Raw genomic sequence first — 71235 nt, forward strand, 5'->3', positions numbered from 1 at the left:
CAGGGGGAATCCAATTTTATTTTTATTGTACTCCCAAAGCCATGGAGAAATTTTCAGTTATTCACTGAGATTTATTTGCAAGCAGTTAAGTGAAAATGAAATGTAAAATATTAAGCTACCACTGCGGCATTCAATTTACTATCAAACTCTTGTCAGTGTGTTTACATAAATCTGTTTTCCATTTTGAAAACAAATTGGTGCAGCTTACTAAAACTGTCAGTCAACAAAACTATCCCTGAGATTTACACTGTGCAAAGATTAGGGCAGGGACCCAAAGCAGTAGGCTGAATATATGTTGAGCCGCTTTTACAAAGTCATAGAGTTGAGTGGAATGAAAAAGTGTGGTAGAAGATCTGTGAGTGTACAAGGGTCATAGACAAGTTAAATAGTCATATAAGAGACAACCCAATTTCAAAGTTTGGTCAAGCAAAACCCTTCAAGTTTAACGTGAAGATTTGAGTCAGGGCTTCCTGAGCGCCGATATAAAAAATATATTTGTCAGAGTTGACATAAAGATGAAATCCTGTTTCCTACGGTCATTCCTCTTCCCAATAATGACAAGCAACATTATTTCTGTTGCTTGTCAAGCAGAAATAAATAAGTAATGAAACACATTCCAAAACAATGTTAGTGTTTTTGTTCTTGTGACAGTATTTAAAAGATAATGCCCATGAATATATCATGGAGATTGTATATTTTCTAACCATCAAACGTTAATAATTTGTAAGGTAAATAATAAATAAATAAATTGTAATCAGAGTAATAATTTACCAAGAGAAGCACAAAACCTGGATTAATTACATAGGGTCGCATTTCTGCTATCATGAGGTCTTGCTAATGAAAACGCTACATTTAATATTAGATACATCAAATACAAGTACATTACATCAGGAATGTAAAAAAAACAACAAAACAGACAACTTTTGTACTACATAAATACAAAATGACAAATGTCCTTTAGATATAACAATTAATAACAAAACAAGAGAAAATAATGTAAAGTAGTAAAAGGAACAGCGAGGTAACAGAAAACAATTGCTTAGTTACATTTTCAAAACAGTTCTAATGTTTATTTTGTCTGGCCAATGATTTTTGTTGAGATTTTTCATATGATGTAATGTTCTGCATGTTTGGTCTAACTTGAATTTACATCTTTATATTCAATTTCTCTTCAACTTCCCTCTCTTTGTACTGTACATCAACATGAAGGGTTACCACATGTATCATATTCAACAAAGACCCCACTGGAAGTTAATGACAATAAAATGAATGAAAGCAGTTTCGCCAGGAAAAGTGTCAACAGTTTGTTGGTTTTAGATATCTGACATGATTCATATCTTACGGATCCTCTCTATTAGCTGATAGTTAAAAAAAATTCATTTTAGTTAGAGTTTTTCATATAAAGTGAATAAAAACATAAAAGGCTTTGTAAAATGAGCAACACAGGCATAAAATGGGCAACACATGCCTGACAACAACATAAATATATAAATTAGACTTAAGATTTTATGAAGACTAGCAAAGCACAAACCTGAAATGATTCAAACCCTACAGGGCATGAAGGTAGCATAGTGTACAATCTATTTTTTACTTCTTTATTTTGAAGTCTGATTTTTATTTTATTTTATTTTTTTTGCCATTAGCTGCCAACTAAGAGTTGATGTAAAATTAAATTTTAATGACATTTTTTGCTTGCTGATTAAAAAAATAACAATTTTTCAGTTTAATAAATAAATAAAAAAAATGAATGAGAAAATGCCCAGAGTCCTTCATTTACAAAGAATGTCTAAAAATTAAAAGAGAGTCGCAGTGAACGTCATGTAAAGTCACCACAGCAGAGGTCATGTTCAATGGTTGTATATGTCTGTGCGTAGAGTTGAAAATAATTGAAAAGAGAACTGATCTGCAGGTCAAATATTTCAAAAGACGCCAAGTTATTGCAAATTTTCAGCTTTTCTAATGTTAATCAATAAAATGAGTTTTCAGACTATATGAATATGAACATATATGTTATATTTATCATGTAATATATATATAGTTTGTGTGTGAGAAAACATACTTAAATATTGCAGCACATAAACAAGAATACAGTTTGTTATAGAAATTTCATTAAAAAGTGGTAATCATTCAATTGAAAAAGTGACATTTTGTTGTCACAAATTTTTATAATTATAACTTACAGCTCATAAAAACCCCTAATTTAATTTCTGTATTAAACATTTGTATTTGTTATTGTTCTTATCATTTTCTAAGACACTGAATTTTAGGAATTCATTTGCTGTAAGCCACAAATATCAAAACTAACAGATTTAAATTTTGGAAATATATCATCATGTTTGCAATGAATCTCAATAATATATGATTTTTAACTTTTAGAATTAAATTACTGAAATAAATAAACATTTAATAAATCCATTATTACGCCTCTATGGTGTCTTCTTTCATTTTAACCACTAGAGGTCAGTATACACACAGAGAACATGTTCTTCATGAGGCATGTAGTGAGTCCAGCGCCACAGTTCTAGCTGCTTAGTAAAAGTCATAATGTTTCTGTCACTTTTCTATTCTAGATAAAGATTTTTTCTCAGAGTGTGTTTTACATCACAACGGTAATTTGCTTCAGGATGTTTTTGGTTATGGTCATAAATGGCTCCATTCACCTTCATTTGAACATCAAGCAGATCAGTTTTCCTGTGAAGACAATGACAGAAGCAGTTTAGATGAGCAGAACACGATGTTGAGCATAGATGACATTTATTGGGAATATTACCTCCTCTTGGCTTTGCTTAAGGCATCAGTCAGTGCTTTTAGGTAAACAGAGTGATGCTGCTCTTGTAGCAGCTGGCTTTCATCTGTCCAGCAGTGACTCCAGAGTACGTCTGCTTCTGTGGGGGGGTTTTCTCTCATGGCTAAGCCATCGCAGCCGTCTTGCTCCAAATGCTCAGACTCGGGAACCACGTAGCTCTGGATGAAGAAAAGTTTCGGCTTGCCGACCATCACAGGACAACTGTCACCTAAGAAGAGATCTCTGATGTTTTTGGCAGAAAGACCTCTACCATGCGAGTCCGTGCCCAGGATATTGTCATCGAAGCTGCGGCTAATGATGCAGCAGACAAAAGCATCCTCTTTGCAGCTCTGTCTGTGTTTGGAGACTTCTTTAAGAGTTTCAAAAATCTCATCAGCACCCAGCATGGTGTGGTAGAGAACGTTGAAGTGGAGAGCCTTAAACGTGTTTTCTAACATTCCTGAGGAAGAAAAGATGACATGAGATTATAAAAAAGACATTGTGATCGGACAGTAAACAATCATTTTGTATATCACTTTATATAGATGTGAGTAAATGTGTTGCCGCCTATGGTAAAGACCTTTAACATAATATCACTGATCATCCACCTTACCCAACAGTGGACATGAGGGGCATTTCCATACATATCATACTTATAATTCATGGAAACAGAATGTGAAGGATTAAAAATGAGAAGTTTTATATACATCTGGTCAACTTAAAAAGTTCATAAATTTAACTTTTTTTTTTTTTTTTAGATTTACAGTATTTAAAGCCGTGGTCTCAAACTGGAGTCTTCAAGGGCCAGACAGACTCCTGCAACTTTTAGATGAAATTATTTCTTAATAATTTTGTTTTCCCACATGTTAACCTTGACCTGAGTGTGGGGAGGGCCTGCTTCGAAAAACTTTGAAAAGTAGCTCTGAAAAACTAACAGCAATACAAAGCATCTCAGTTACAATATGATGACGAAGAGGAATAAAAACAACAATGAGGCGCTTTGCACTTACGATGCTTCCACATTTTACTGAATATTTTGGATGGAAATCAAAGTTTTGTTGTTGTGTTGGTACCTCTTCTTAAATAAATGTTTGTAACTCACCTCCATCATTACCTACGCAGTCAATAATAACACAAACTCCTCTTTGATCGGCCCTTAAGTTGTACTGGTCAGGTTGACTCTAAAATGTAAAAACAAAGCATACACGTGTCATTAATGCATCATTACAAACCCATCACAGTAATAAAGGCGCAGATTTAGGGCCATTTACTGTGGGTAAAAACGTCAATTTGGGAGTTCTAATTATTTATTTAAACTATGCAAAACACAATTTTAATTGCCAAACACCTTTTTTTCTAACAAATACAAATTTGATGAAAATCGTATTTAATGTTAATCAGATGAAAAGGCAAGATGAGTTGTAAAATAAATAACAGTAAGGTGTGATGTCAAATACAACACACGATACCATTTTATACCTTATATAAATTGTGACCTTTTTTCAATATTTTACTCACAGCAGCTTGACCACTGTGTTGTGGAGGCAAAGAGTGTTCAGATGTTGCACCTGTAAAATGAACAGAAGATGAGAGACAATTACTGTCCATTCCTATTAGCTAAAAGCTTAACAAGAGTAGCATATAATGTTCATATATTTTTATTATCTAACCAGCGTGCCAGGGCTGTCTTGACTCAGCACTTGTTTCTTGTGCTTCGATCTAAACTAGACAAATACTTTCTGTAATTTGTTTAAAGTGATCTTGACCAAAAGTCCTCTACGGTTTCCTCAGACTTTTTTAAAATGATTTTTTTTTCTTTTAGATTTTTAATAATCTTTATATATAAACGTTTGTTCAGTCTTGATATGGTTTGCAATCAATCACTGCACAAGACACTAAATCTTTTGGTTTAACAGATTTTTCATTGAGTTTGGTTATCCAGTTGCATTCAGGATCATTGTATGACATCCTGCTCAACAGTGTTCGGCATCAGACAGATTTTTATACAAATCTTTTTAAATGTCAATGAGAAATTGTATCAGCTAACCAACATACATCAAGTATAGACATATTTGTAGTGTTTTGGACCCTCTTTTACTTCAAAAGTGTACTGTGATGTTAACACCAGATAATTTGAGTTCTTTAAATTGTGACTTGGGGCCTACATGGATCATACCTGTCATTGTGCTACTCTTAACCAACCCTGAACCATTTCTCCTTTGTTAGCCGGACACATTGTCCTGCTGAAAGAGCCGCTAAGTAAAACCATGACAGGGTGAATCTAGTTTTAAACAATGCAGAGGGATGTGATACGTTTGCAAGTAAGATCCTCTTCGAATGGGACCTGTGGTTTCCCAACAAATATCAACCTAAAACAACCTAAGCAAATGTTGGGCTTGCATTTTTGTAATAGTGCATCCTGATGTCAAATGTTCCCCAAATAAGTAACGCACACACCCACCCGTAATGGTAAAGGTTCAACAGACCAGGTCACCTTATTGTATCACAGTCCATATGGTCCAAATGTAATGGTCATGTGGCCACAATTACTTTTTTTAGTGGTGGACAGGGGTCAGTATGCGCGTCTTGACAAATCTGCAACTGTGCATCAATGCACACAATACACTGTGCTGTACCGTTCTATCAAAACCAGTGCAAAAATCTTCAGCTTCATTGCATGCCTAATGAACCATTTCAGTCAGCTTAGAAAAAAAAATGTTCATTTTCAGTTCTCTTTTCATAATCATCTCATGAGTCATTTGAAGCATTTAAATACTAACTTCTTCAATTAATATTCTCACCTGACATCTTGTAAGCAGCCACTGTTCTGGCCAGATCAAGCCTGCCAATATTTCGCAAACAGTCCTCGACAAGCTCTACTGTTTCGGGTGACACTAAATCCAGCTTCTCCAGTTCAATCATCACTTCCAAGAAGGTCTGTAACAGATCATCTGTAAGATTTTTCATTCAAAGTGAAACCCTCCCGTTGCCAAAGCACATAGTCACAGAAACCCATACACACTCTCAGCCTGAAAGTAAAAGTATATAAGGGTTTACCTTGACATTTTCTTTTTTTTCAAGGGATAAAGTCCTGCCTAATAAAAATTTGATTTGCTCCACATCCTCCGTTTGGAGATTGTCACTTATCGTAACCATCAGTACTCTGCACAAAGACAAAATGCGTTAGTAAATGAAAGGTCAACTATTGAAACGGAAGGTAAACAAAGTATATTACCTGAATCTTGGGAGAACTTGTTTATACGTCTGAATCTTCTTTTCTATCTCGTTTCTATCCACTTTGTAGACTCTTTTTAGAATGTCGTAACGTCCTAGCTGCCTGAGGATGCACATTAGAAACAGGGGAGGGTCTGGGTGAAAGTTTACTTTGACTCTTAAAGTCTCCCTAACGCAAGTCACGCTGCTGTCCGTAACCAAGCTCCCACAAAGGTAAATTGCCTTTCTACGGTCCCCAGTTGTCAGATCCTCCGCGATAGCGTTGATCCTATGGTCATATTCTTCAAACGGAGACATGTTGTTTTGTTGATAGAAGTGACTTCACGACGACTAAGAAAAGAAAGGGAAAGGAAAGAAAAGCATTAACCCAAAATGGCAATAGTTAACGTGGAATTGAGCTTCGCGGCTGTTGTTGTTGTCTCTAAAGTATTTATACAACGCGACCTACCTTATAGCTTTGTAAAATGGCTTCAATGGAAACGGCAATCTACAAGTGACGACGCCTTTGGGGAAATACCCAGAGACGGAAGGAGACTACGTGGTGTATAGACACAGAAAACCCGTTTCGGAAAAGCTAAGATTGCAAAAAAATTTTAAAAGAAACCTCGACTTTCATGGCCGACGAGGGGGATTCTTATCCTGTAAAGCGAAAGTGAAGGAACAGCTGATTTCCGGTACAGAGCCATAGTCGAGACCAACAATGCAAACTTCCGATTTCTTTATAAAGCAGAAGCAAAACTTCGATACTTCAAAAGGACTTCAACATTCATAATTGTTTTAATTTGTCACATGATAATTTTTAATATGTACAGTTGAAAGTAGATTACTCGCCTGACACAGCGGTGTTCTGGCAAGAGCCACCCCCCCAAACTAATATAAGTTATGTTAGTTTGTTGTCTTTATACTTTATCAACAGTTTTTAAAATTGGAAGTTAAATTGCATGATGCCATAAAAGTGAGCTCAGTAATATTTAAGAGTCCACAAATATTCATTATTGGAGGATGAAGATGACCTTAGACATGTTGTCCCTAACATTATGCTAGTTGTCAGCTGGTATCACAGTCTCCAGGATCAAGTCATCCCCATTTGTCATAAAACCTGCAGACACTTCCTTCTGTTCCACAAAGTATCGCCAATCTAATGTTTAAAACTCAGACCACAGGTTCTACAAACTACGCATGAGGGCACTTTATCTTGAGCTGTCTACTGTAGCATTCCCACAGCATTCTCTGATGCAGAACTCCTTCCTGCTCCACCCAAATATTCACATAAACAATAAGCACACACAACAAGCAACAGGATAGGTAGCTGGGGCATGCTGGTTTCTGTTACATCGCCTCCTTTCCATGATTGCTTTCATGATACAAAATTTTAACAGAAATTGTGATCTGTGATTATGTAATTTTCTCAAACGTCCCGTTACGCCTCACTTGACTTTGGACTCTCAGGGTAATGCTATCCAGGCCAGTCATATATGGCATAATATGTGTGGCTACTCAACACAGGGAGTGCCAACTCCTCATATACTATAGATGCAAAAATACAACACTAAACTAATTCACAGTGCAACTTAGAGATAATAAAGCCTTTCTTTGTTTTGTTACTTGGGCACTCAAGCACCCCTTGCTGATGCTGTCCTGGGCAACTGCCCTTGATACCCTTATCTAAAAATGCCACTGGTCTGAGATTAAATCAGACAAAAATCTTGAGTCAGAATAATGAATTCAATTGTCACACTGAAATTATTTTAGATATTGTTTTGGCACATCTGTCAAAAACGGATTAACATTTCTGTACCATTAGCTATATTGAGTGAAATCTCTTGGGTATCCTAAGCTTCCCATAATAATTTGTGTAAAAATGTTAAATATATAACAAGAAATACATTTAAGAAAAGTAGTGGTACTTTTGCACATCATTGCATTTCTTCCTGTTGTGCACTGTACTGTATCAGTTCAGACTTGAAATCCCGATTTAGAGTTTTCCTATGTCCGTGAATGCATCACTGCTACTCCCCCTGCAGAACGCCGAGTTCCGCTCGGTCCGGCCAATCGTGTTGCACTGTCTTTCAGCACCATTGCAGTGTGGAGAGATCATTTGAAGCTCGGAGACACACAGGGATCATTGGAAGGAAAAGTACCCGACCTGAGTGACCGCCCTGGGCAAACACATCTTCTGCCTCCCTGTTATACAATCAATGTTTTACGGCTCGTTTGCCATTCTGCAGTCCAAGTGAGTATTAATTTACACTCGAGCTGGGGGGAAAAAACAGAGAATTGTCCAGGTAGTCAGTCAGTCAGGGGGGCTGCTGGTGACTTGGAACATCATCAGCACTCTTGTGGATGTTAACCCGCAGCCAACCAGGAGACTTCCTCAGCGTCAGGTTGTGCCAGGACGGGTAGCTGGGGACCGCACACACACACAGCAGATGCTCCCGGTGTTGGAGCTTGGCTGCCAGCAGTCAGCCTCAGTTAAGCGAGCCTCGGCCTGGTCACGACTGATGAAAAGCGAGGATGTCCACCAGCTGCTGACAAGAAGAGGCATGCTAACGGTATGCGAGACAAGCTAAGGCAGCTAACTCTTGTGTTCAGGCTCAGGCTGTCGTGGCACTTTTTGTTTTAAATAAAACCTTAGCTAACAGTAAACTAACTGGCTAACGGAGCTGCGTACCTCTGAATCGTCAGTGTTATTGGTTAGTTCGCTTCAGTGTTTTAGGTCAAACACCAAAGTGTGTTGATAGTTTTATTTCTGACTACTACACATTTAATCTTGAACGTTTGGAGTGTATATATGTCTTGTGTCGTTTTTTTTGGGAAGGATGAACTCCTCCGACGGCAGAGCTGGGTGTCTTATTTTGAAAAATAGGTGCGGAAGCTTAAATTTTCTCTTATTTCGCCAGTTTTATGCAACATTCATATCTGATATGGCTACAGTAAGTGTGTTATTATGTTGGTTGCATTAAAAAAGTTACTGCTAAGTGAAGCAGTGCACTAATGAACAATGAGCAGTCATAACATTGTGACCATGGTAGCTTAAGGTTAGTACCCTTCCTCATTTTGTAACAGTGTAGTGGTCTGCTAAAACAATGAAGCATGAACCATGCTTCATTGTTTTATTATCGATGGCACTCTGTAATTTGCGACAGAAACATTCCTCTTGAGGAACTAGGATTCGTACGTACGGAAAAGTGTAGTATCTGACTGTTTTCCAGGGATGTGTAGGTCAAGAAAATAGTGTTGAAACATGTTTCTATTCACTTTAAAAAATATATTGCCATCCATCCATCCGTCTGCTTTACCGAACTATATATGTGTTTGCCATTTATTCAATGCTACATACAGCAATCTGACCATCCATGAACCTTTTAAATTATTCATCCATCATCTTATTTGTTTATCTATGTTGTTATCCATCCATATGGATGTCCAATGATCAGTTTGTCTGTTTGTCCATTCATCTGACTGTCCATCAATCGATCTGGCTACCCACCTACCCATCCATCCAAATATCTGTCTCATCGCCTTATAGTACATCTATCTCTTTGTTCATGTGCCCGTCAGTCTGCTTGTCTTTTATTTTTTTTCATCTATCCATTCATCCACTCATCATTCATTCAGCTATTCTTCCTGACATCCATTTGTCCTTCCATACATTTGTGTATCATCCATCCTGGGTCAGATAGAGTATCTATCTCACTATCTATCTATTTAATCTGTTTGTTCATCTGTAACCCATCATGTTCTTTTTTCCACACTTTGTTCCATTTGGATGACTTCACCAATTTTGAAATATAGAAAAAGTTCCTAAGTCAATGAACTAAAAACATATTGATGAAAATATTGAATTTTGACTGGTATTTTTGGATTTAGAAAATATCTAGGAGCATCATTTTAATGTTCCTACATTAAAATAATGTTCCTTCATGGCAACAGTTCCCCGGCACAAAGTAACAATTTCCCTATCAGGGAACAAATGAGCTGGAAATCTATTAAAAGCTCCTAAGGAACAGTAATATCACTTACTGTTTCCGCCAGCAAGTGATAATCAGGTTCAGAAGCTTCTGTATTGTTATTTTGTAGAACAGAAGATGAAATACTTGGTAAAGCATTAGCTTTTAGGAACGTCACTAACACTCTGTGTTGTTTAGTGAACCCTTCAAAACACTCTATATATCAAGCCCAGTTAACGCTAAAGGCACAGAAGTATTCATATGATTGTATAGTGCAAAGGTTCCCAAACTGTGGGGTACGCTCCCTAGGGGGGGCGCCGTGCCATTGCAGGGGGGGCGCGGGAAACCGTCTGGATGGATGAAAAAGAACTAAAACATGAACGCTGTATGCGCTCGGTTTTTACCTTAGAATGGCCAACTCTCTGTTATTCCTCTGTCAATTTGATACAGTAGGGGCTTCCACACTTCCCATATCTGTGTCCTCTGTCACTTTTATCAGCAGTTAAAACTGTTTAATCCGTTGCTAACATCTGGTAACCTGTTTTTCCGAGCCGCCTCTAAACGCAACATGAGTGCTATGACGCTCGCCCTGGGTTTACACTTGTACGGCAGCGAAGGAGACCTGCTGCTGCTGTGCAGAGCTACAGGTGTGTTATAATCATGGCAGCAAACCAGTAAAACGCAAAGAACTTTTCACAGTTTTTCCCCCAAACTAACAGACTGAGTTGAGTAAAGTTTTTGGATGCAGGTAATGCTAGCTAAAAGATGACTAGCTAGCTAATATCAATACAGAACCTTAAGGTTAACAAGTAGCCTGTAGGCTACCGATGTTGTTGTCTATGTCCAGCTAGTACATTAATTTTGTCCCCCAAAAAAGTCGATTTCCCACCCCTTCCCCTCATTCTTAGAGACAGGGAGTCTATAAGAATCCTCTTCCGCCCCCCCTCACAAACGTTGTTCAACCATATAGCTATTTGTAAGCCATAGGGAGGCGGGGGGCAGAAAATGTTTGGAAACCACTGGGGGGGCCCAGGAGAAAAAGTTTGGGAACCACTTGTATAGTGAAAGAATTTTATTTTGTAGACCAGCCAGAGGGACTCTAAACACACACCCAGAACTACAATGGAATGGGTTTTAAATGAAGGCATATTCATGTGTCAAAATGGTCCATTCAAAGTTCTGACCTAAATCTAATGAGGAATTTGATGCAAGATTTAAAAATTGATACTCATAGGTGCTCTCCATTTCATCTGACCGAGCCCGAGATATTTTGCGAAGAAGAGCGAGAGAAAATGTCCGCCCAAATGTTACCCAGAAGACCTGAAGCTGAATTTGCAGGTAGAGAAAGTTGTATGAACAACAACCGAAGGGTGCGACTATATTTGCTAAACGCTGTCTTTGTTCTGGTGCCCTGCTAATGTATAGTGTAACTAAGAAATCTCTTGTTGGACACTGAGGTGCCTCTGTAAATAAAGATGTCCCAGCACTGCCATGGGATCCTTTGGGTATTAAATTGGCAGCGGCTTTAAAGCACATTGACTCTGTTTGCCCAACCTGGCAGAACCCAGCTGTTTAGGATGGAAAGGGGCCTTCAAGCAACTCTCCTCTCAACAGAAATGCATCATTCCTGATGGTGGTTAGTTTTACTTTAGTCAAATTGTTGTCTCGGTGCAATGCCGTCCTTAGACATTTAATTATTTATCCTTTTTTTTTTTTAAGCTACTGAACCAGTGAATTAATTAAACATAAGTTAAAATGATGACGCTCTGCATTGATAAGCTGCCATTACAATAGTGATGTAATAGGCAAAAGATGCAGAGCTGAAGATCTAGATAATTCCATGCCATCTGCTGCTCATCGTCAGCCGCCTTCTTCTTCCTCCTCCTCCTCCTCCTCCTCCCTTGCTACATCTCTGCTACCATGTGTTTTGGGACTGGGCTATCATCAGAGCTGTGGTCTATTTTAGACAGAAACTCCATTTACCCACTTAATCTGTGTCCCCGTCTGCAGGAGTTGAGTTTCATGTGCTGCTCAGTGCTGTAATCTGTTCAACCCAACATGTTTAATGAGGGCAAAGACTTTAATATACAACCGGAAGCTGCAGCAACGGGACTGTGCACTTTATAAGTGACTCCAGTGAACTTTCTGCTGGCAAAAGTTATATGTATTTTGATGTAATTAATAATAGCTAGGTTTATTTGCAGGTAGTCTATCTGGACCAGTTGCGAGCATATCGAAGTGTGTCTAAGCTAAAGCATCTCTGTTGCTGTATTGAACCCTCACAGTTTGTTAGCTCCCTCCCACCACTGGTGATGCACACACACAGAGGATCAAAGCTGTAATTAGCCTGGCATGGATTAGCAGTGGGGACTATTTTCCACTGTACAGTGCTCCCTCCCACAGAGTCACACAGGCAGACATGAACCCCCCCCCCCTGCCTTTCCTCTTCTTCGAACGGAAAAAAGACGAATTACAATGTTGTTGCACACCATGAGGCTGAACATGTGAGAAACCTCACAGTTTTCTTTCAGCTTGGAGATACATTTTGTTTTATTTCTTCAGTGAACTCCCTTTGAGCATCCAAGTTGGTTTCTAGATTTCCTCACAAGTCATTAAAGGCCATTTTAGTTTTTGTTGTATTGCAGTCAGCTGGACGTGTAGTTGGCATGCAGGGAGAGCAATGCCACTGCTGACTCATTGCACTGCCAGATATGAAGTGTGTGTTGGCTGTCTCTGATATACATGCTGCTCTGTGAGCCAAACAGCAGTTCACAGGAGGAAGAACAGCAGGATGTGTGTTGTCTCCTGCAGCAAGGACTTCCACTATAAGTTACTGTTTAACCTTCAGGTTCTTTAGTTTGTCTTTGGTGTGCTAGACTGTCCATATGAAAAAGTCAGGTACTCACACAATGTTCAATTTTACTTTGAAGTAAGAAAGAAGGTGGTTTTTGAGGATAGGTCCAGCTATATGATGGAGATGACCACTCAGGGCTGCTTTTAAAGCTTTTTTAACACTTAGGTCCACCTTAGATTGAACACAAAACACTGAAAATGTTATTATTATTATTATTATTATTATTATTATTTTTCAAAATTTCAACATGTGTGAACAAAGTTTACTCCACAAGAATCCACCTGTCCAGTCAATCATGCACTGAACATCCTGGAGTCCAAATGAAAGTTCAACCCCAGTGGCTCTGGTGATTTCTTACATTTTTGCAGAAAAATGTAACATAATGTCCAAGTTGTATCAACAAACAGAAATGTCCAGGATTGCTGACCCCAACACAGAAATGGAAGAAGGTTTGTGAATGCACTTTTTTTTAAATGAAAGAACTGTAAAAGTATGTTTTGATTATATTTAATAAGATACAATCAAAAATGGTTTATAGGAAGAAATTTTTATTAGTGTTGGGGCTGTTTTCTGAATTGAATGCAGTAAAAATGATTGATTAAACAACTTTTAGTTTGGCTTTAAAATGTAGTGGACACAAGGCTGTTGGTCAAGGGAAACTTCTACCTTCTTGCCAATACAATTAAATTGCTATAGGAGGACAGATTAGTAAGGTAGAGACAAATGGGGATCCTTAAATAAACAAATATACAAAGTTTAAGTATGTCGGTGCAAAATCTTTTCCCCTGAGGACATACAATGGCAGTAAAGATTGGGTAAGAAGCAGGGTAACAATCTTGATCCCTGGGTCACATTCCATGCTCCTTTGGTATTATAATATCTTTGTTATTGTTCTGGTGTGAAGGACGAGTGCTTGATTGTGCTACAGGCTTTTGACCTGCCTTGGTTCCTTTTGGTCAGTGCTGCGTTTGCATCTCTCCATTATTCATGCAGCTCTGTGTTGTTGGATCAAGTGGTTAAACTTTAATCCACTTCTCTGACTGTTCTCAGTGAATAGATGACTCTCAACAGGTATTTCCATCACGTGCTAAGCCCTTCGATAAATTATTGATAATTAATGTAAAATATAAAGATCTTGGTTGACGTATGCTTTAACACTTTGTGAACATGCTGATGGCTAAAGAATTAATCTAAATAATGCCTTTACCAAGCATTTCTTGTGACTGCTTTTGTGTAAAATAATATATATATATATATTTTTCCCTTTGGTTGGACGTTTTTCAAACTTTGGTCTCATTGACCAATGTGAACATATATGGAGCCCAAAGATTTATGCTCTAATTTGTTGTTGTTTTTTTGTGTTCTCTTATACACAAAGCGCAGATACTTACAGTAAAGAAAGTATTTCTTCTGAAACCAGTCGCTATTCCCCTTTGGTGATAAACTCGGACCAAGCAGAGGAATCTCAGCAGCTCAATCGATGAGTGCACACTAAAAGCAAAGTGGCGTCATGGAATCAGCTCAGGGACAACAGCGTAAATTGTCGGAGAGGCATTTTCCACTATTCATGACCTCCCTCACACACACACACACACAGTTTTAGCTCAATCATTTAAACTACATATGAAATGCTTGCTGTGACAATGGTTTAATATTTAAACAAGTTTTTTTCAGCAAAGTGTTGTGATGTTTCTTGTCCTGAGGTGATACCGTGAGGGTCTCTAGGATGTCTGAATTAACAATAATTTTATTAAGAGAGAGGAAGCTGTGCTCTTGATGTACACTTGTTCAGATATTTTATAGCTTTATATGAAAAAAAAAAAACATCAAGGAATGTTGTCTAATATTTAAAGGCAACGTATTCCAAAATTCGGGAGGCACAATAGAAAAAGCTCTATCTCCTCATTGGCTATTAGGGTATTTATAAGCCAGCATTTGGATTTGAAAGTCATTCCGTGATGCAGAGGCAACCAATGAAGGGAGGAGAAGATTGGAGAGATGTGTTTATGTCTGCGTACCAGTGAAGATGGGCAGCAGCATTTTGAACAAGCTGAAGACATGAAAGGGATGCTTGACTGTCACAAGCATAAAGTCTAGTCTCATCTAGTCAAAACGAGATGAGATAAAGGTGTTTATTCGCTCCAAGTCAAGCCTCGAATAAAACTGTCTCAGGTTTTTCTGTTTGCCTTATGTGCAAGAAAGGTTTTTTTTTTTTTTTAAAAATGGAGCTGATTTGTTTATGGCTGAGCTTGTAAATTCCAGATTTGTTGCATGTTGATGGATGAATTATTTGAGACAACCAAAATTAATAAGCAGGTTGTGAGAGGAACTATTACGCCTGAATAAAATGACAGCAGTTTAGCTTTTATATAAGCTCCAAAAATGTATAACAATCCAGGCCTTGATGTCTAGAAGGTAAATTTTATTGGGTCTTTAAACATAATCTTAATCTGTTTGGTTTAGCTTTATGCTCCATTTTGGTATTTCATAGTATTAGTCCCCAATGGATTTAATGAAATTCTAAATATGTTTGAATTAAATTTATATCTTGTAGTGTGTGTACACATAAAATTTAAAAAATATTTTAATGAATTGTCTCTTTATGGGGTTATTTAGTTTCTTAAATTATTTTTATTTGCAACACTCTATACTTCTGAGAGTGTTTGTTTACCTTTAGTTGGATCTCTTTGTCATAATTATGTCCATATTATCATCTCCTCAGGCCTTCAAATAAACTTCACTGCTGTTACCTGCACATTTCTCTTGTCCTTTCCAATTTGTTTTTCATTTCCTTCCGTATTTATCTTACATAAAGCCCTTTATGTAATTGCTTTGCCATGTATGAATGATTTGCTAACAGATAAAACAGAAACTAAGTGATTATTGTGTAAAATGAGCAAATGATTCACCCCTAAGTCATAGGAAAACTCTCTTTGCTCTTGGCCACGTTTGATAAGCTATTTTTCTGCTTATAGAAAAATAAACTGTTTGTTTTAGCTCTAATTCTACTTCCCATTGAAAAGTTGCAGGTGGAACTTTCACCAAAACATTTCTCAATCTGTGGTCCTTGTGTGAAGGGAAAACTGAACACTTTACTGGTGGCTTTAATGCATGTTAAGTGATAAAACTGGAAGATCATTCCACCATCTCCTCCCCATATCTGACACCGTGTGTATGTGGAGGGGAACATGGGTTCAGTATGTATCTTTAGGACAGAATGCTGAGTCCATTAAGGTTCCTATAGGAACCTTCATCCTCACAGTCTTTGCTTCCTGCTGGGCTTTACCCTCCTGTTGGTCAGCTTTCTGCTTTCCTGCTCCGTTTGCCGGTCACGACTCGCTCTCCTTCTGAAGTTGAGCCGTTGCCAAAGCCGGGTTGATTCCAGAGAGCCTTTGAGTTATTGCCAACTATTTTTTGTGTGTGTGATATGATGACAAAAAAGGGGAAGGAAAGCGGAGTTGTTCAGTGGAGCGATGCATGCAAGAGTTTGCAACCTAGTCTGTCTAATGTACAAGAAAAACCCGGGACGTTAAAGGTAGTTTATATAATTCCATAATTTTTAGATGTCTGGCGGTTCAGTGCCTGCAGTGATTGGGTATTTCATTAGGAAGAAACTGTCTGGCCAAACCTCAGCGGTTAATGCACATTTGCTTGGCTAAGGTTGCTTGGAGAACTCTGTCATTGTCCTGCTAATGTAATTTCTTTGCCTCATTCCAGCACTATGACTGGAGCCAACTGTAGCCCACTCTGTTGCTTGTTTCCATATAACCTTAGTAAAATTTTTCTAATGCATATATTCAGTAAAATGAGCTTAATGTCCTCTGGCTGGATTGGAGACGTCACAGCATCCTTGGTGTCCCAGCTACCCCCCTTCTTGTTGATCCCCTGGTCTGTGTTAAATGTCTCTGCATGCCACAAAACCTCAAGGTGGCCCATTGTTAGACGTGCTGAGCAGCTTATGTAGCTGTTCTTTCCACATTTTGCCCCCTCTTTTTTCTGAAGTATGAGACGTCATGCACGCTTAGTCAGCAGCAGGGCTAAACACTGCGGGATTAGCGGTCATGTGTCTGGTATTACAATTTCTATCAACTCTACCATAAATAAATCCCTGAACTTAAAGACTCAGTTAATTTGCTTAATGGGGAGTTTGGCAGATTATATTTAAAAACATAAAACAGCCACATTTACCTTTCAGTATTTTTGATGGTTAATGTTCTGAATGCAAATGTATTAGCTGCAAAACGCGTTGTTAGTAGCACAACATCCAGATGCAAATCATTTCGGTGTGGACCCTCCCCGAGAGGGAATGGCTTAGTACGGGTGGGGGCTGTGGTCCCTAATGTCTGTGATTACCACTAGGGGCCTACTGTAGTTCAGAAGGACTGAAGTCATGAATCCCTTCTTTAGTAGATTTTCTTCTTGGTTTACTTGCATAAATCCTCCCATTCAGCTGTGAAAGCTTCTTTGTGAGTGCTAGTAAAAACAAATATATCCCCACAGCATTATACTACCACCACCATTCAGGATCAGGATGGTGTGTTCATTGTGGTGTGCAGTATTAGTTTTCCATCACACTATAGTTGTTTAATTTTAATTAAAAAAAAAAAAAAAAAGAAAATTATGTAATATTTTCCTTCCACTTCACAATTGCTCACTACTTTGCATTGATTACATAAAATCCCATTAAAATAAGTTCAAGGGTTATGAATACTTTTGCTAGGCCCAGCGTCCGGTAGCCGGGTGCGTATCCACACATCATTTGCATCAGAAGCATTTGTATGCCCCAGTTTGCAGAGCGGTGGAGGCAGGGGAACAGGATGTTGTTAGCAGTCACCTGTGCTGTTTCTGGCCCAGTCTAATTGGTGGAACTGTGTGTATGTGTGTGTGTGTACGTGCGTTTGACTGCACCACAGCCCATCCCAACACTTCTGGCCCTCCAGCTGCAGCAGAGCTAATTTTAGCTCTGCATGTGCGTACGCCTCAGTTCCCAGAGCCTGGCCTATGAGGGAGGAGGACGGGATGAAGGAGGCACAGCAGCCAAGTTCATTCTCTGGATCTACCCACATAATCATCCTTATAAAAGATTATAACCCTGTTACGAGTCTGACATGCATGTTTGCAGAGAAGTAGTTTCCCATGTCTTTGTCACTGTGTCCTTTGGACAGCCGTATTGATTTGCTCAGGGACATATTGACTTCAGTCACAGTGGCCTGTCAGTTGTTGACCTTTACTCTCAAAGTCTTATAACTCAGTTAGAATTTCACAGAGGCGTCTGACTACCTGTCTGCCCTTCTGTCTTTCTAGCCATTTGTCATCTTTATTCCTGTTGGAAGACTTGACTCCTGTATTATTTTCCAGTGCTTTTTTTCTTTTTTGCTATTAATACACCCTGTGCTATTTCAGTGTAGGAACGCCTACGCTGCAGGTGAGTGGCTGGTTGTTGTTACTATTGAGAGAAGCACAGCCGATTACACCAGACTGAGTCACTGTAGTCAGGTATTAGAGTTAATCCCTCTGCCTTGGAAAGGTGTCTGGCTGATGTGTAGATGTGTGCATGACAGGGAGCACCAAATTCTCCTTTGACTTTAGAGATGCGACAAAGGAAATAAGATGACTCCATGCTTTGTTTTGGTCTAGATTTACCCTCGCTAGTTAGCTCTGCTGCAAATTTATACACAAAGATGGATCTTTTAGCTGCAGTGCTGCACAAATATTAGTGCAAAAATAACCTGACCTGAAAGACACAGTATGTTGGGGCTGAAAATTGGAGTCAAGAACGACAGTTAATCAATGTGCGCTGTGTAGTGGTGTCATTATCCGACAACAGAATCTCAGGAATAAAAACAAACCGACACAAACAAACTGTTCCCAATATATTAATGTGCAATGGTAAGTTGGGGGGAGGGGAGCTGAGCTTACCTCAAGGCATTCATACTGTCCTAACTTGAAATGCTTTTCGAAATAGTTGAACAAAATAACGTTGCAAAATAACGAATACCCCTTTTAACTTAACGACTGCAAACTTTAGTGTATTTTGTTGACATTTTAGGCGTTAGACCAACACAAAGAAATGCATGGTACATGGATTTCAATTTTTTTATTTTTAAATTAAAATCTCATAATTGTTTCTTGTACTTTTATTCAGTTCTCCTGCGTCAATATTTGTAGGATCACCTTTCATTTCAATTATTGCTTACATTTTTTTTTTGTGCTGTCTACCAGATTTGCTCACATGCTTCGTTGTTTGTTTTCCGCATCAAAGTAGTTGATCTGCATCAACTACTTTGATGTAGATTTGGAGTTTATGTGAGTTTTTTTAAAATGCATGATTAAAACCATTTTATGTAGCTTGGACTGTATGTTCAAGGTTGTCCTGCTGGAATTTGAACAGCCTCATGCATACAGACCAAAAAGTTAAATAGTGGTGCCATCTAACCATAGCATCCTCTCCAATGTGTTTGCTGGATCCCATGAACAACATGGACATTTTGACCACTAACTTCCAAATTTTTGCTCTATGTCCTCAATTACGTTTAGGTTTTGTGTATTCTTTGGTCTTAATGATGCTGTTTCAGATTAAATTACCATTAATAAGGAGAGGTAAGATTTCATCAAGGGGAATCAGAGTAAAGAGGATAATGTTTTCCTTTTGATTTGCCACTTTACAAAATGGCTTTTACTCTTTGATTTCACATGTATTAGAATAAGATAAAACCGCAGGAACGAAGGATTTTGGCTAAAAAGATGGTGTTAAAGAGTGCAGCTACAGAGCTTGCACGGGTTTAATAATTTATGGCGGACTGAGCTAAGCTGACCTTGAAAAATCCCAGACTCTGCCACTAACCTGGCTGGGCTCACTCGGGGCAAGACAAGAAGATGGTGAGGAATGCTGATTCAAACCCACATGCATAATCCATTCAAAACCTTGTTCTTGGGAAGGTATTCCTCTGCTAACATGTCTGTTCTTTTCTTATGTAACGCTAATTGCATTCTGCAGCAAAATATGTTCTGTCTTACTAGTTTTATTCATCTACTACCCAGGAAAGGAAGCACTTTGCCTTTTAAAATAACTCTATATAGAAATTCCATACTAAATTAACAGCATAAAAATAAAAGAATAAAAAAGACTACAGTGTGAGAGTTACTGATTATTTTGAAGGCAGGATAGACAGGCACATGTTTTTTTTTTTCTGTATCAACATTTCACAGTCCTATTTGCCAAGTTTTTATCTAGCAGAAAAGGATGTGAAAACAGTTTTGATTGCAGCTGCTGGTTCACATGAAGTTTTAAAATACATTAGTAGCGAAAACAGTTTTAGCTGTGGTAATGGTGAAAGAAACTGCATGTGTGACCTCAGACTGTTTGGACGGGTTTTTTCATTACATTTTTTGCATTTTTCCGTTGGGAATATTGAACCGCAATGACAGACTTCCCTCTAATGGTGCCAGGCTAGCACATTTGCATCTGTCATTGTAATGTTTTATGTTTTTCCTGCACTAATGCAAATGTGTTGTAACTCATATCCTGTTGAACTGCACTCATATTTTGATCTAGTCACACAACTAGATTTGACTTTCAGAAATCCTGATTTGCACAGTCCATGTTTATTGCAAAATCTCAGTTGTTTCTTGCTGCTCTGAAGTGAATCATTTAACGGCAACAACAGAACTGCCAACACAGGCTAGGAAAATATGCAGCCATGGACACGCCATAGACATAAGAACTGATACAAACCCAGATTGAGTTGATTGGTTTATCTTTGTGCAGCTCAGATAAAGTCTGTTTAGACTGTAGCTCAGGATTACCTCATCGACCCAGCTCTGTGTGCAGCAGAGGTAAAAACTGAAAGTACTTTGCTGGACTCTAACCTTGCGTTTGTTTACTCTGGCTTAATGAGTCCATTAGACACGGATATGATTCATCCCTAATGAATGAAGGCTATTGTGGGGCTTTTGAGGAAAGCCCATGTTCTGCACATACTTGGGATTCTTTCTGTGGATTGCCACTGATATGGCACCTGTTTGAAACACTTTATTTTCAGTGGATTTTCACCTATTTTATGTTTACATCCTAGTTGGGATTTTTCTGTCCCCACTAACAGTACACCCAAACATAGAGAACTAGGATGGTTTTTAGTCATTTGGTTTATTTATTAGTTGTATGAAAATTTTGGGGTTTTTGTCGCCATGCTGCAGCTGTCATGTACACTGTTTGTATTGTGTGTGCAGGTGCTCAGCAGAGGAGAGGAGACTGTGTGGGTGTGTGTGAAAATTTGGCACACCCACAGAAAAGGGAGTCTGCACACAACGTGTTTTGCTTTTCTGTTTTGAATTTGGCCAGATTTGATTGATTGCATTAGGAATCTATTATCCCCATTCTTTGCCTGGCAAATGCATTACCTGTTGAGTTGCGGAGTTAGTAAGGTTCAAGAGTTTGAAGAGCTTATTGAACTACCTACCAAAATGCACCTCTCTTTTTCTTTCTTTCTTTCTCTCCATTTGTGATGTGAGATTTTTTTGTGGAATATGCTAACACAAAGTTTTCTTCACACTACTGGCTCCTCCAGTTAAGATTAACATTAGTAAAATGTTTTGTTTTTTTTTTTGTTTTTTTTTTCTGCAGTCAGTCTCACTCAAACATTGGGATAAATCCAACCTTTAACTTTATTACATTGGTTTAGCGAGGGGAAAAATATCTTAACGTTTTCACTTATTGTCACCTCTACTATTAATTATTTTTAGTGAAGTATTTTTACATGAAACATAATTTCTAGTTTACTTTTGTAAGATCACCCGAGTGCCAATGAAACTATAAAGTAACATGAAAGATAATTCACTGGGATATAAATACAACATGAAACAGACAGGGCTCCACAATCTCCACAACCAGATCGGTTGTGATGGGACTGCTCCGTTACTCGTGTGCTATCGAAACCTCTCTGTGACTTTCAACATCTTGGGCGCTGAAAGTGCCCAAGTGTTTGTATCTACTGCTGTGAGATGCAACCCAACTAGTTAAAGATTACACTGGCACACAAAGTGTGAACTCATGTCACAGCCAACAATTACTGCGCTACAAACAGCCTCTTGTGTTGCTGTATATACGATAAATTATGCATCTCTAAACATGGAAGCTCATTTCTGTTAGTTACGGGCCACCAGGTTGGATGAGGACCCAAGCTTATATTTTCTCCATGAACTTTCAGAAGGCTACCAGATTTCCAGAAGACCTTTTAGATTTCTGTGTGCCACAAAAAAAAGTATTTTCTGAGTCAGTATTAAAAATGTATACATGTAAGGTTTGCTGATGTTAAATGAAAAAATGTGCTCTTTGGTGACATGGGACTGAGCTCAAGCTGAACAAATGCATTCCTGGTGGAACTGGTGCAAAACACAACTGATGCATTAAGAAGTGTTTGAATGAGGCTTTCATTTATAAAAAGTTGAGTACCAATCTGAGTTTTCTATGGCTTGAATGAATCACAATGGGCCACATTCTTAACTGATTTAATCTATTCTCAAACTGAGTACACAAATTGCACTTTCTAGCTTTGCTTTTAACCTTGCGCGCTCAGTCAATGGTGTGTTGAGCCGAGTAATTGTGATCTGGGATTTGAAGCGCCGTAAACAGGATGGGCTGGCACTCTCCTATTCCCTTGTGAAATCCGTCACAGGACAATGAGCAGGTCCTGCGTAGAGGAAGAGCAGCCCTCTGAGGAAAAGTTTGCTTATTGTCATTCACCAAGCCTCATTAGCCGCTGGACATATTTAGCAAACAGTGATGGCTAGCTGCTGGGTTCTGGTAGATACTGAGATGAGACGGTTGCAGAGCAAGGAGGAGTGATCTGTCATTCCCAAGTAAGTTCCAGCTAATTTGGATTGGTTGTATCCAGGTTGGCTCTTTCAGCCCAATGTCCACAAATCTGTTCTTTTTAGAAAAAATGTTGTGGATTTATGAAATGAGACATTTCAGCTATGTTAAAGAATTGTCACATTCTGAGTTGATGTTTATTGGGTTTGTAGCTAAACCTGTTCTGGGGCTGGAGAACAATGGGTATGGACAATTCAGGATTTTCATTTCCATCGAAAGATTTTATTGAAAAAGTCTCTTTTGACTGCCCTTTGCTGTTTTTGTACTTTCTTAATGACTTCTTTGAACACCTTATCAACTCTTTACCTTCTGAAACATTTTTATGGTGCATTAAACTACAAGTGTAGCCAAATATATTCTACGCACAGAGGTTCTCAATGCGTAGTGCTTAAATAATTAGTAAGCACTAAATGCAGTAGGCAGTTCTTTACGATTATCATTTTACAAGCAGTGATATTTCAGTAATGATAAATTTGCAAGGAATTGTAGGGCCTTAACTTATTCTTATCTTGTATATGCAGAAAGAACATTGTGGAAAGCTAGGAGCTTTAAGACCTCCTTGTAAGAACATTGTCACAGAGGTTTGGTTTGCTTTTAAAAGTGGAGTGTGAACTTTCACAACTTCATCTGGTTATGTTTAAATTTTCGGCAGTCCCTGCCCGATCAAACAAAATCTCCTGAACTGTGCTGGTGTGAAAGTAACTCAAGTCACTTAATTTGTCGTCAGTCAGCACTTCAGAGGATTTACTGATTGATTGTGTGTCACTGTACAAATACTTAGGCTTTTTTCTTAATGATTTGCTCTGATTTAGCTTTCGTATTCTGACGTAAACTGAGTTTTACTGTTTTCAAATTGATTCCTGTTATCCTTACGAGGCCAAAAGAGGTGTGTTGTTCCTACATTTATGTCTGTAGTGGATTACGGTGAGGTGATTTATGCACTGACATTAAAGGCTCTATTAAATGGATACCGTTTGTCATTGAGATTCATTACAAAAACTCCCGCACCATTATGTGCTTTCCTTGTGTTGAGCTAGAGAGATTAAGACAGTGGAATATTTTTGATTTATGCAGCTTTATGGACCACCTGCCTCCATGTCTTCAGAGCCTCTACATTCATCTATGGTGGCAATTATAGTCTCCAGACAGAGGATGTCCTCTTGGTGTCAGCACCAAAGATTCTCGCAGAAGAAAAAAATATATATTTACACCACACCTTATTCCTGGGATTGCCTGAAAAAATGAACTGGAGATCAAAAGCACATCTTAATGAATTTGGGGCTAAGAAATGTTTAGGGGCATGACTGCTATCCAGTACGTTGGCTTTTTCAGTTCCAGACCCTGTTTGGTCTTGTGTTTAGAGTTTGTCCCTTTTTCCAGTGTTTTTACTCAGCCTGAAGCCACTGTTACTCTCTGCTTTGATGAGTCATACAGCGATAAATGAATCTGACAGAAGAAAATAAACACATACTTGGCAGCCTTCAGAAGGGAGCGAGGATCCGCGCATCATTTCAAACACATTTGTCTCCAGCTGGGCGCGTCCTTCATGTTTTGATTGATTGCCGGTGTCAAATTTGGTCAGATAAACTCATAGCTGTGTTCAAAATGCTGTACTGCTGAAATACTGCTCAACAAAGCAACAGTTTGCACAAGCCTTTTTTTTTTTTTTTCTAAATCATGCATGTCTTATGTCTGGTGTGTCTGCGAAGCCTTGATTTGTAATCTTTCTAGTACTGTACATCATGTGGGTGTGGATCCTAAGGATTCCTTTCCAGCCAGCCAGGACACAAGTTGGTCAGCTGACGGTTGCTATGCAACTATGAAGAAGTTGAAAATTGACTCCCTCTGCTGTGACACAAAATAACCTCCAAAACAGTGTTTCCTGGAGGAAAAACTGAGCTTACTCTGAAGAAGACTGCTGCATAGGAAACAAAACCATTTTCTCGTCAGTAATTTTGTGCGTAAGAATTGGAAGCCATTTCAGTAACGGTGGGAACCCCATCGTCACTCTGTGGCCACTTAAATCTTTAGAAGGGTCACACTCACTCTGTTAGCCCCTATGGTGCAACAGTTACTAATGAATGAAACCACAGCGATCTGTTTTGAATATTTTGTTTTTTTCAAACATTTGCAAGTTTCAGTTTATAGATTGCTTTCTTCTTTTTTTTTGAACATGTTCTGACTCAAAAAGTTGGAACTGCTGCTCCTTCATCAGGGGTCTGACTTTTTGCTGTTGATACTGTCCTCAGTTCAGAGAACTATTGCTCACCGCGGCGAGTTGTCCCAAATACAAACCTGAGGGGAAGCCTCCTCTGGCTGGGAAAGTCATCCAGCAAAAGGGAGTTGGTGTTTTTTCTTCACTTTGAAGGTCAACGGTTTCTGATAGGAGGTTGTCCGACACATTAAACGGGTTTACAATCATGTTTTTATTTTTCGCATCATAAAATGGTTCAAACGTTCAGCACGGAGCAGCTCTGCTGCAGCATCTATGTATTCCTTCATAAGCTCTTCCTCTGCATAAGGGTTCAACTTAAGAGCCATTAATTAACTCACTAATCATGTTGTCTCCTCTGATCTGAGGTCTTATAAACTCTGATTGTTTAACTTTCAAGTGCCTGTAAAGTATAATAACTTTTATCAGACCACATCAGCTCCTCCAGTTGTACTTGTTACTTCAGTGATGCTTTTAAACTGTTAGATTTACATCTGATCCAGTGCTGCTGTGACTTTGTGACTTCAGGATTTAAGAGATGTACAAGAGACGGATGAAGTATCTAAAATTGGTGCTGCTCCAGATTGGCTGTATTCGTCATTGTCCGCCACTCCTCTCCAACTAAACGCACGTTGAATATTTGTCAGCCCAGTTCTCATGAAAAAAATGCAGCATTTAGTATCCTCTTGTCTTTCTCGCAGCTGCCATGATCAACACAAGATCCTTACCCTGGTATATTCATTTTATCATAAAAATCTCCTTCAACGTTTTAATCTTTAATTTAAATTTTTATGGTTGCACATAAGTTTATTCTGAAACCTTTACCTTTTTGTTTACGCTACAGTGTATTTTAGCTACGATAGTTTCATGATTAGTGGTTTAAGTTGAGAAACATTTGTTTCATTACACTAATCTGCAGCATGTGGTAACGTTTTAAAAATATACCTTTAACTATGAGGCTGACGAATTTCCATGATGGAAATTTGTCCTCTTTTGTGTCGTCAGCAAATGCTGCCTTTTTGTTTCAAAACTTGATTCAGCACAATGGTGTGCTGCTTTTCAGTACAGCTGCATTAGAGTGCCACTGTTTTACTGCTGAAGGCTTTTTGGTAATAGGTACGGTTTATTTTAGCACAGTTTCTGTTTTAGTATGGCTGACTGTATGCAGTTGCTCATCCCTTCTCTGAACTGCAGTCTGCTCTTTCTCTAGTAGTCTATTTCTAAAAACAGATTATTATATTAGATCTAGAAACAAAAAAGTAACGTTGCTCAACGTTGTGACTGCAGGATTTAAGAGATGCAAAAAAAGATAGCTAAAGCAGTTGGAGTCTAAAATTGGCAGAGCTAGCCCACAATCACAACTTCCTCGTCTGTGCAACTATTTCAGATGCCTGTTTGGTTGCTGTTCTGCATAAATAATTTAAATAATCTTAATTTTCCGGTGTTAAATGAATCTTGTTTTTCGTGTTAGTTTCTTGGTGCTTGCAGGTGACCGTTTTCCTCTAATCTCATTAAGGTTTTGTTTTTTTGTTTTTTTATCCATCTCCCTGTTGCAGGTGACCCTGAGAGAGTGACAGATGTATGCCACTGTGGAGAACCAGTTACATCTCCCTGCGGAGATTTGATTTCCTGGGCGCTCAGGTAGGCACGCTGAGGTCTTTAACACTTTTATGTTATGTCATTTACATTCCTTTCTAGCACTCGCATCTTTATTTTTCAGCTTTTTCAGCATTCCCAATAAGTTTTAAATTGTATATCAGAAATGTAAACAATTTCAGTATGCAGTTATTGTGAGGAGGGCATTGCTAAAGAAGTTAACTGTCCGCACAGTGCTGTATGCAAACAAAGTAGCAGAAAGTGGAGTGGAAAGAAAAAAATGTGGTAGAAAAAGCCTCACAGCCAACAGACTTGAGAACAAGTGGCAGACTATTGAGAGGATTGTGATACTAAAAATTTGGAGGAGATTCACTGGGTGCACCCTGTAGTTGTATTTGTAGCTTCAGACTGGCTTCTGCAGATTTTTGTTTCACAACTAAGAGATTTGGGCATCACACATATATAACACATATAACATCTGTTGAGATATGCTAAGGGGATCCCAGACTACAGGATTTGTCCAACCAACTAAAAGACAACTATCCCCAAGTAATGCAGACTTTCCCCTGGGCTAGACCAGAAATCATGCGGTGTGACTCCAGGGAAAGGAGAGAGAGGAATTGACAGTTGGATAAGTAAACACTTGACATATAACTAATAAATCTGTGTAATATTTGAACTTCATTTTAGAATTTAGTTAATAATGTAAAATATCTTTTTGAAGATATTCTCATTTCTTGAAATGCATCTGTTTGCTGAAGGATAATATGAAGTAAAATAGCAGCAGCAAAACTGAAACATCCTATTATCTTCAGTTTGAATCAATAATTGTTTCAATGCAAGTGAAAATGTAGAAGCACAATTTATTTATTTATTTATTTTTTTTTGCATTAAAGAAAATATGAAATGGAATGTGGCTTCCGGAGAGACTTCAATATGCCTGACTTAATTACTGCGTTCTGCGTCTGAGAGCGATTTAATCTAAATTGTTTGAACAAAATGAACAGTTGCCGCTGCTGTGGAGTCACTTGACTGCTGTTCTCATGGTGACTGATAAGCCTGCGCTGCCGTCGGCAAATTTAATCTCCGTGCGTTTCTGAGGGCTTGACAGACCAGAGGAAATGAATGAGTCAGCCTTTCATGAAGACTTGAACACGCTGACTAAATGGAGCCTTTCAGTTCGCAGACTCCAAATTTAGGAGCTGTACTCGCATAAGAAAGATTCCACTCGTTGATACTATTGTCATGTTTATGCTTTTCCAGCCCAGCAGCTCCTCTGAGCTTCTTTTGTATCTTTTCTTTCTTATTTGCACCATGTTGAGTTTTGCATAATTTATGATGTTTGATTTAAGGTTTAATCTCTACTGTTAAATACTAATGGGAAAGACCTACATGTCTAAGAAGTCCTGGAGGGCGTGTTTGATATTTGCTTTTGGATGTGGATTTAAATTTGCATTAGTCCACGCACCGTTTATTTAGGAACAAAGGCCAAAGTCTCCTCTGGCGGATGTTGAACCAGTATGTATAACTAATACACATAGATTGTGTTGGAAAGAAAATTACTCACAAAAATCAAACTATTTAACAGGTAAAAAACGTTGAAAATAATATTTTTAATGTAATTTATGTAGATTGAACACTGTTTAATTTGTGAGCCTTCTTGGACTACAGAAATAGGAATACCAGCTAAAGGTTAACTTCAGCAAATCAATTATAAAAGCAATATATTTTAGAATTTCTTTACAAATATTGAGCCAGAATTTATTTCTGTTGATTATTATGACTCAGTCTTACAGTTAAAACCCCAAGATTCAGTTTTTCCGAGAACCTTTTGCCTTGCACTATGAGAGGGAAACTGCTGACTTGACGGCCACCGACAAACTCCACAAGGACGTAAAGTCACAAATGGCTGCCCAGAGAAGCTGGTTGTTCAGGCTGTTGTATTGAAGCATAATGAGAAAGTATTTGAAGGAAAAGGTGTGATGATGATGATTTAGAGAGCTATGTCAGCTGCTGAAGTTTTATCAGATCCAGAGTCAGCTCAGCCATCTACCAGGAGATTTTACAGCCCTCCATTCTTCCCTGTGCAGACAGCTTTATGGAGATGCTGATTTCATTTTGCAGCAGATCCTGGCAGCTGCCCACATTGGCAAAGGTACCTATGTGTGGTTTAATGACCAGGGTATCGCTATCATTGGCTGGCTGACGAACTCGACCATCTATTGAGCTCATACAATACTTGATAAAGTTAAGTGAAATAAAAGCTTGAAATGTACCATTTTTGGGGTCTGTTATCTAAATAGTCTATGATGTCACTTCTTGAATTGAGTTTCTGAATTAAATTAACACTGACATGATATTCCAACATGTGCTTGTGCATACAAGCTGTCAGTAGTTTTGATTTTACTGTTTCACACGATTTTCTCTTAGTCGTCAGTTTTACCATTAAATGTTCGGGGATTTACATGTTCTACGCTACTTTCATTTCATGGTGTGGATGGAAAGTGTGAAGCATTTCCTTTCGTTTTAGTCACATCCTCAAAGAAATGTTATATTCTTTCCATCAAATTAATATTAAAAACAGATAGTCAATGTAAAAGTTTTTTCAGAGCCATTTTTTTCAGTGGATGGTTGAAAGATCTTTGGAAACAAAAGCAGACTCTGTTCCTGTGAGCTTATTTTTCCTCATAAACTTTGTGTCAACTGGGTGAGCATCAATGGGAAGTCATGTTCTAGTCTTTTAAAGGTAGAAGGCCAAACATTAGCTGAGTCATTTATGCACTTACACAAACTGTTCCCGAAACCACTTGTTTGTTTTCTGGGTGGTATGTGTTCATGTTTAACTGGAAACCTTCACCCTTGAGGTCCTGTGCGGCTCCCCATCATGATTACTTTGTGTTTTCTGCTACCATCTTTTCCTCTGTCCTGACTTGTCTCACAGCCCACACACACCGATAAAACGGTAGACTTTCCACGCGTTTCTTCACACATTCATATATGATGAAGCTGCTTTGTCGCAGATTACCCAGATTGGCCAGGCAGGCAGATGTGGTGTGTCTGATTGGTGTCGGCTCTCTGTTCGGTGTGAAACATTAAGTCCGCTGACGCATGTGTACTGCAGAGAGCCCTCAAACTTAGTACATTTCTGCGCTATGGAGACTCAGCTTTAACAATTGAGATTAAACAGGAGGGTATTTATGTCATAGCTAAAAGTAGGAGTTGGACTGTATTTGCAGTTTTAAAATGTTTGAGGCAGAAATGTGGATCTTAACTGTCTTGGGATTGTCCATTTGCTAGAAATCTAAAAGTGAGCGTCTATTTACAAAAATCTTCTGCATATTGAATACTGTGAGCCCATTTCTTTCCTTCACATTTATTGAATTTAAAGGACAATTTGTTTTACTTTCTAGAAAATGAAAACGGGACCCAGCAGTATTAGAATCTCATTGTATGATGACCCTTTATAAAAACACCACATTTAAATTTTTATACACAGAATTGAGCAAAAATGTATAATTAACAGCCAATTTGTTGTAATTGTTTTAGTATGTGCTACCACATTTTTCTGACGTCAGATGGTTAATTTGTCTGCAGCCAGAAATGTCACTCATCGCTCACCAACTCCAGTTTAGCATCAGGGTTACCTTTTGTAAGCATCATAGATGTAGCCTTATTTTGTCTCTATACCTAAGTGTCTGTATTGTTTCAAACAGCAAGATGGGTTTTTTTTAAATGAGGGAAAACTTTAAACATCTTCTTTCAGCTGACTTGAAGCAATAGGTTGGGTCCCCTTGCTATTGCATGCTAACTCTGATAAGTCTCTAACTTCTTATTAAATGAAAGAAATGTTTACTCTGAAGTTTTTGAAACATTTTTGTGCTTTGCTCCTGATGTAATGCACAGGACCATTCAGAGCGGACCGTTCACCCGCAAGAACTACTGAGGACTTTCAGAATGTCCTTTTAATTACTTTTTTTCGATATAGCCACAACTTCTTATGACTATAAATTACATGCTCAGAATATAAGTTTGTCTGAATGTCTGATATGAAAAAATCTTGAAATTTCAATAATCATTTTTAGCTTATCTTAAAAATCAAAGTATATTTAAAAAATATTCATGATTTGTCATAATTGTAGGTGTTTGTTGATGTGTTGAACACTTACTTGTTTGAAGAAGCCAGTACAAGTTTAAGATCAAGGGTTATTGATGCTTTTCAGTCTTGTCTTGATAAGCAAGCTATAAAAAAATGTACAATCACTTCTTCCTATGTCAAGCACATAATGTATTGCTCATTTCCTGTTATCCGTTTCTGTCTGACTAGTCAGTCTTTATTTTGTCTCCTTCCCCAGTAAATGCTGGCAGTCAAGGTGCTCAGTTCAAACACAGAACCAGAGAACCATCCTGATCAGTCTGTTGAAACTCTGTTGTCATAAATGTTTTTGTTTGCATTGTGCTCTATGCTACATCCGTAAAATTCATGCAAGATGTTTGTCTTTCTTTACCTTTGTATCACCTGATTACAAGTCTGAATTGAGTAGCGGCTGTTCTGAAAGGGTAGATAATCTACGCTTCTTGCTTTAAGCTTAATACCAATGTTTGAAACAATAAAAGGGTAGAAAGGCTTGAGAGTTTTTGCAATTTCACCTTCAACTTGAAGGTGAAATTGCACATTAACTATTAGGTTAATGTGACTACATTAACCTAATAGTTAATGTAGTCACATCATTAGCCTGTCAGTGATTACAAGCTTCACTGGCCGTCTGCCATTACATAATCAAATTTTGTCTGTTATGCTCAATGGCTCATCACCTTTAGTCTGCATTCTGTCACATTATCCTGTGAAAGATCATTGTCAGTGTTCACTGCCTCAGTCCAGCAGTATACACAAACTCCCAGACTCTAGACATGCCTTTTATGGGATTCATGGCATTTTTCTTTAGATTAAAGTAAGAATATATTTTCCATTGGATGAGACCTGAGGTAGAAATGTTTTTGTGCTCTGTGCTGAGACTTATTTTAGCATCTAGATGCTGAGAACAGGAACAGTGATAATGGTGTATTGGAATATGTTTGGAATATTGTGTTTTTATGCATTTCTAGATCATTGAATTGAAAAAGCAGTATTGATTTTTTTTAATCATTATTATTTACAGGCTTATTGCATGTCCTACTTCCATCCATGTGCTAGCTAGTTGTCTGTTTTCCACCCGTCTATCCATAACCAGCTAGCTAGCTTTCTATTGGTCTCTTTATTGTCCAACCATTTGCCATGAGTTTGCTTATCTGTTTGTTCACTGTTTCATCTATTTATCCATCCATCCTTACAATCACCGTTTTTATGTCAGGTTCCATATTTAAAGTCTGGTTTCTTTAGAAATGGTGAACATCTAATCCTGGGCTGGTGTTGCTTTTGGAAAAACCTCAGCTTACAAATCATAAGCTGATTTGTAAGCTTATGAGTTGTGACAAGTTGTGTAAACAACAAAACCAGACCCAAGCTTGGCCAGCCAAAACGTGAACTGTCATGTAAAATATTCAGAAAATGTCTCTGTAGTGACTTAAATCATATGCTTAAATGCTACTGGTTGCTGATTGTTTGTTTGGTACTGCTGGCTTTGGTTTTACCTGCACAGAATCAAAGTTCACTGTGTCAGTCTTCATCACATGCAAGTCATTTTAATGCCCTTTACAACATCTGTCTATTTTGCCATTTCTGTTTAGAACAAAGAAATAAGGCATCTCTAGACTAAGCACAGTAGAAATCTGTTTGCCTATTCTCATCACCTGAACTGATTTACACTTGACCATTAAATAACCCCTCACCTGCTTCAGTCATAATCTGTACACAACAGATTATTCAACCCCTAGCGGTGATAAAGATGGAAAAACAAGAAACATGGCTGCCGTGGTCTCTCATAAGTTTGTGTGTTGAAGTGACCTGTTATGTAACAATGTTTTGAGCATCAACAATCTTGGACAGCCAAGCCATAACCATTATGACCACTGATATTGTTCCTAAGTATTACTCTCTGGATGTGCTTAAAATGACTCACAGTTTAAAACTACTACTCGTTGGCAGTTAACATTTATTTACTTTCATTAATTTTCAGTCGTCCGCCATGGCAGGTTGATTATAATCACGGTGAGAAAGATTTGCTGTAGTGGTGCACTCATATTTTGAAAGGCAGTTAGATTACACACCACTAACAGGTAATTGCAATCCTGGGTATTATTTCTCCTCTGTGAATCTGTCTCCTTGAGAGCCCTTTGACTCTTTCTAAATTAAACTCTGCTTTGTCCTGCATCATAGCTGGATAAATAATTCAAATCAGTCATCTGGGTATTCACTTGGATTGAAAATAATACTGCATCTTCCTCATCAGGGAAATAAGGGACTAAAATCACAACTCCAAATTGGGCATTCTTCTGACAATGGTGTTCTGTCGCCTTCACTTCTTTTTTTTTTTTGTGACTGTATTTCCAACCACTGCCTCTCTCTGTCCACCAGGCATCCAGGAGGGGGTTCTCTGAAAAAGATGCTGGGTTCAGAGCGAGGTGTCGTTGAAGAATGGCTCTCCGAATTCAAGGTAAAACCCTCCTCCTCCGTGGCGCGTCTCGTGAGTCATGGTGAAATGTGTCCTTCAAGCCGTTTGTAAGAGAAACAGCAATATGTAAATATAACAACTGTGTATGTGTGTAGAGATAGAATACATGTGGGCATGTTTCAGCTTGAATACTGTAGTGGTTGTAATTCAGTAAACTGTTATTATGTTTACTTAATGTAATAAAGAATCGAGTCCAATTGAACATCTAGTGTTAATTACAGTTTATGCTCTCTTCAAGCTTTGCTCCTTAATTATACAAGATCAATCCCAAGTCATGTCGGTAAGCATGAATCCAACAGCAGTAGTTTAACTTGCTGAAATCACTGGAACAGGCATATACACAAAAAATAATTCAGGTAGATTATTTTCATGCATCTCTGGTAATGTTCAGCATCCTCACAATCACTAGCAGCTGGTGAAGTACTTGAAAATTCAGTAAACGTTCTGTACAGGTACAGCAGTTGAAATGCAAATAACGTCTTTCCTAAGCGGTGGCATTATTCTCTAAGTTGAAGGTGAGCTGTGTAAACGAGGGGAGCACAAAACTACACACACCAGAGATGGATTGATGGGACTCCAGGGGAGAGTGGTCATCATGGGGACAGAGCACAACATGACTTGTCTGCACCAAAGCGCCTTGCCGAGAGGCTTTTTATGCATCTGTCATCTGCAGACAACACTCAGTCTTGACTGTTTGAAGTTTGGCACCCCAGGATATTCTCCCCCTGTCAGACGCCGTCACCATGTTGAGTCTGGAACTTTTAGAGTGATTTTTGTCGAAAGCTGTTAGTCCACGTCAAGATCTATTTAGACTCGAACGGCCTTTACTGACTTCTACTACTCAGCCTGTCAGTGACGTTACTACTCAGTTTTTATGCCACCTACAACACTTTTATACTTAACATGTTTAAATGTCTAAATGTGTAGTGTCAGAAGTTAATGTTGCAGCCTTAGCACAAAAAAGTATATGTTCACTTTCTGATTTTCTCTAGTTCATTGCTACAACTTTATGAATCAAAATATGATGCAGTGCCTTGCAAGTGTGTTTGCATACCTTTTTTTCATTTTAATTACATTGCAACACAAACTTTATTGTATCCTATATGATAGGCCAACGTAAATTATTGTCTGAGTTGGAATGTATTTGGTTTTAGAGCTGCTCAACCTATCAAACTGCACTTGACGTCAATATTAATGTTTGCAGCATTGAAATGGAATTGCTTTTAATGGAAAATTGTATATCAATTGCCAGTCACTCTAACTCTCCATACTTGTAAAATATTTGGTCTGTTGGAGGGAATCATATTTTACCGCAATTAGAGCTACAAAACTATTGGTTTATGTCTCTACAGATGTTGCATATCTAGAGACTGAAGGTTTTCACCCTTCTTTTAAGCAAAAATAATTCAAACTGCATCAGAAAAAAAAAAATCACTTATCAACTCTCGCCCTAGAGATTTTTTATTTATTTATTTATTTATTTTTTAAGGGTTTTGAGGCTCTAGTGGCCTTCATTCATTAGCAGCTGGACAGGAAGAAGGGCAGAGAGAGAAGGGGAAGACATGCTGTGAATCAAACCAATCAAATCAACTGTGTTGAGGACTGTAGCGTCTGAATGTTGTGCACCTGCTCAACCTCAGAGCCATGTGGCGCCCCATGCCCTAGATTTGTAATTGGATTAAATTAAACACCTTGACTCTATCACTGTAAAACCAAGTATGATTTGGTGCCATTGTTGCTCTGGCCGTATTTGTATGGCTGTTGCCTGCAGGAAATTGAACCCTTTGCTGCTTTTGGACTTTTTCCAGAATTCCCCTGAATTTAGCTGAGTCTAGCTGCTCATCCACTTCAACCTGATTCCCTGTTCCTGCTGAAGAAAGTCATCCACACAGCATGATGCTGCAAGCTACATGTCTCATGATAGCGGTGATGTGTTAAGGGAAGTTTGTGCAACCATTTTTTTTCCAGGTTGGCCAATAAGTTTCTGTTTGGTCTCACCTGACCACAGCACCTTCTGCCACTTGTGTGCTGGGACTTCTTATGACTTTCTTTTTGCAATGGCTGACTTTAGGCCACTCTTCAAGAAAAAGCCAGTTTTGTTTACTGCAGAATGTCAAAAGATTATCCCTCTTGAGTTGTACATCTTTGCAGTTCCTTCAATGGACCTCTTGGCTGCTTCTCTGATTAAAAGAAGCATGGCGAACACCAAACGTACACTGACAGTTTGGTGTATGGCCATGAATTAGTAGATTTGGAGTTATGCCATTTTTTTTTCCTTTTTGGAAAGATGGATTCAGTTCTCACACTTCTTTGTAAAATCTTCAAGGCTTGGGATACAACTTAATCCTGCTAGAAACTTCACATCTTCATCCCCAAACTGTCTGGTTGTTTCCTCAGTCCTTTTGAGGATGTCCATTCCTGACTCTTCTCTAACAAACATTTGAGGCCTTCACTGAACTCATGGAGTTCAGTGAAGGCAACTTCTGAAAGGAATGGGCAGTACTGGATTTTACTTAGGGACAGCTGAGTAAAGAGGCCTAAAAATGTTTTCACCTTTTTAGTTGTAAAATTGTTTAACCAATATGTCATTTTCCTTCCACTTCATAATTGTGTACTACTTTTTGTTGGTCAATATAAAATGCATTGATTTTAGTGGTTAAAATTTGTCAAAACATGACAATCTCAGTTGTTTCACATGTAAACATTCCATGTTTTCTTCTGTTTGTCTCAGTCCTTACCAGAAACCCACATCCCCAGCTACGCTGGCAGCCTTCATCTAAAGAAGTCTCTGGTACCGGCGCTATACAGAGTCATCCAAGACCCCAACAACGAGGTGAGCCACACACACACACACACACACACACACACACACACACAAACATTTGCGCACACACGCATGCAGTCCTTGTTTTTTTAGCTCTCTATGCTTCTTGTGACTCACTTCTCGATGTCTGGGTTGGTACCGAGAAACAGACTGACACACAGCACTTTCTGCAGGATAAACACTGAAGCACAAACATGTGCTGTTCTTGTGAGTATGATTAAAATGTAGGGTGGCGATGGCTGCAGCTTCACCTGCGAGATAGTATACTGTACACACACGCACAGTGACATGGTGGTACACACACGCACGCACACACACACACAGTGAAAAACCAAACTGGAAGATCTGCTGCATGTTTTAGTTCAAAACAACATCCTCGGTAACGCCTCTGTATGTCAATTTTACAGCATCACATGCCTGCATATTAAAACTAGCTTTTTGCCCAGTTGAAGACGTCACACCTTTGTTTTGAAGCAAAGGTCGAAGGTATTCAGTGAGGCTGGACTTGTTTCCTTTCTCTGCTTGCATTCCCCTTCTATTTCACGGTCAAATTTAAGAATCAAGCGTCCAGGGATCTAAATTCCATTAGTGCTGTCAGTCTCGCTGCACAATCCCATTAATGATGAAATGCCTGATCCAGGGCAGTCTGTGTGAGTGTTGGTGTGCAGGGAGGGAAAGATTGCGACGCGTTTTCTGCTGATGCCATGGAGAGCCAAACCGTTGCCAAGTTCATTAATGAGTTGCTGCTTATTTCTCGGTGACACACAGTGCAGCTAACGCACACAGACACACACACACCCACAGCTGCTCTGCATGGACACTTATTCCACTGACCCTTGGCCAGTGTAAACACAAAGCCACAGTGGACTCCCCTGAGAGTACATGTGCCCAGTGTTTAGTTGCAGTCATCCTGCTCCACCCTCTGATCCCAAAAGCCCCTGGAAGTTCCCCTCTGTCCTTACGCCTCTAACATCATGGTCAAGATCTAATTTATTTGCTGGTTCAATGAAAGAGATGATGATGTAATAATGCAGCGTGTATAATTATGTCACGACTTTTTGTCCCCTGTGAATGCTTTTTTGGAAAAGGGAAAAAAAATTTTATAAAATTTCATATGTAATTCACCTTGAAGTAATCAAATAAATACAGTGAATACTCAGGTTTCTTACGTTAAAATCACCGTAGGGTTGTACCAATTGCAACTGTCTGGCCAACTGTTGATTACACAAAATTAAGGAAATCGAGGCCGATTTATCGGTGCACTCCTAATACACATCCATCCATTTTTGTGCTTTTTGCAGATCTCATATTAAAGCCTGTCTACAGTAGAAAAGTGATACATAAATGTATTGTAAACTTCTACTTCAAATAAACTGAGAAATCTGAAAATTTTAGCTTTTATAGGTATTGAATTTTAACAGAACTGACAATACAGATCCATTTTAAAGGACTTAAAGACTGCTTAGTTAAGGTGTGCGTGTTTTTTTTTTTCTTTTTTTTTTCTTTCAACCACCTGCTTTCTAGCTGCTGGAACCTGTGTGCCACCAGCTGTTTGAGCTGTACCGGAGCTCTGAGGACCGCCTGCGACGTTTCACCCTGCAGTTCCTGCCTGAACTCGTGTGGGTTTATCTGCGCATCACTGCCAGCAGGGATCGCCAGAGCAATGGCTGCATTGAGGCCCTCCTCTTGGGTATCTATAACCTGGTGGGTGTCAGTCCAAATGCATTTGATGTCTTTTTAGCTAACCTTAGCATTTTAGCTGATTTCCATTTATAAACTGTTGATTGCATACTACATGGAGTATGTTACTAGAGGTCATCATGCTAGAGATAGCCCTAGCTAAATTCAGCATTTTAGCTAATTTTTATTATTAATGCTTAACTTGGCATACTGAATTTGCTAAGTCAATGTTAGTTAACATTATAGTAATAGCCTACATACTATTGACATCACTTTAGCTAACCTTAGCATTTACTTTATGTTACGAGAGGTCATCATGTAATGGTACTAATATCCCACATGCTACAGACGTTTTAGTTTATTCTGGACATTTTCATGACATGCACCAGACACAGAGACAATCCATCTGTTTAGACTTTGATGCTCAAACGTGAGGCCCACAGTGTCTAACTAAACATAAGAAGCTCTAATTTGGGTCCAATCGATACAGACTTTGGCAGGGCACTGTAAAATTCATCCATCCATATATCCATTTTCTAACACCCTTGTCCCTCAGTGGGGTCGGGACCCTTTAAAAATTTCTATCTGATGTTGAACCTTCTTCACTCTGAACAGTGAAGCCAGAAATTAACTTTTCACCTTTGAGTCTGAGTTATCTAGCACAATTGTACAAAAAGAGACTTCACAAGGACAAACTTGAAATATATTTTGATTTTTGATTTTTATTTTTTTCCCATGCAAAACGCTAGATTTATTGTAAATGATAAGCTTCACATTCAAGGTGACCTGCAAAGAAAACACTGGTTGACGGATTGGCCTGAAGGGGATTGCATCACCAGGAAACACCCTTGAGGAAATGTGCAAAGAGCAAGAGATACTGAAAGACACAGCTCCATGTCAGCCAGCGCTGCTAAGGGCCATATTCATGAATAATTTATTCCTCTGTGTCTGTACCTCTCAATACACACACACACACACACACACACACACACTCAGACATGCAGCACATGCTCACAGATGTGTCTCCATTGACGGGCGAGTCGTGATAAACAGCTTTTGCTCTCAGCAGTTCTGCCAGAGATAAACTGGTAGCCAGAGAAGGACAGAACAAGCAACCCACAGTCCAGTCAAGGACAACTTGAGGACATGTTGAAATAATAATGACTACTTTATTCCACAGCAGTAATGAGGAGGAACATGAACAGAGTAAGCCTCTGTAGTGAAGTGATGGCAAACAGCTGTTACAATAAAACTTAAGTAACACTTAGATAATATAGACATTTCAGATTTTCTTTAGCAAGACTTTTGCAGAGGTAGGTAAGCATGCTAACAAGCTAACTCTGTTTCTAAAAGGCTCAGCGGTATATTAGTATGAATTAACTTTGTTTTGCTGGGGTTGTCTGTGATTGAGATAATGAGGCATAACATTACAAAAATGATGCCATTTTGAGGGAAACATTAAGCCTTGCAACACATTTAACGGTGTGAAATCAGACTCCAGCAGACCGAATGCTGGTCGATATTTGATTTGTTCTACTCTTAACATGATCACTTTACATGTGGTCATGTAGGAGTTGTTAACTATATTTTAGAGTTGTCACTAATGATTATTTTTTCCCTTTTAATCACTGAACTCATTTTTCAATTAGTCTAAACTACTAATTTTTCTTTAAAATATACAATTTGTTTTTATTTTCTTTATTTCTTTACATCAAATGAAAACAAGTTTAGTATTATTTATGAGTCTTTCTGCTTTGAATTGGAATCATTTTGATTATTTCTCTTGCATTCATCTTACATTTAATTTAATTTAAAGAGATTATGCCAACTCAAGCTTTCTGGATTTTTTATTTTTTTTTGTTTAATTTTTTCTCAGGAAATTGTTGACAAAGACGGAAACAGCAAACTTCTTTCCTTCACAATCCCATCTCTGTCGAAACCATCTATATATCATGAGGTAGGACTCTGACTAACTCCTGTTCTGTCCATATTAGGAACCAGCTTTCCTATACTGGTGTTATGTTTTCTTTGCAGGGTCTATTACCAACTTTTTTGTCACTTGTTCTTTCTTACCTCCATTTTGCACCCTTGTACTTAAACCATCACATATCAGTGTCTTGTTATTTGTAGTTTTCATAAACTATGGAGATAAATATGCATATTTTAATACATTAAGATAACTGATCTATTGATGGATTAAAGAGTTTTACAACAACATTGCTGATGATTAAAAAAAAACATTCCATGATGAATTGACAGGTGGCTGGAACAAAATGTCTGGTTGCAGAAAGCTTTGTGTAGTAAACTAGTTCAAGCTAGAATCTAGTTACCAAATGGCCAAGGTGTGAAATGAAAAGCACATGTTCCCTTTCACTGCATCTTTTCTTCTCTCTTCCTGTCCTCATTATATCTTGGAGATTTAGCAAGGTGGTGGATTGGATTGGAAACACGGCACTTTTCTGAATGTCCCAATGCTTTTAATAACCTGACCTTGGCAGCTTTACTAGCTGCCTGATTGATTCTGTTTTTAATCTATGTGGGTCTTTCACTCAGTGAGTGTTTCAGCTGACCGGTCAGACAAATTCAATAATACAAACTTTAACAGAACATGTAGCCTAGCTTTCTGTCTTTTTTGTCATCTTAAGGACAGTCACTGTTTTCTACACTCTGTGAATCAGTGTGTGTGTATGATTACATGTGCATCTTGTGCACCACAGATAATGTATTGCTGTAATTACAAGCTTCAGAAACTCCTCCCTCCATGCCAAGAGAATGAAGAAACAATCGAGGAATGAGGAAACAGCTCAGGCATCTGTTTGAATCACAACAATCCTCCCTGATTACAATGGTGGTCTGAATGTCATGTGCCCTGATCCCAAGGACGCCATTAGCATGTTACTCATCTGTCCTCTTTTGCTTTTCTCGTACAGAATCACAAGTCACTTAGTGTAACTTCTGCTCTGCAAAGCCGCAATATGAAGTGGTTTACACATTTTTATTTGGACCAACTCTTAGATTCCATACAGTCATCATGTGCATCTCTTTCTCTTTCTGTTTTACTCATGACACAAGTAAGGCTGATGGGTTTTTTTTCCCCTTGGTACACTGCATAGAACAATATAAACAGATTGTCTGCAGCAGGTCAGATCTATACATGCATAGCTTGTAACTGAGGACAGTAAGAGGAAATAATCCCACAAGAGATTGCAAGCCATCCAAGCGATGCATCCTGCCTCACCACCTCTATCATTTGCTGATGACTCCAAAAGCTATCCTAAATATTTAATCGAAAGTGTCTTAGCCTCATTAAAGCAGTGCCCTGCATCAGTGAAGCTGTGTGGAAGCAGGAAGATGAGTTCAATCTTTCATGAAGGAATCTGTAGAGGGAACAAAATTGTAAACAAATGTTTTTGGTGTAAGAGATGCACAGTCAGCACTCTCACCAAAATTAAGACTTGTAGATAGATTAATGAGACTTAATGATGCAGTAAAAGTGTTTACTTGAAGTATTTTCCCCAGCAGTAAGTCGAGTAACTCCATTAAACACTGTATACATTTAGATTTATATGAACTTCACCTGGACTCTCCTTCACTTTCATGTTTCAGTTCTTGATTAATTAATACTGTCATAAAGTGCAATATGGAGGGATAATTAGACTATTAAGTAACTGCAGGAGCACAATTACCTGCAGCCTCTGATTTAATAGAAATTATGTATTTTTTTCTGTTTAGCCTTCTAGCCTGGGGTCCATGGCTCTGACGGAGGGAGCGCTGTGTCAGCATGACCTGATCAGAGTGGTTTACAGCGGCCTCCACCCTCAGAGAGAAACCTTTACTGCACAGAACAGGTGGGAAACCCACTGAAGCAGCTCCTAACACCAGAACGACGACATCTTCTCAATGTTAATTTGGCTGTTTGTTTTAGTTTTCATGATGAATATATTTATTTTAGTAAACCATGAGTTTTGCATTGAGATTTTACATTTGTTTTTAGATTGAAAAACAAACGGCAGAGAATATGTTACAAATGTTATTTATTTAATATAAGTAACACTTAATAGTATATTATATTAAATTTGCATTTAATATAATATAAATTAGGATTTCCCCCCCGTAATTTGTCATAAATAGTAACAATATACTTTTTCATTTATACGTGATTAGCTTAGCTTATCTTATTTTATCTTTTGTCTAGGTTATCTTATCTTCGCTCAGCTTAATTTACCTTACATTAGCTTAGGTTAGCTAATAAGAATATGTTTGCTTTGCATATTTTATGTACATGGCTTTAGCTTGTTTTTTAATATTGCTTTTCTTTGCTCAGTTTAGCTTATGTAGTTTAGGTAATCTTGGCTTAGTTTTACTTGTTTTATTTAGGCTTAGCTTTGTTTAGCATTGGCTAACCTATCCTATTATAACTTTTGATTTTTATTTTAGCTCCTTTGGTTTCATTTTGTTTACATTGTTTTCTTTGAACAGCTGACAAAGGTCGACTGTTCAGATGTTCAATGAAACATCTGAGAAATGAGTTTTAGCATTAGAGAGAAACTGACAATAACACGGTAGCTACAGACTCTGAACTGTTGGAGTGTTATTCTCTGGTTGTCTTAAACAAACATCAACAAACTATATCCAGTTTCAGATGTGAATATCAGTAATTTTAAAATCTTTGCATACTTTATTTGATCAAATATTGCTCCATTTAAAAAAAAAAAAAAAAAAAAAAAAACACCTTTTAAGGTGATCACATCATAAGTCTGTATGCTCATCCAGCCTCTTTTAGCCGCACTCAGTAAGTCTAAGAGCTTTTTTGGCCGTCACACACTTTCTGCTGCAGTGCATGAATGATGATCTCAATGAAATACACCAGTGATCCTGCCAAACAAAGGGTTCTCTGCTGCCCTCAATAGAGCAAATATGGGTCTGTGTTCACTTATGTTCTAAGTGGCACACATATGCAAAAATGACCATGTGACAGCAGTTCAAATAAGACCGGCTGGCCAGAGCGTTGTGACTGCAGTGACCATAGTGTGACGGACATAATCAATCTATTTCATCTTGGCCTGACCTCTTGCCTAATTTAATTATCCATTTGTTTGAGTGGGTCTGAATTCATGTTTATGAGAAGAAGGTGCAGAGCTCTGTTCCTTCATTTAGTCTTAATGTCTTCCTGCATAGTTCTTGCTTATTTCTTTCTGTAAAAGACAATAATTAGAAATTTATGGTCTCACTTTGACTTCATGCGTTTCATTACTAGGTCTCAGTACCGTGGTTCTCACCTCATAACCCTTGAAAAGTATTTGCAGCCTCTGCAGATATTAAAGTAAAGTGGCAGCTTTCAAAGGAGCTTTACACACTTCTCAATCCTTTACAAATGTTGCGCAGATTTACCGTCGAGCTGTTTCATAAAGCAGCATCCTTGTTTGCACACATACTTGACCTTTACAATGCCACAGCACTCCTGCTGCATATTTTCCAATCACTATTACCAAACGTTGCAACAATTGACCTGCAGATGCAGCTTCTGTTTGAATTGTTTTTCTTTCTCATTGTAGTTTTAGGAACCATATTTCCAGAAATGATACTCTGGCTGATAATTAACAAACTACCAAAGTAGCAGTTTGTTTAGTGTACAATTTAATGGCTCATTAAGTTTATTGCTTCTCACTCTGCATACTAAAATAATTTTTTATGTCATATTAAAAAAAACATGTTTTTTTTAGGCCTCTGTTTTTTTTGTTTGCTTGTTTTTTTTTTGCAGGTTTGAGGTCTTGTGTTTCCTTATGCTCTGCTACAACTCTGCTGTGGTCTACATGCCCCTTTCCTCCTATCAGGCCGTCTGCAGGATGAGCTCACGGTGAGAAAACCATCTGGAAATCATGCTGCGCTTGTTAGTTCTGCACCCAGTTATGAACCATCTTCCTTCCTTTATCATTTTAATTACTTTTTTTACTTGAAGTTAGGATTCACTCTCCTCTTTTCCATTGAAGTAATTCACTTTCCTCTGTTTCTAACTGTGCTCACGGTTGGATAAAGTGCAACTTTATTCAAGCTGAGCTGATCAGCTGACTTTCCTGCCTTAAATAAAAACCAGACTCTTGAGAGTCATGTAGATCAATTTGAGGATATATAATATATGCACTGGATAATGTTTAGTGGTGTCACTGTATTCTTCCACTGCAGCGTCCGAACATTTCAGGCTATGAGTCCCAGCCCTCTGTGACTGAGCTCCGTTTAGACAGATGGCAAACTGTGACTGTGAAGACTTTGGAGAACAATGCTCTCAGTCTTTGACTTCTCACAGAGCAGACTCGGTAGCCAGCTTTCTCCAACCTCCGCACATAAAAACTGGTTAAAATATTAGCCGTTTCCGCACATGTCTCATCTTAGCTTCCTACAGCTGCTGGAGAAATTCAGAGAAATCTGGAAAAAACATCTCTATAGTTTATTCACCATCTGACACCAATTCCCTCCCCAGGGTGTGTGTATGTGGCTTCCCTCGACAACAACAAAAGCTCTGGAGAGAACCTTGCAACCGCGTCCTGCTGGACCCCGAGTTCATGGTGCAGATGCTCACTGCCGTTTACCACGCTATGTACGTATCTTTACAGTTTTTTTTTTTGCACACTTTTCAGTAAAAAATTGCAAGCAGTTGCATATGTTTGTGCATTAAATGACTGAACAGATCCTGTTTTGACAGCAACCTTATTGAAAATCAAGTTTTTTGAAAGTCAGTTTTTTTGTGCTTAGTGTTGTCCTGCTGTAGATTCCTGGCATTTTATATATCCGCTTCAGCAGCTTTTTCCCACATTTATTTATTTATTTTTATTTTTTTGTGGTGAGCAAGAAGAGTCCAGTGTTTTTCATTCATAAGCGAGCATAAAAGTGTGAATATTTCAAATTTGAAATTTCTTTCAAATTTTGATCGCACTTTCCAAAATCATTAACAAAATATGAATTTACATTCATTCTTAGCGACTTCCAGCCTTCTACTGCAAAACTGACTGAGAACAAGAGAAAGTTTTCCGAATACTTTAATTATTATTATACATTTATTAGTTTAAGGGATATAAAACAAACTACTTGTGTTTATTTTAACAGTTCTTTTTGTCTGTGAGACACCCCTCGTCGGTGCAGTCTTGATTTCATTTAGCTGTAAAAATCTCACTAGCTGTCTACGAAGAACAGACGCTTCCTGCTGTGAAACCGATTACAGTGGTCATAAATTCACAGAGCAGGTGAGCTTTTCCCCTCCGGCCTCAGCTGTTCAAAAGCTGATTACAGCTCCTGGATGAGATGACGGGCAGTTCCTGGAAACGCAGCCCTTGTTATGATACAGGCCGGATCTTAGGGGAGCTGGGGGGGAACACTGTGAGGCTGCACACCAGGAATCAAAAGATCAAAGCCGTCAGGACCGCTGAAAGTAAAGCGAATAGCATTTTATTCATATATGTGTGAATGAGTGCTTCTCCATGCTGCGGCTCACCTCTCTGTCATCCTGCACGGACGGCAGATAAACCTGAATCCATTGAATCCACACACACAGAGGGACCTTGGCACACAGCGAGGACGCTGTAGGATTTAGGTTAATATGTTTGCTAATGCGCTGCAACAGTAATGCCACATGAGAGGAGAACGAAAGATCTGCAGGGATATCGGATAACAAGCGTTTTAAAATAAAAGGAACAAGCACTTCTTTCATATCAGATTGAATTTGTATTCTGGCTCCTTTTCAGCTGTAACTACATCAGAGGGTCTGTTCCTACCTTCCCATTCATCCCAGTTTGTTTGATCTGCAGTGCAAAGGGAGCTCCTGAAGCATTTATTCCCCGCATTGTGATTTGGATCAAAGAGTTCAGCCGCTGTTGACCGTTTTGATTCCCCCCCCCCATGTGGTTTGCATATGTTTAATAAAATAATTACAAAACATTTTTTAGTTTGTTGTAGCTTTTTATTTGATTTCATTTAATAGTAAAATTATGATTTTCTCTGATTGAAAAGCTCTGACAGCTTTTCAATCGGGAAACAATCTCTTAAAGATTTTATTTAGCACAGCCGTGTTAACAGGAAAAATGTGACTTCCTGTGTTCTTCTAGTAATTTGGTTGCACCTCAGACTTTAACCGTGCTCACATGCTGAATCAGTAAATGACTAATAGTTCAGGGGATGTGAGACAGACATTAAAGCGAACATGTGAGAGCCTACTGTTTCCTCTAGCAGATTTGCAGCAAGATGCAGAACAAGTGTTTGTTGATGTTTGTAATGTGCAGATACAATGGAGAGTGGGAGATGGGGCGAGAAGCTCTGGAGGACATTGTCTACAGGGCCCAGCTGGAGCTTTATTCCCAGCCTCTGCTGGTGAGTCTGTTCAATAAACTTTATTCCCCCAAAAGACTTTAGAACACATTCAGTTCTGTCAAATCCATTCTGGTCCAGATTTAATCAAATCACTCCAATTTATTCCAGTTAATGTTATTGTCAGATTCAGATCTTGTTACAAACAGTCCAGCAACAATAGGTTCATAAAAGACACGGACACAAAAGTGCTTTTTATGGAAGGTCTAAAAAACACAAAGTTAGTAGAGGCAATAGCTAAATCAATTAGTTTGTTTGGGAAAATTATGCAGGTACACGTTGTATCGCTGGGTCAGGACTACTTTCTATAAAAAAAATAAAAATAAAAAAAAATACCTACAGAGGTAATGGCAGCAACGGCTTTATATTGGAAAGAGAAAGCTGAACATCACATTCTGTGGGGAAAAACATGGCAAAACCCGCCTCTAAGAAAGAGACGCAGCAAAAGGAAAATATTAAAGCACTGACCCAGAGGTACTGTCTATGGAATGAAGTGGTAAGAAAACACAAAGCTAAGTATAACTATAGCTTCGTCAGGAAAAACCCCCCCCCGGCTGAACACAGAAGCCCTGGACCAGATGTACTTTTGATTCAAAAAGAAAACAAAGACAGTACAGTTACGAGCAAATCTATAAATTAAAATAAACACCGAAACACTGGGATACGACAACTTTCTAAGAAAAAAAACCAAAAAAAAAAAAAACAGCTACTACATGAAAAACCACAAATTCAAAGTATTACTTGGACATTTCTTCTCAAAGCAGAATTTAAATTAGGGCCTTTATGTTCCACGTTTTGGTGATGCCAATTTCATCTGTCCACCTCAGCTGGGGAACGCCATGAAAAACTCTCTGCCAGAAAGCGCTCCTGAAGCGCCGCGGGGACGCAAGGTGCTTCAGGTGGAGGTGACCCCCACCATCAGCCGTATATCCATCTCGGCAATCACCACAGCTTCCATACGGCGCCACCGCTGGAAGAGAGAGGGTAAGACTAAAGCCTCGGGAGCTGGAGGGAATCCTAAACGCTGTGAAGCCGCGTAGCAGGAGAAACGTCAGCACTCAGCAGAGCAGACCTACAGTAGCTTTTAAAGGGAGCGCATTCAGTCACGATGAAGATGTGAGCTTACGGTATTTCACTCTTTTCTGATCTACGGAAGGCCGCACGAGGGATCTGTTTGGTGAGAAATGACTTCTCTGGTGTTTGTCCTCATCCAGAGAGAGGAAAATCTGTTTACTTTGTAAACTGGCCACACCATTAGAACAATTGTAATGGTGTTCTGTGTAATTATTGTTGTAGTAGTGCTCATATAGTCTGTGTTGAAGTGCCTGTGCCACTCATTGCTCCCTATTGCTTTTTTCTGTTTTTTCTTTGCTTATTGTGTCTTGTCAGTCAAGAGCATTTTGTTCTTTAGATCACCAGTAAAAAGAAAAAAAAACATTTTGTGGATTTAAGACAAGTCAACAAACTGGTGCCTGTGTATCCAGGCCACTAGTGGGAGGTTAATTAATTGTTTACAAAAACAAACAAACAAAAAAAGAAAACCTTTACTTCATCTGTGCCCAGGATGGGGCCCGCCTGAGCTGAAGGTTGCTGCTAATAAAGACCCACATCTCCTCATCTGTGTTGTTGACTCCCAGATTGTTTTGACTACTCAAGCGATGCAGAGTTGAGCCTCACCATCAGTCCTCCTAGCCTCGTCCAGCTCCACCACCGCCACCTCCACGACCCTCCCAGGGAACCCGCAGCTAAAGAGGATAGAGGAGGGCGGCATCACAGCCACCACAGCAACAGCAGCAGCAGCATCATTCCCCCCATCACACTCGAGGGTAGGGGACGGGGGCGGCCACTCTTAGGATAGAGGGTCTCTGGAAGAGGTGGCCCCTGTGATCTTCATCCTCCTCCTCCACCTCCTTCTCCTCTTCTACTACTATACTACTCCCCCTCCTCAGCTCGAGGCGGTTAACTCTGCCGCTCCTGTCGTTGCTGCCTCCTCACTTCCCCAGAGTAAACTAACTCATCCGACAGTCAGCAAACCTTCTACTACCAGACCATCGCTACGTCCTGCTGCATTTACCTGTGGAAGAGTTGCCTATTCTGGGGTTGAAGGAAGTGTTGCCGCTGGCCGTTCTGCATGGGCCCGTCATCGTGTCGCACTCTTGTCTTTTTCCTCATCATTCCTTCAACTTCAGAGCGCTCCCCTTGTCACTCACTGAGCCTGCAGCTTCCCCAGGGATCTCTGTGTTTGATAATTGGTCCTGTTAGTAAATGCTTTCTGCTGTTTTATGAGAAAACCGGAGGTGTTTTTAAATACTGGCACTCAGGCCTCGACATCTTGTCTGTACCGCAACCTTACTGCGACTGAAAACACCAAATGCATCGACGATTCAGGCCAGCATCAGCCATCTGCTGCCTCTGCTCCTCAGCTCAGTGAGTGGGAAAGAGCTCTGCATGCACACGCCTCAGCAAGCTTCAGTAATTTCAGCTAAAACATTAAACCATTGCATCTCTGACTTAAAAATAAAATGATCTTGTCTAATATTTGAAAAAAACAAAAAAACAACAAAGACATACACTGACAGGACCGTACGGCAACATTTTGTCTCATCGTGTGCGTTTCCGTCTTCCTCCATGATCTTTCTAAAACCTTGAAGTCTGTGACCAAGGTTTAGATCATTTCCTTGCTCATGGTTGGTGTTTGTCTCAGCGCCATCTAGTGTTCTTCCAGTGATCTTTCACCGAACTCAGTGCAGCTGCGAAAAAAAATTGTCCTGTAAGGCATCTCATTGTTTGGGAATCTGATCAAACAATCTATATGAATCTGGTCACAGTCAGTGTGTAATCACTGGACATTTGCTTGCAAAAATAAAACACCCACCTAATTATGCACTCTTTACTTTGGGGCTGCAGTGCCTCTATGTGGGAATCGGTTCTCTATTTTGCACGTTTGCATTCACTTTGTTCCACATTTTGTCATTTGTATTTCGATCGTCAGTCCTACTTACAGAGAGAAATCTAGTTTCTGTCTGTAACGTATATTGTCTAAACTTTATATTTGGTTTCCTTTTTCTGTTGTCGAAACTCCTAAACTCAGATGAAGGTGGACTTTTTTCAATCAGATTTTCATTAAAATGATACAAAACATTCCTAGTTACAGTTTTCTGCGAAAGTATTTACACCCCTCAACCTTTTTCACATTTTGACTCATTATAAACGCAAACTTAAGTTTAGGATATTTCCATTTAATGTGCTAGACCAACACAAAGTAGGGTATAATTATAAAGCAGGTTGAAAAAGCTGGATTGTTTTCACACGTTTTTACTAAGAAAGTGTCACCCCCCTAATAAATACACAGTTAACTAATTGCCTTTAGATTTGACCTAATTAGTAAATATAGTGACAGAGTTTCAGTAAAATGTTTAAGATCACAGCATATGCATTTGTTAGAATGGACCAATTAAAGTCCAGACCCAAAAATCAAGATGAAACTTGACCATCGATGTTCATGGATGCTTGCCATTCAGTCTGAATGAGTGTGACCTGTCCTCGTTAAATATTTTTGTTCGTGAAATAATTAATAATAATTTACTTTAGGATACTCATTTTTTCTTCCTGAGTTGCTCCATCATATCAAATCTCAATAACTTGACCCCGAAAAGAGTCAAGTTTAATTAAATGTGAAAAAGTGCAAGGGGTATGGATTTTTTAGCAGTCTAATGTTGGTAATAAACTAAAAATCATTTGTCAGATATTCCTTGAAAACAACCATGAAGAAATGTGCTCCTTATTTATAGTTAAAAAAAAAAACTCAGATTGAGAGTTGAACCATGAGGCATAACCATCTTGATGTCTGCAGAAAACTGTTGTAAAAGGGTGAAAATAGTTGCACATTTTTTTTTTCCTTCCAGTCCTGATGTGGTGTAGAACTCCAGAACCTTTTTCTCCGGGTTCTGGCCGGCCTGTGGCGGTTCCTCTGTTAGCATGGTGGGCCGTCAGCTTTAACCGGAGGCTTTTTGCGTTTGGCTCTTTTCGGCGCTCTCGACTGGCTCAGCTCGGTTGATGCTGCGCTGCGGAAGAAACGAGGGATGGAGCAGGAGAGCATGCGTCTTCTCCTCATGTTATGTGCATGCCGACCCAGACCTTTTTCTTCTCAGCTTTCCGTTTCTTTTTTGGCGCCGCCTGTGGGTCCCCTGTTGTCCAGTTGTGCTTGTCCCAGCGATGCATGACGGAAAGAGAGACAGCCAGTCTTTTCTGTTTGACCGGCTGCATCCTGCATAATGTATTGCTAATAATCTGCTTGGTTTTCTAACCCAGTTTATTTATTTGTTTTTGTTTTTTTTCCTTTTCAGCTTTCATTGAAGGGTCGTAAATGGATTATTCATGATTTGCTTTTTAAATGTTCTCATGTCGATATTGCCTATGCACTATCAGTTTATTTGGTTAAAAGTCAAAACAAACTCATGATCTGAGTTCAGACATACTGTTGCAGTAAAGCAGTGTTACGCTAAAGTTTGCAAATTTTATAACTTCGGAGAGATGTAAAATGTGAAGAAAAAGATGCTTTGAAAAACTTTACCGGCTTTCATATTTCAAACTCAGAAGTTTTAACTCATGTAAAGTACTTTATACATTTAAGATGAGTAGTTAAGAGCAGGGGCATGTTTACTGCACTGTGACTTCTTCAAAAGAAAAAAAATTGTCAGTATTTTATAAACTGAGGAGGTCGTCTTATGTTTTTGTTTTATTAATGTTTTATCAAGCCTCTAGATATTCTGTGCCTCTTTCGTCATACTTTAGACCCCCAGCTGTGCACATTGCCAGATTCAGTGTTGTTTTTTGTCAGACAAGACTTTTTTCCTTCTCAGTCTGAATAATTATAAGCACTTAAAAGGCCACTGGATTGAAGTAATGTGAATCTGAACATCCAGCTTTCGTCTTTAAAAACCAAAAGCACTTGAACTAGAAAAGTAAAACTAGTTTTACAACAGTTGCCAACTCCACGTTGTTGCAAATTTCACAACAGATTTGGACCTTAGGTGTTGTCTGTTTTGTGCAGAAAAAAAAATTTGCTGAATTTTTCAATATTACAGATGATGAAGTTTGACAATGATTTGTAATTTTTTCCCCCCCCAACTTCTTAAGTACACTTTGTTGTACTCTGTTCTGCCTTCCAGTTATATGTTGCAAGTATTACTCTCTCCTTCAGGCTGACCCCATATTCAACACCTTATTATTACAGAAGTTATTACTTCAGTCAGTAACTGTGTCCGCATCGAAGAGTGTTTGTTGTCAGCACAAATGTTAGAAATGAAAACAAAGATTTTAAGATTTTTGAGTTTCAGATGGTAAAACTTGGAATTTCTTGTTGCGCATTCAGTTGTCCATCTTAATTTTACTATTAAGATCACTAAATCTGCCCCTGCTCAAACTTTCAACATTTTTCCAAGATTCACTTTCTATAACATCCTTTGTGGTTCACCAGCCTGCATTAAGATTGTTCAAGCCAGCAAACCTTTCTTGTTTTAGCGTAAAATAAAGTGACGGTAGCAGTAGTTCAATGTTGTTAGTGCTCTGGATATCTTAAAAGTCTTCTACTTGATAAAAATAATGCAAAAAACAAACAAACAAGAAAAGATTCATAGCATTAAAGTTAAAGTTTCTTTGGACTTCTCTCACATTTCTCTTTTCTCTGCCTTGGCTGTCACCTTCAGATGCTGACGGCATGAGCGGCGGGGAGGATTCCTTCAACATCAACGATCCGGATGAAGGTTTCTCCTCTGGGGCTTCCAACAGCAGCCAACCCAGCGGCACCAAGAGCGGCGGTGTGGGGCTGAGGGGCGGCAGCTTGAACAGCAGCAGTAGCAGCATCAAGAAAGCCATCACAGCGCGCCTGTCCAGGGACAAGGAGAAGGAGAAGGAGAAGGAGCGAGAGAGGGAGAGGGAGGCAGAGAAACAGGCGGAACAGTGTGTGGATCAGCAGGCCACGGCGCCGAGGCCCCGCCAGAGGCAGCAGTCCCCCCCAGGCAGCATCAAGCTGGACGCCATCCACCTGAGCCCCATTAAGAAGCACCTGAGCTTCCCTGCAGGGCACCCGCTGGTGCGGACTGGCAGCACCTCCTCCAGCAAGTCCTTCGACTGCATGAACCTGAACTTGAACGGAGGCGAGAACGAGCGAGAGGAGGCGGCGGGCGGCTCCGACAAGGAAACGGGGCCCTTACTGGGGGGCTCCCACCGTCACTCCACTGTCAGCCTGCAGGAGGAGCACCTGAACCGACCGGAGGAGGCCCAGGCCCTCCTGTCCCCCGGAGCCCCTCTCACTAAGCAGTCGCGCTCTCCCAGCTTCAACATGCAGATCATATCACAGGTCTAATGTCAGCGCAGGGAACCACAGAAACACACACACACACACACAAATATTTATTCAGTTTCCAACACGACCACTCTACTATGGCAACCTGGTCAGTTTCTGTGTTTATGAGGTGGAATAAAAAGATCTCCAGATCTCTGGAGCTTTATCTCTACTCCTGCAGCATCTATTAAGGTTTGACCTGCAGTCACAGCTGGTTAGATTCTAAGAAAACACCAAACATGTTGACGACTTCCCCATCGCTGTAGCTACAGTCCCTCCAAACAAGCTGAGCATTCCACACACAAACTCTCCCAATAGGGAGGAAATGACAGGAGGAAGGATTTCCGATGTAAAGTCGCATAACATTTCAGATTATTTGATTTTCTGACTGAATCAGTCAAGCCAATCAGCAATAACATGTCGCTCATGTGGAGAAAACTGGGAATTATTCCCGTTTTTCGCCCCCCCCTTTCATTCCCGGGCTCTTGTGCAATCATTCTTGCTGATCTCAGTCATGAAAAGTTTGATGAATCTCGTTCTGTTTTTTGTTTTTATTCTTCATTTTGTTTTAATCAGTTTAAACAAACTTTTGAGAGTGTTCTCAAACCAAACTGGAATGTGGTTTAAAAGTTTTGAATTGTCTCCAGTCTTTAACTGGACAAATCTGACGAAATCATTCCTGTGCAGCTACACAAGCAGAGACTTTAGTCTTGTGGCTTTGATTTTTTAAATCTGAAGCTGATTCTTGCAGGTTTGTGTGCGACACTAAAGGCAATGACTGTATCTTTGTCGTTGGTTTCATCTGAGTAGCTCCTGTTTCTCCGTGTTTGTTGAAAGTTGTGGCTTCCTGTGCTGGTTGTTTGCTGCCCTCTGGAGGCTCGTAGCAGTCAGTGCGTTTCATTGTCGTTGCCGTCGTCGTCATCGTCTTGTTTTTGTTCTACCTCATTGTGTGCTGAAATACACACCTGCCAGTCAGATTTATTCACTGAAGCTGATCTGACCACAACGGTTTCCCATTTCAACTCTAGATGTAATCATGTGGATTTGTGACTGAATATCTCGTCTTTCTGTTCCAGTTCAGCTGCAGTACAGGCCACAGTTAGACTTCAGGTGTTTCCGTGGATTAAGCAGCTTAGTTTATTTTAATTGCTGTTTTCTTTTATGTAGTTGTTTTAAGTGCAATTGTTTTTTTTTTTCTGATCCTTGTGCATGGAGTTCTTCTCTGCTGTGAAATGCCTGCATCTGTGCACAGAGCTTTTCTAGCCTTGTGTAGTGCTTCCTGCCCAGGCGGAGGGATGTGTTGTTGTTTATTTTGTTTGTTTGTTTTTACCTGCCGTGCTTGTTTCTGCATGTGTAGTGCCCTGCAAAGCACAGCTGCTTCAGACGCACGAAGCAGCCCAGCGAGCCAAACCCGAATCTTGTCCTCGTCTTAGCCAGATGTGCCATTACGCATCCTCTCCTAAGGGATTTATATTGGTGTCGTTGCTGCCCAGGTGTCTTACTGAAAATGCCTGATTGTTCTTTTCTGTTTACTGGTCTTATTTTAAAGGGGAGGTTCAGAGACTTGGCTCGGTGTGCCCTTAGATGCAGCTTCACCTTTTGCTTGTTAGGTTTTTATTATTGTTATTATTATTATTATTTTAGGAGTTTGAGACGTTTTTTCTGTCTCGGCCAGTAACCTACAGGGCCTTGCAGAGGTATTTTTAGCCCTTGAACCTTTTCATATTTCTTCACAAAGATCAGTGTCTTTTAATAAGATTTTACTCAATGAAATACTAAAGTAGTGTACAACTGTGATCTGGAAGGAAAATGTTGCAGCGTTTTAACAATCACATCCATATCTATAATGGATTAATACTCACTGTGTTGATGCATCTAGAGAATGATAAGGAAGAGCATCTGTGAACATCACATTTTACACCTTGCCTCTGATTTTTATTTGATCTGGACTTTGACTAGGCTGCTCATCTTCACCCCAGTCTGTCTTTTCCAGCCTCTAGCAGTTCTTCTTTTTAGCAGTTTCTCTGTATTGAGCTGCTTTCATCTTATCAACTCTTTCCAGCTCCCCTCAGCGTGATTGGAACTGTATTTTGAGGGTGATGTGGGGTGTAAGTTTTATGTACAATTTTTCACGACACATAATGTTTTGCAAATCAGCGGAAAAACAAATCAGTTTTCATGTCATCTGAAAGCTGTTAGAAAGCTGCTAATATCACTTATTTATGACTTTCTAGAGGTTGATTTCTGAAATCCAGGACTAATAGTGGCTGACAGATTCTCCCACCTGAGCTGTGGATCTCTGTAGCTTCTCCAAAGTTACAATGGCCCTCTTCACTGCCCTCTTCTCCTAAAATCCCTCTGTTTTCAACCTGAGATTAAACTACTCACAGTTTAACAGCTTTTCACTTGTAACTAAACTAGTTTTATTTTCCTTCCAGATCGCAGTTACGAGCTACTTTGAGTCAGTCTGTCACATAAAATGGTTTAAAATATGAAAAAGCTCGAGGAGTTTGAATGCTTCCGCGTGGAACTGTATTTCTGCTGTTAGCATATTGCGTAGATGGAAGCTGTCGCGCAGCTCGAGGACTGACTGGTTATTGTATATAAATCTCTCGCACCGACGCTCCTGGTGTGCTTGAAGCCCTCACAGCTGCTCGTCCGCGGTGTGCGTTTCCCCCATGGACAGCCTCGGCTCTCCACCTGCGTGAGTAAGCCAAGCCGTCATCCCCGTGACGTGTGACCCGGGTTCCCATTCTCGCTGTATTTTCGCTGTGAGTCCAGTGGCACCTTTTTTTGCTGTGTTTAAACGCCGGTGATGTGTTTGCGTCTTTTAACGAGTGCCGAGGTTACCCGCAGTCATGCTGGGGCTGTGTGTGTTGACTTAGAGTAACCAATATCCCTCAGTGTGTGGTGTTATTTGCATGTGATCAGGGTGGGAAATGAACACCAGCGCGGGACTGTCAATAAGGCCCATAAGCTCCGATGAGGTCCAGGTGCATTTCCAATAAAACCTCTCTTTCTGTGTTGAATAAGTCTCACTAGTTTATTGGTCAGTCGCTGTTGCTGGATGAAAAGGTTCATTTTCCTTCCTGCATGTGGTAACTGTGGGCTTTGTGTTTATACAGTTTAATGCACTTTAACCCATCCACCTCTCTGAAGATAGTTATAGATGTGTAAAGTGTGCATACACTCAGTGCAGGGTCTTAGTCTCTTGAAAGTAGTACTTCTATGGGATTCCTCATCTATCACAAGGCTATTTTTGTTGAAGACTAAAGGGTACAGCTATTTATTATATTTTTTTGTTTCAAAACCAAAAAAAAAAAAAAAAAAAAAAAAAAAAAATCTCAAAAATGACAGTTGTGGGGTTTGGACGGTCTCAGGAGTTTCTAAGGTAAAAAAAAAAAAAAAAAAAAAAGAGAAAAGCCACAATTATTTGAAAATAAAAATAAAAATAGCAGCACCAAAATTTCTGTTCTTGGCGTCAGAATTGATTCTATGCAACATTTCTCCCGCTTTTCCTTATTTTATTTTTTTAAGTTATATTTTTGTTGTACAGGATCTTGCTGATCTTGTACCTTGTGAGCAAAGAACCTCTCGAGGTCCATCCCAGCAGAGAGAAGGCCGCAGCCGGACGGTTTTGGGTTTGTTTGGCGCCTTCCTGTCAGCCTGCTGCTCTGTGGCTCGGGTCGGTGTGTAAAATGATTAGCGATGATGAATCGTGTCCAAATGCTTCCATGGAAGCTGCTGGATAACACTGTAGTAATTATGATGTACAAATGGAGAGAAAAAAAAAAGACTTATTTTAAAAATCTTGTAAATACAAAATGTATAAAGGTAAAAGCAAGATAAATATAAAAAAAAATAAGTCTGAGATGTAGACAGAGATTAATCTGTATATTGTTGAATAAATATTGTGCCGTAAACAAAATGTGTGTGTGCTTTTTGTGTGTCAGAAGGAAAACATTGTGTGTGGGTCCCAGGTTTTATCTCATGTAAAGTATATACTTATAAATTTAAGGTGAGTAGTTAAGAGCAGAGGCATGTTTACTGCAGTATCACTTCTTCAAAACATGCCCTCAACTAAAATCTCCGGTTTAGTTTCACTCTGTAAAGGAATTTTATTTAAATCGGCTTCTTCTCTGCTTGAAGAAAATACATTATCCTTTGCATTTATTGGCACCACTGGTGTAGATGTGTTAAAAGCTATAAAATATAGACAATGTCGAGAAATGTAGAGATCATCCCACTTCCCCATGCTGGAGATTTTAGTTTAATAGTGACAATAAATAAAGTTATCTTTGAAATTAATTACACAGTAATAAAAAATAATCGGGTTGTGTGTGTTATTTTGTCCTGCATACTTTGCTTTAATTCTTTTTTCTATCTGATCATAAAAAAAATCATAGTCGGAGACAGTTTCATGAAACAGGAAGTAAGCTTCCAGCAGGTTTCCTGAAGAAAGAGGAATTAAGCTAACAGCCTGCAAAAGTATAAGAATAGTTTAGACTACTCCTTGTTTCAAAGCATAAAAGGTTTAAAGAATAAAATCTAAACATTTTGAGTAATTGGATAAAACCCAGAGTAAAAAATTAATAATAATAGCTCATAATTGAACCAATAATTAATATTGGTTTAACCAATGATTGGTATTGGTTTAATTACACTTAAACTTACTCTTGTGGAAATACTTACAGGTGAAACAAGTAACTGTAACTTGGTACCAAATAATTAGAATAATGGATTTCTCTTGGTTTCTTTTCAGAACATCATCTGTAAAAACTCACATTAAGATTATAATGAGAGTAACTAACTCAGAGTGGGTTTAGGTATTATGGTTATCATAATATTATATATGAATGCCGAATCAAANTAATTACACTTAAACTTACTCTTGTGGAAATACTTACAGGTGAAACAAGTAACTGTAACTTGGTATCAAATAATTAGAATAATGGATTTCTCTTGGTTTCTTTTCAGAACATCATCTGTAAAAACTCACATTAAGATTATAATGAGAGTAACTAACTCAGAGTGGGTTTAGGTATTATGGTTATCATAATATTATATATGAATGCCGAATCAAAGACATAAATGAATGTTAGATTGAACAGAAACTAAAAGGTTTTAAATCTGATTTTGACATTTGAACTTGAGATGGTGTAAAAGGTGTAACTGTAATTTAAGATCACTGTTGTGTTGGAGGTAGATGGTAGGTGAAAGGTTAGGGGAAAACAGAACAGATAACAAGAGCCTGAGAGGAATGAGTAATCTTGTATTTTTGATTTCTCTTGATGAAAAGAATGATTCATTATAAGAGAAGTGTTAATTAGAAGTGAAAGCAGTCAAATATAGAAGGTCTTAATCATATATGCCGATTTATTTGACATGATCTGATTTCATCTGACATGTATTTCATGTATTCTGATTTTGGTTGACACATGTTATGGGTCTAAGTAATCATCCGGTGTCTATAGTTCAGTGGAATGATTTTTAGTAATCAAATGTTAATTTCTGGGTATTGGAAATATAAATCAGATTAGTGTATTATCGTAGGTTAAAACTAGAAAATTCCTGAAGAAATTTAACCATGTCCTGTCACTTTAGATCTGGCTTACTAGGTATTGGCACAGTTGGACATACCCAGGAGCACATCAGAGCAGTACTAACATGGTTCATCAACAAAGTTCAACGACTAAAACTCTTACCAGACTTTACAACTTAGTATTGTGGCTGACCTGGATCACTACAATAGTAGAATTGTTGAACCCCATGTACAATGAATTTCAGTTGGAGACTGACGACTATAAGCTTCGCACATGTGGTTCTTACTCACGGTCCGAAATAAAAAATAAAATAAAATAAAATAAAGACAGTCGGTAATTGTTTATGTCTCGAAATTTTTCAACCTTCATACTAAGGATTTTAATTCACACTCAAAACTATAGATTCACGCAAAGATAAGAAACAAGCAAGGTAAAATGCTGTACAATATTGAGTTATTTATAACTGTAATGTGCAACCGAGTGTCTTCAGAAAATGCGCATGTTGTGTTTGAGCAATAAAAATACAGCAGACTTTGTGTTTTAAATGTCTTCCATGACTGTATGTATGCAACCTTAAATGTAGTACAAANCCTTAAATGTAGTACAAACCAGACAGATATATCTACAAACTGCTCACCTGGCTGGAGAGCAGCGGCGGCGTCAGCTGCGTCTGCGTCGGTGTTTACCGTGCGGCTCCGTCGGTTCCGAAGCGGCTAACGAGGCTTTACATTCGCTCCACTACTGACAAAAACGACTCATTCCTCACGGCTCCTTCGAGCTGCTGCTGAATATTGAAATCCGAAGCAAAGGAAAAAGCCGGCATCTTTTTTAGTTAACGGCTTGTTTGTATCGTCCATCACTTCCGTGTTGCAGCGAGTTTCAAATGTAGCGCCTTCATTTTTCTTCTCTCTTGGCTGCTCCGTCTTGTCCACGCCCTCAGCCAATCAGTGAACAGCAGCGAAGCTTACGTCACCTACCAAACCGGCCCGGCTGGCCCTGCTCTGAAGCAGGACCCTAAAAAGCAGGGCCAGCCCTGTTGAAAAGGGCTGGTGGAAACGCATTCAAAGCGAGCCGAGCCGAGTCGAGCCGAGCCGGCCGAGTAGAGCCGGTGGAAAAGGGGCATATGTCAGACAGGATGCTGGAGACAGAGTTTCTATACTTGTGAGACACCCAGCGTCGGTCTCAAGGACCCTGACAAAAAACCATGAGCCCTAGCAAAATTTCGAAAACATTTTAATATTATATCTTCTATTATCTTCTAATCTAATATTATAAGTAACTCGAGGGAGAAAGATAATAAAAGCTACACAGCTTTTATTATCTTTTTATTATCTTTGAGAGGATTATTGAGGCTTTTATTTTGAAATTGTCATTAAGCTTCAATTGAAATTACAACACTAATCCTGGGTGTAACAGTGGTTTTGTTAAACCAGTTATCTAATGGCCAAAAGAGCAATTAGATGATGTAAAAATTGTCAAGGCTTTTATTTTGAAATTTTCAGTAAGCTTCATTTGAAATGGCCACACTAATCCCATGTGTAATAGTGATTGGGTTAAATCAGTTATATAATACTCAAAACTCAAGTAGTTCTGAATACCAGCTAAGTCTTCCTCTGTAGTAACTGACAGTTCCGCCATGTTGTAGTTCTGACATACTTCTCTCCCTATGCATTGCTATGGCAGGCCCCAATAAAAGACTCTTTTTGGGTGAGACATTCTAACTGTTAAGAAACAGAGTAAAAACGTTTAAAAGAGGAAGTATAAACAGATGTTCGCGGAGGAGCGGAAAAAGACAGGAGAAGTGAAAGTGGGTAAAGTATTAGGTGTTTTCCAAAGGCTGAGAGGTCACGTAGGAACCACCCATGTGGACAGTTGAGTTGTCACGTGTGCCATCCACATACACATACGTGTAAACAAAAGATATATGAAACTCTAAGAAGGGGAAGCAAAGGGTTCTTTGTTCCTGGTGTCGGAGTGGAGCTAACATGACGCAGTAGGACTAACAGCAAAGGACGGCGCCCTGGAATCCACGGACAGGCTAAAGGCTCCGCACCACCTGAAAGGGACAAGACCCGTGTACCCACAGTTCTGGGTTTCCTGAATTCGACCGCTGCCTTGCTCTCTGCCTTAAAGACCCCAACTCTGCTGCAATGGACTTGGTGAATGGACAAAGGTCACTGATTGACTGGGATCTAAGAGTCTGAAGGATATAAAGAACCGGATTTACTTTGTTCCATTTTAAGGGGATTTTCGTCTCATCAGGACAAGATTCTGACCAAGAACGTCAAAATTTATGTTGCCAAGGGACATTACATCTACTGGGTATGAGTCTGACTGCTCCCCAAAGCCTCTTAGAAAATCCAGTGATAGGATAAGGAAGGGATAGATAATATGGTTGTAATCTGATATCTAAAAATTGTTAATTGTAATTGGTAAATCTTTTGAAATAAGCTGCTGTCACTTAACCCTGCTAAAGCTACTAATAAAAAAATATATATATATAAAATTTTGTTGACGATTGTGGACATTGAAATTAATTCTGAGTCTGGAATTACTACTGTTGCTTCTGATTATTATAAAGTCTATGTGCATGGTTCTAGGAAAATGGTGGCTCCATAGGTTTCTTTGGCGATGAGTAAATAATCACCCTGGGGTTCAAGCCGAGCCAATAAAATTGATCTAGTCTGCAACAAGTGCTCGTTATTATAAGGGAGAGAGCTGCCATTAACAAAAGTGATTATTGAGGTTAGGTAACCGTGAGAGAAAATACTTTTTCGATCATTTCTTTTTTTTAAATAAATATAAATGTTAACCCATATCTACAGCAGGGATCTTCGTTTTTCTGCCTTGGACTCCCAAACTGATTTAGAGACAGCGCAATTTGCAATTGTAAATATTTTTAGTCTAAAAAAGCTAGTAGGGTTATAGGAACATTGGTAGAAAGGTTGTTGTTGATGATGTTGCTCTTTTGAACTTTGCAAAAACAATTTGCTCCATGTCAACAAACCTACAGGGGTCCTACTTTTATACTCATAAGAAGTGAGCCATCTTCCAAGAGAAATGACTGAAACACTGTGATGTGATTAATGTGGCTGATATTTAGATGTATTCTCTTACCTAAAATCTTAACTTTAGTGATTTTGACAAATATTTCTACAACTCAACCAAATCAGTATCTGTTGGCATTCTTCCTCTCTCTTTGGTCTGTTGAAATCTTAGACGCACAGCAGGTTAAAAAGAAGTATACACCTTGGAATGTAGGCATGTTAGTTATGGCATTTGGGATCCAACGAATAACATTTTCCAATTACACAAGCATAGGCAAGTGGGCATTTGACAGAAGAGATGAACTGTGAGATGCCTGAAGCACTTCCAAGGAAACGATCATAACTCAACACCGCAGAGAAAACTCTCATGAAAAGTGTTCGTTGTAAACTTGCACCCGCATGCATAGCTCACCTATTACCGAGTGAGTGAGTAAGTGAACCCAACCAGAGAAAGGTGTTTTGAGTGTCTTTTACAGATTCAAAACATGTATGTGGTAGCTGTAACACAGTAATGCAACTTTTTGTGTCTTGAAGATTAAAAAAAAATCATTAAACTTCACAGGTTGTGATTTGATTATCATTGGTTATCGGTGTCGAAAGAGGACCTCTTATTGTTATTTAAGTGCAGAATGTACAGTTTTCAATGTACGTTCTGCAGTGATTTACTATTAATTATTATTAATCATCAATAATTATCACTGTTAATTGTGTATGGTTGTGTAGCCGTGCACCCGTGTGCATGTAAGCAGATAAAATGAATATAACAAGAATGCAGAGTCATATATCCATAACAAAAACATTCTGATTTTTTTCTCTTCTGCTTTTCTGTTTTTTCTTACTTGGCCATGAGACAATTTGCAATGTTTTGACATGATGCTTTCTGAAGTCGCTTTCCTCACAACACTCACCCAACTTGTTCCCCCAGTCAGAACAACACATACCTGAGAGCAGTGATGGGAGGAGTAAGAGGTGTGTGGGCTGTAGAAATAAACCAAATAGTAGAGAATGATGGGGTAAAGTATCATTATTAGATGGAGCATTTAATATAAATTAGTAAATTAGTGCAGAATCTATCATATTAGGAAATCATATTACTCATAAGACTTAAAAAGAATACTGAAAGTTACTTTTTTTTATTTATTTATTTTTTAAATTTGGTACCCCATGGACTGTTGGGGCCCTTAGCATTTGCTTTTGCCCTATGCCTACCTATGCCACTGGCCAGCCCTGAGCAAAAAACGGGGCAAGATAAGAAAAAAAAAGAAGTAATTTCCTGATATAAAAGATTCTGTATGTATTTAGCTGCATGACAATTAATGCTAAATATCACGTCTAATAATAATAATAATAACAATAATAATAATAATAATAATAATATCTTGCCTTATTCCCCCCTATTTCTCTATTATTTGGTGTATTCCTGCATCCCACACATCACTCCATCTCCCTCCCCTCACTGTTCTCAGGTATAACTTACACTCTGGGAGGACAAGTTTTATCAGGCAAGTGGCTTCAGAAAGCATCGCGTCAAAACTTCCCACAATGTCTGATGCCCAAGGAGGAACAAAGAAAATCGGAAGAAAGAAAGAAAAAAACAAAGGTACAGTAAAACTAATCTGACAATGTGATGGAACTGCCTGTTGCCTTAGGTTGTTTTTGTTTGTTTTTTTGGAGGGGGAGGGGGAATTAGAGTAGGGATAATTCAGCTCTAGTGGCCTTTATCTGAGAGTAAATTGACAGGATGTAAGAGAGGGGAACGACATGCATCAAAGGTCAACAGGCTGGGACCTAAACCTATGATGGCCTGTGAAGAAGGGTTGTGCGCTCATCTCCCACACCATCATGCACAATGCTTTGAAGGTTGTTTTGTTGAATCCATTTATTTATGTATTTATTTTTTCAAACTGAGCTGAAAACTGAAATACATTTACAGTGTTTTCTGTACAGCAGAAAATGCTGTAAATGTAAACCAAAATAAAATCAATTAGAAAATAATAAATTAAGAAAATAATATCTGTTACACAAAAATGATGCAATATTGACTCTCATTCCCATCGGCCTGGGATCTCCTCCATCCAAGCTGGTAAATAACACAAACATGGCGCCTTTTAAATGCCAATTAAAAATTTGCAGTCGGTCAAGGAGTGTGAAAGAGGTGCTTCAGTGGTTTCATACTTATCTATGTAGTTTCTAATACTTAGGAACAGGTGATTTCTGTTTAGATAGTGAGAAAATTTGACTTTGGACTGGTTTAATGACACTTATTTTGGATAACGGAGGGTAATATGTGTCAAACTAATGAGAAATTGTTCACATATTTGCAAGAGGTTTCTTTTACTCTGCTGAGAAAGTGATGATGAAAACTGAGTAAATCCCAGTTTCTTCAAGCAATGAAGAATGACTGTAGGTTTGTAAAAACAAGTCAGTTGTGCAAATTCATTACTGTTGCCATCCCTCTCCAAGAGACCAATAAGGTGAATTCTGGCACTGGGTGAAACACAAAACCAGTAATCTAAACAATTGATAGTGAGCAGAAAAAATAAAGTTTATTTTACATTGATAGGTAAAATCTCAATCACAGGAGGCAGATGACACAGGAAAAAGCTTCAGGGTCTCCAAGGCCAAAACAAACAAAAATACCCCTTTTAACAATAACATAAAACAATCACTTTCTAAAGGAGAACTGAAAGAAAATAAAATCCTGAACTCCCTGGCTAACCACAAAACAGGAGAAAACTGTTTACAACAAAAATGGCAGAGAACCCCAACCAGCTTCCACTGTGAACAGAAACACACTACTTTAGTTAGACACTTAATTATTCACAAAATGCTCACAGCAAGATCATTTAAGTCCCCACAAACAGTCAGCTCACAGACAAGATCACTTCAGATCAAGGCCCAGGGAGAAAAGGGATCTGACATCTCCAGCATGAAGCTCTTTATGGGGTGGCTGATGAGCTCCAACACATTTCAGCTGTGGCAGCCAGGTTGAGATGAAACACAAAGGAAGAGAGCTCTCTCATGAAGAGAGCCCCTAGAGATCAGTGACCGTAACAATTACATAAGTACAGATTAATGTCAACTTAGAATCATGACTATATTCCTATATAAGACTACTCATGACAAAACCAGGCACAAGTCTTCCCTGGGGCACTTTGAGTTTTTAGAGAATCGAAAAGTGTGGATTCTAATGATGTGAAATACCCAGAAATGAAAACTTTTGTGTGCACTCTGCAAGCAAGATCAGCAAGAAAACAGTCCTAAAACTTTCAGAAAGTTGTCCTGAAGCCTGATTATACCTTACTGTGATAAAGGCTGTTCTATTACATCCCTTTCCTGTAGCCCCACCACCAGCATTGTGTGTCGACATGTATGACTGGAAAGTCAATTCAAGTTCATTTGTATATCACATTTCGGCAACAAGGAAGTTCAAAGAGCTTTACATTATAACACATAGTATAGTCACTAATCATGAAACAAGCAGTAGATTTTACATTTTGTAAAATTCTAGCATCCAAATCGTCGAACAAATGCACATCAAATATGTTGATAAATGTTCCAGGTATTATGAACCAAAGGCAGCGTTAAACAGGTGGGTTTTTAGCCTTGATTTAAAGGAACTATTTCTGCTTTCTTGGTGTTTTCTGAAAATTTGTTTCAGATTTGTGGTGCATAGAAACTGAATGCTGCTTTTCCATGTGTAGTTCTGGGGATGCAGAGTAGCCTAGAACCAGAAGACCAGAGAGGTCTGGAAGGTTTATACATTAACAGATCTTTAGTCTATTTTGCTGCTAAGCCGTTTTATAAACTAAAAACAGTATTTTAAAGTCAATTCTGTGAGCTATAGGGAGCCAGTGTAGGGACCTTAGAACTGGGGTGATGTGCTCTATCTTCCTGGTTTTAGTGAGAACACAAGCAGCAGCGTTCTGTATCACATTATGCTATATGTGGAGAAACATTGTGGTCCTAGGAACAAGCAACTTGTTTTTTGGAACAGATTCTAAGCGACTTGTTCCTGGTTTGCTTTGGTGTGTCACAGATACTATTAAAATTTCACTGTGATAATTTCAATCTGATATTAATTGAATTTCAGCAAATCCATTGTGTATTTTACTTGTACAGTACAGTAAACATTCTAACGCATCTCATGTTTTTTACTTTATTTCTGGAATCATGCTTCTCTTTTTCTTTTCAGATGTATTAATACCTTTAAATGAAACCCCAGGTCCTTCTGCAACATCACTGAGCTCTCCTTCTGCCTCCAACCTACAAGTTCAGAGCAATCCGGTGTGAATATTTTCAATAGTTTCAGTTAATAGGTAATTTGTGGTTTGGTTGACATTTATTTTTCGAAACCAAAAAAAAAAAAAAATTGTTGAGTTTATCTATATATAAAATGGAGGGTTGATTGGGAGACCTGCAGGAGTTCAGAGCCGCTACATAAAATCTCGCCCAGGTTGATAGGGTCAGCCCTGCAGTAACTACTGAAATTGGGTTGAGAACTATCCAAAACATTATTGAACAGTTCTCAACCCTAGAGAACTGTCTTGGGTTCTCTTGGGTCAATAAGAGATCCTCCTTCTTTGAGGACGAAAGACCTCAAAGGCTAGTCTTTTATCGTCTTTCACGATGAAAGAAAGATCTGATGATATAATGATGATATCTGATAATATCCTTTGAGGATTGGTGATCAAGCTAGTTTTTTTGGCACTTCATGCTTTATATTGTTTCTAGGGCTGTTTACATGTAACTCTGAAGAAACTCATTTTTATTTAGGGAAATGCATATACATGCCAAAGCTTTCAAAAATTCATTTGTGTGAAAACATTTAAAAAAAATGATGCATATGTTTTCTTTCACTTTAAAGTTATTCACTACTTTCTGTTTTCACAAAAAACAAACTATAAATTCATTGAAACTTGTAGTTGTAATATAACTCTGTGAAAAAGGGGACATTGGATGCTTTTCCAACAAAACAGTCTGAAAAAAACCTTTTCATTGTTGTTATTATTCACAGTCTATATTGTATATTCCTTTCAACAGACGAGATGAGATTAATTCATGGTCGTTTCATACTCTGGCAATCAAAACAGCATCTAAACATTTGTCTATTACCTCTTCTTTCCAGCAAATTTCCACGTGGATCAAGAACAACATAACAAAAAAGGAATGCTGCAGGTAGGATGATTTGCCACTCTTTAAGTTGTGCTTTTAGTTTCTGCACAAATATTTCACAAATATTGAGAGGAAACTTCACTGACTGCTGTTATTTCTCATTTTGAGTCTACTGTGTTTCCAGTTAAAGTCCTCTGAAACACCAGCATCTACAGAACTGTCGTGTTTTGTGTTGTCAAAAAAGCAACTAAAACGTATCTATTTGTTTAAAATATGTGATGAATTCTAACAATGTTCAGTTCTGGCAATCTTTTAAGCTTACAGCCAAACTCCATTAACTTCTTAGATGTTAATTTACCTGCTTGAACATGTAGTGGTGAGAAGTAAGATCAGTCCAACAGTCTGAAATGCAAAGGCAAATCAGGGTAATAAAGGATTGGTATCCTTTCCCATAAAAGATGGTATGATAACATCCTTCTCGTAGTGCATAACCTACATGTCTAAACTTCTTCTACCAACATAAGCATGTGAAATTATGCAATTTGTATTTTATTTTACAGTAATAAGGAAGGATGTTGTAGTGGATACTCGGAGCTTGACTCCACTGATAAAGTCAGCAAGCCAGAGGACTTCAAAAAGCGTACCTGTAACGAAGACAAACATGTCCACGAGGTGTCAACAGATGCTTTTGGAGTCATCAAATTTGGTGGTCAAAAGAGTAGCAAGGTAAGTCATTCTATTTCATATTAAGCACTAAGGTAATATTATTGTTATTATTATGTCACAATACACAGCATGAATGATAACACCTCTGCAACATTTGTCTGACCCATTGCTTATTTGGTCCTGTTGTTTTCATCCAAAAAGAGCAACTTCTCTTCATTCCCAAGTACAATGAAATAGTGTTCCTTTATCTTCTAAGCATTTTGTGTATGTGTCTGGTATATTAATATTATACCAATTTAAATTGGTATAATTTAAATCGGTATAATAATTTTGTTATACCGATTTATAACAAAAATCGGTATAGCAGGTTTGATGGTAGCCATTTGGAGGCCATCGGGTTCTTGATCACCTCCAAGATTTGTGCCTCAAGACAATCCTGTCTCTGAGGTCCTGAGACCTTAGAGACAGACCTCTGAGGTCTGTCTCTAAGCTTGATTTAATCAAATGCTTAAATCAAGCATTTGATTTAATGCTTGGGGTGTTTGACCTCTGACCTGCGCTGTCAAATGTGGGGCTTTTTATAGACGTGTGTGCCTTTCTAAATCAAGTTCAATCAACTGAATTTACCACAGGTGGACTCCGTTTAAGCTGTCGAAACATTTCAAGTACTACTAGTGGGAGCAGCTTAATTTTAAGCTTCATGGCAAAGGCCATAAAATACTTACACAAAAGTGATTTATTGGTTTTGTTTTAATTATATTTACAAGAAACCTAAAAACTTTGTTACATTGTCATAATGGGGTATTTATATGTAGAATATGAAGGAAAAATATTAATTTAATATGATTTGTCATAAGGCCGTAGTATAACATGATATGGAAAAAGTGAATACTTTCCAGATGCACTGTATGTAAATACACATTTCTGTTTTTTCTTTGTCAAAGAAATTTATAGAAAAACTATTATTTTCCTGCCACTTCACAATTACAAGCTACTTTGTGTCTGCATACTGCATAAAACTCCAATAAGATTATTATTATTATTATTTTCTTTTTGGAAAACCTCATTGGGTATAAGTACTTTCACAAGACACTGTAAATGTATACCTGTGCATTCTGATGTCACTTCTTGTTTGCTCATTACCAGTATGTACGAGTATTCACAGACACCAAACCTGAAGTGCTCTACGAGTTACTGACAAAACAGTGGAAACTTCCACGTCCCAATCTGGTCATTTCTGTGACTGGAGGAGCCAAGAACTTCTATTTGAAGTCCCACCTAAAGAAGGTTTTTCACAGAGGACTTATCAAAGTTGCTCAGACTACAGGTGAGACAGACAGAAAAATAAAGATAAGTGTGATTAATATCAGCCAGAAACACACACAGTGATACTTCATCACCTGTAGGTGCGTGGATCATCACCGGCGGTACCAACGCTGGTGTGATGATGCATGTGGGACAGGCTGTGAGGGACTGTGCCCTGAATAACACTATGAAGCGGAAAATAGTGGCTATTGGAGTGGCACCATGGCGAGTAATTCACAACAAGGATAAATTAGTAAATGAAGAAGTAAGTTGAACACTTGAGCTTCACATTATTCCTGTGAATAGATTTGTATGTTTCCTTCATACTTTTCATTGTGTTTGGCTGCAGGGTTGCTTCCCGGCTCAATATGTGATTGACACACAAGGTCAGGGTAATATGGCCTGTCTTGATAACAATCATTCCCACTTCCTGCTGGTTGATGATGGGACCAATGACAAAGACGCCTATGGTGCAGAGATCCCGCTGCGCACGGAACTAGAGCAATACATCTCAGACCAAGCTCTTGGAACTGAAGGTTTAAAGGAGATTAATAATAATAATAATAATAATAATAATAATAATAATAATAATAATAATAATAAAGTATGTACAATTACAGAAAGGCAGGAAAATTACCATGTTTTGCATTGGTCGTCTTGGCTTCCTCAGGCTTTGATCCCTAATTATTAATAACTGTAAAAAATAATTGTTTTCATTGTTTACCCTCCAGCGACTACAATAAAAACCCTAGTGGTTTGTGTGGTGTTGGACGGAGGAGGAGGTACGCTCAAAGTGAGTCAACAGATTCCAAAATCTTCTTTGAATCTTTGAGTTTCTAGTGAACTGAGCTCTCATCTTTGTCTCCTGTCAGACCATCTACAATGCCATTGAAAAAGGCACACCGTGCGTGATCCTGCAGGGCTCTGGGAGGATAGCAGATGTTATCGCTCAAGTGTCTGGACTCCCAATCAATAGTATCACCACCACTCTCATCAAGGAGCTGACTAAGAAGTATTTTGGAGAAGAGTACAAACACATCAAAGACGACCAGATCGAAGCATGGAAAAATATGGTTAGTGAAGTGATGATGTTCCAGTCCGTGATATGTGGTGGTACACTGTGGTGGTTTTGTTATGGGTCATACTGTTTGGCGTTATTTGGGCTAAAACCATCTCACTATTGGCCTCTTTGGTCAAATGGTTCTTATGCAGTTGAATTTTCCTAATTGGCTGCAGAGGCATGTCTTGGTACAACTTTGTCCCTTCAGGTATAAAATAACTAACTAACTAGCCAAACCTGCCTTTGCGGGGTAACCCACAAATATGTGTCTTATACATTTGTCTGCTCTGTTTCCAGATTCAGAAGATAGTCGAGAAGTCTGATTTACTGACAATATTCAGAGCAAAGAAAGATGATCAGGGGGTTTTGGATGTGGCAATCCTTGATGCTCTTTTGAAAGGTAACTACTGTGAATTACAAATGTATTTAAAATATTATGCTACAACTGCAGACCACAGTGTATTTTATTGTTATTTGGAATGCAATCGAAACATGATTTTTACATTATATTTTCAAATATAAATCTGAAAAGTGTGGAACATATTCTTATTACCTCAAAAATAAAACTCACTGCTATCAACTGATTTTTTAAGTCATCCAATTTTTAGAACCATATATGTGGTTATAACCTCGGCATAAATCCAGCTGCGAAGGCTTCAAGTGTTAATCAGAGAACAATAGAGATATATGTACCATTTCACTCTTTCATCTTTTTCTGTACTTCTGAGCTCCTGCCCTTTCTAACGAAACAAATTTTTTTTCACAAGTAAAAGATTTAACTTGGTATCTTTACCCAAATTGGATGTTTTTTTTAATTTGCCTCTGTGTCTCATTTCCTGTCTCATGCATGGCATTGTCTTCAAATTTCTGTGAAACAAAGCTCAGACCATAATAGCGGTCTGTGAGACCCCATTGATTTTAACGTGTTCTAGTTTTTTTTTTTTTTACATTATCCAACCCGATTGTTCATCAGATCAGTTTCCAAAATGGATCTGCTGTATTTTGGACTTAATGCATATTGCTTAGGAGAAGCTCCATGCACTAAAACAGTGAGTCTACATCACTGAACCCTGTTAATGCTCATATTATGATGATTCCACTGTTTGAAATGCTTAGTCTCAAGTTTCCATTAATACATTTTCTTCTGTGTTTATATATCGTTGGATAATTGTTCTGCTTACTGAGCTACTTGAGGACATCTACACCAACTTTTGTCTATGGGATTTCAGTTTTTCTCAGCCAAAACAATTTTAGTACTTTGTGTTCTTAAACTTGTTATTTTCCTGAAGTAAAAGCTGATAAGTGTGTGTTCTGTAGATATCCTGAAGACATTTAGCAGTAAGTGTGTATTTTAGCTTTCAAGACTGCTGAATCACAAGAAGATAAGTCCTGGAAGAAGCATCTGGAGCTGGCTATCACCTGGAACAGAGTCGATTCAGCTGAGACTAAGATTTTCACTGAGGAAAGGATGTGGAAGGTCAGTTTGTTTCAGAGCACTGTGGATTATAAAATCTTACTTAATTTCTTTTTTTTTTTTTTAATGTGTGATTTAAGTAGTAGCACATAGAAACATTCACAGATCGACACTAGGTGGTGCTAGAGCACCTGCTCTCTTTCGACTGGACAAAAAAGTGCCTTTCTGTCATGGTTTTATTTACAGTATTTATATTTTCATTTTATTTCTGAATTTAAAAGCCTCTACTGGCTACCAGTGCCCCATAGTTTTGTAATGTTGCCCCCTCCCCTCCACACACTCACCTAAACCTGTTCTTCTGTGCTGAGGCGTTCCTAGCCTGTTTGGCTCACTGCCTTGGGCAAATCTCCCAGTTATTAAGTTATTAAGTTATTAAGTTTTAAAGTGTCATTATGAAATAAATCAGCCATGGGGAAAAACACCATTATGATAAAAACTTCACTTTGTACAAAGGACAATTTAAATAAAAACTGCTGGAATTAATTAAAAATGATTCAACAAATGCTATCACTAAAAAAAAAAAAAAAAAATCACAGTTAAATAAGTTATTTTATCAAGCACAGTATTAAAAGAGAATGAAACATATTTCACAACGATAAGCTTGTCAGATTACATATGCATCTGTTCCTGTAGATACTTTTTCCAACTGGTTGGTTTTCCACCAAGCTAACAAGATTCTCTTTTTTCTTTCTTTAGTCCAGTGACCTCCA

The 71235-nt window shown here is 38.6% G+C and overlaps 3 protein-coding genes across 8 annotated transcripts in view; 2 read left to right on the forward strand and 1 right to left on the reverse strand.

The window, feature by feature from the left end:
* Positions 1-2359: 2359 nt before the first annotated feature.
* Positions 2360-6727, reverse strand: LOC103155490 (CASP8 and FADD-like apoptosis regulator). Of its 3 annotated transcripts, none has more exons than XM_016663619.1 (8): positions 6468-6727; positions 6021-6349; positions 5843-5948; positions 5587-5722; positions 4265-4353; positions 3888-3966; positions 2774-3245; positions 2360-2691 (listed from the first exon to the last, which is right to left on the reverse strand). In XM_016663619.1, the coding sequence occupies exons 2-8, from the start codon at positions 6314-6316 to the stop codon at positions 2562-2564; spliced, it is 1308 nt and encodes a 435-aa protein (XP_016519105.1). In that variant the 5' UTR covers positions 6317-6349; positions 6468-6727; the 3' UTR covers positions 2360-2561. The 3 variants fall into 3 exon arrangements, with proteins under 3 accessions (XP_016519105.1, XP_016519104.1, XP_007577257.1); XM_016663618.1 differs by having other exon boundaries at positions 2771-3245; positions 6468-6726; XM_007577195.2 differs by having other exon boundaries at positions 2771-3245; positions 4304-4353; positions 6468-6724.
* A 1353-nt stretch (positions 6728-8080) lies between these two features.
* LOC103155491 (protein FAM126B) lies at positions 8081-55750 on the forward strand. 4 transcript variants are annotated; one of them, XM_016663615.1, is made up of 14 exons: positions 8081-8252; positions 8377-8571; positions 26463-26547; positions 33014-33092; positions 35842-35943; positions 37459-37638; positions 39491-39571; positions 41347-41462; positions 43376-43471; positions 44093-44209; positions 45885-45972; positions 46797-46953; positions 47607-47795; positions 51678-55750. In XM_016663615.1, the coding sequence occupies exons 4-14, from the start codon at positions 33042-33044 to the stop codon at positions 52334-52336; spliced, it is 1836 nt and encodes a 611-aa protein (XP_016519101.1). In that variant the 5' UTR covers positions 8081-8252; positions 8377-8571; positions 26463-26547; positions 33014-33041; the 3' UTR covers positions 52337-55750. The 4 variants fall into 4 exon arrangements, with proteins under 4 accessions (XP_016519101.1, XP_016519102.1, XP_016519103.1 ...); XM_016663617.1 differs by lacking the exon at positions 47607-47795 and adding an exon at positions 47126-47146 and having other exon boundaries at positions 8082-8252; XM_016663616.1 differs by lacking the exon at positions 8377-8571.
* Positions 55751-59808: 4058 nt separating this feature from the next.
* Positions 59809-71235, forward strand: part of LOC103155498 (transient receptor potential cation channel subfamily M member 2-like) — a 41946-nt gene continuing 30519 nt past the window's right edge. Inside the window, exons 1-13 of the mRNA XM_016663596.1 lie at positions 59809-60180; positions 62372-62505; positions 65101-65192; positions 66034-66083; positions 66581-66746; positions 67833-68013; positions 68093-68256; positions 68341-68527; positions 68723-68784; positions 68864-69064; positions 69349-69451; positions 70407-70528; positions 71222-71235. The exon at positions 71222-71235 is cut by the window's right edge and continues 352 nt beyond it. Coding sequence (XP_016519082.1) covers positions 60152-60180; positions 62372-62505; positions 65101-65192; positions 66034-66083; positions 66581-66746; positions 67833-68013; positions 68093-68256; positions 68341-68527; positions 68723-68784; positions 68864-69064; positions 69349-69451; positions 70407-70528; positions 71222-71235 — 1505 coding nt within the window. The 5' untranslated portion in view covers positions 59809-60151. The remainder of the gene's footprint in view (positions 60181-62371; positions 62506-65100; positions 65193-66033; positions 66084-66580; positions 66747-67832; positions 68014-68092; positions 68257-68340; positions 68528-68722; positions 68785-68863; positions 69065-69348; positions 69452-70406; positions 70529-71221) is intronic.

Source organism: Poecilia formosa, unplaced genomic scaffold (assembly GCF_000485575.1).
Source record: "Poecilia formosa unplaced genomic scaffold, Poecilia_formosa-5.1.2 Scaffold431, whole genome shotgun sequence".
Lineage (NCBI taxonomy): Eukaryota > Metazoa > Chordata > Actinopteri > Cyprinodontiformes > Poeciliidae > Poecilia > Poecilia formosa.

Excerpts from the sequence above, each read along its gene's own strand:
- LOC103155490 (XM_016663618.1), bottom strand. The coding sequence starts at position 6,316 with ATGTCTCCGTTTGAAGAATATGACCATAGGATCAACGCTATCGCGGAG. Across the intron at positions 4,354-5,586 it reads GGCTGCTTACAAGATGTCAG|GTGCAACATCTGAACACTCT; the intron begins GTGAGAATATTA and ends TTCATTTTACAG. Across the intron at positions 3,246-3,887 it reads CTGCGTAGGTAATGATGGAG|GAATGTTAGAAAACACGTTT; the intron begins GTGAGTTACAAA and ends TTTCTTCCTCAG.
- LOC103155491 (XM_016663615.1), top strand. The coding sequence starts at position 33,042 with ATGCTGGGTTCAGAGCGAGGTGTCGTTGAAGAATGGCTCTCCGAATTC. Across the intron at positions 37,639-39,490 it reads TCTTGGGTATCTATAACCTG|GAAATTGTTGACAAAGACGG; the intron begins GTGGGTGTCAGT and ends ATTTTTTCTCAG. Across the intron at positions 44,210-45,884 it reads ACTGCCGTTTACCACGCTAT|ATACAATGGAGAGTGGGAGA; the intron begins GTACGTATCTTT and ends TGTAATGTGCAG.